The 72,089-nt window shown below is 41.8% G+C and overlaps 1 protein-coding gene and 1 pseudogene across 2 annotated transcripts; one reads left to right on the forward strand and one right to left on the reverse strand.

Moving 5' to 3' along the window:
- Window positions 1-25,412: 25,412 nt before the first annotated feature.
- On the reverse strand, window positions 25,413-54,309 carry SLC30A4 (solute carrier family 30 member 4). Of its 2 annotated transcripts, XM_055316853.1 has the most exons (7): window positions 53,882-54,309; window positions 47,443-47,589; window positions 33,726-33,879; window positions 32,080-32,278; window positions 31,283-31,388; window positions 30,358-30,492; window positions 25,413-29,778 (listed from the first exon to the last, which is right to left on the reverse strand). In XM_055316853.1, exons 1-7 carry the CDS (start codon window positions 54,270-54,272, stop codon window positions 29,624-29,626), a joined length of 1,287 nt encoding a protein of 428 aa, XP_055172828.1. In that variant the 5' UTR covers window positions 54,273-54,309; the 3' UTR covers window positions 25,413-29,623. The 2 variants fall into 2 exon arrangements, with proteins under 2 accessions (XP_055172828.1, XP_055172829.1); XM_055316854.1 differs by lacking the exons at window positions 25,413-29,778; window positions 30,358-30,492; window positions 31,283-31,388; window positions 32,080-32,278; window positions 33,726-33,879 and adding an exon at window positions 45,152-45,456.
- Window positions 54,310-67,160: 12,851 nt separating this feature from the next.
- Window positions 67,161-71,501, forward strand: LOC129504126 (cAMP-regulated phosphoprotein 19-like; annotated as a pseudogene).
- Window positions 71,502-72,089: the final 588 nt, after the last annotated feature.

Consider the following 72,089-nt stretch of genomic DNA (forward strand, 5'->3'; position numbering starts at 1 on the left):
TTTCCTCATTGTTCTCCTTCCCTGCAATTTGTAAGCCAGGAGTATTCCTTGCCTCGGGGTGAGGGCTGCAGATGCGAGCCCCCTCCTACTTCCAGGGTAGATGGGTTCCACGGGCAACATCAACATCACCTGGGATCGTGCCCCAGGCCGATTGAATCTGAATCTCTGGGCTGGGGGAGGCCCAGGAGTCTGTGTTTTAACACACAACCTCTTCAGGTTATTATACGTGGCTAAAGTTTGAGAAGCTCTGGTCTAGGCCAAAGAAGTTTCAATGAAGAGGGTTTAAAGTCCATAGTTGAGGGGTGCCTGGGTGGCGTGACTGGCTAGGCCTCCGACTCTTGGTTTTGGCTCAGGTCATGATCCTAGGGTCATGAGATTGAGCCCTGCGTTGGGCTCTGCACTCAGAGGTTCTCTCTTCCTCTCCTTCTGCCCCTCCCTGCCTCCCAGATAAATAAATATATTTTTTAAAAAAATCCAGAGCTGAGACCATAGCCTAAAAGCCAGGGTGCATATGTACACAGCATGCTAAGAGAGAAAGGGTGTTTCTTTGGAGGGACAAAGCGTGAGAAGCAGCACAGAATTTACGTTCTGATCCTGGAGACAGGAAGAGTTTTTGAGGATGTAGTAGCTACCTGTACATCCAAAAGGAAAACCAGTTTGATCAGCAGGAGGGAGAGAGAATGAGAGGAGGTGAGATTGGATCTTAAGAGTCCCCTTCTCAAAGACCCCAGGAGGCCCGGCTTGCAAAGGTTTAATTACAAAGTTGGTCAGAGCCTCTCTGGAGCTTCAGGGAAGAGACAGGCAGGAGTTATGATCAGAGGCACACAACCTGGGGAGAAAAGTCGAGACTGAGAAGCCATCGCAGAGCCACTTGCACCCCAAGTTACCGAGGGAGTAGACACGGAGAGAAGCCAGTCAGGAGAGAGAAAGCGAGCTGAGCAGAAAGCCAGAAAGAAGCCGCGCTGATGGAGGCAGCGCCTGCCCTGGGCCAGTAGGATTATGAGCACGAGCTAAGGGCCCTGAAAAGGCATGAGGGCAGCTCAGAGGCAAAGCAAGGGGTGGGAGGTGGGGGGTAGGGGGGTGAGGAACTGTCACCAGCCACCTCCTGATTGTTGACAGTTTGGTCTCTGAGTATCAACTGGCTGGTATGAGAGTCACTTCTCCAGGCCTGCCCCTGACCTTACCCTGCACTGTCCCTGGGGAAGTTTCCAGCTGGGGTCATCCCCTGTGGGTCTTTGGCTCTAGAGGAGCTGACACTGAGGAGGGCGTCCCCTCAGGGTCCCAAGGCTGGGGAAGGGGCCTGGGAGGCGTCTGAGCTGCACTGCCCTGCACTGTTGGGCAATCAGGGTGTGTCCTCGGGGTTCCTGGAAAGTTGGCTCATTTCCTCCAGGGTCACCGAAAACTACCTCAGACGCCCATGGTGAGGTCAGTTCCAGTTTAAGCTGCTTTGCATAAAAAAACAAAAATCCTCTTTCCTCTTGACCAGAAAACTTACACCTAAAAGCTTGAGGTGGCATTGAGCAAGGATGGGGCAGTCAGGAGACTCGGGCTTCCCTGGGGCCTTCGGGACGGTGCGGGGAGATCACGCACAGCCAGCGTGCGCCTGGCCTGTGGATTAATGTGCCAACCTCTTCCTCAAGGGAGCCTTCTCTGACCCTATGCAGGCCCTCTTCCCTACACTTACAGTCCTGTGGCCCTTTTCTTTAGAAACCTTATCGCAGTGTCATTTTAAATGGATTTGGGCAATATTAACTTCTTCCCCCACAGGAGTGGAGCTCCATGAGGAGCTTTTTGGTTTTTTTTTTTTTTTGTTTTTTTGTTTTTTTGTTTTTTTGCTTACCATTGGATCACTAGCAGCTGGCGTGTGCCTGGTGGATAGCAGGGACTCATCACATATATTTGTTGAATAAATGAATACTTAAAATGCCTGAGATTAAGTATGCCAAAGGTCAATCATGGCATGAGTCTTCACAAAAGGATTCCTTACTGGGTTTTGTCATTCAGAAAACATTTGAGGAGCATCAGCCACTGTGCTGAGTACTGCGCTAGGTAATGTGGGGAGGGAGCTTATACAAAGGTAAAGGAAACAGGATCTCTCCCCACCTTTCTTTTTTTAAAATATTTTATTCATTCATGAGAGACACACAGAGAGAGGCAGAGACACAGGAAGAGGGAGAAGCAGGCTCCTTGTGGGGAGCTTGATGTGGGACTCCATCCCAGGACCCCAGGATCAAGCCCTGAGCTGAAGGCAGACGTTCAACCACTGAGCCACCCAGGTGTCCCTGGGATCTCTCCCCTTATGAATAAGTACAGGATGGGGGTGAAACCCACCTTGCACTGTGGCTGCTCTGGTGCCTCATTCAGTTGTTTTCCTGTAAAGAAAGCTATTTCCTGTAGGGTCATGGTGGGGTGAAACCACAGGTATATCCTAGGCCCAAGATGAGAAGAACAGGCACTAAGTGATGGCTTCTCTAGGTCAGGCAGTCGGGAATCATGACTTAGAACCAGAGAGGCAGGAAGTTTGGCATTGGGAGAGATCTGGAAGTAGCCCAAGTCCGTTCTCCCCATCTCCCGGGGTAGGAGCCTGGCACTGCCCAGGGGACTGTGTGATCTGGGAAGCCCCGAGCTTGTTGCACTGAAAAGTTGCACCTCAAGTGCTGTGTGCGGATCCAATGAAATTATGCTCATGACACCTCTGTGAGGAGCAAGGGACTCAAGGCACCCAGCAAATGAGGACAGTGTCCTTTGTGCTCCATATGCCTACACCTCACTACCCATCTCCATCCCACTGGGCCCTGGGCTCCTAAGAGGGTTCTGGGCAAGGTCACGCTTGCCATTGGGCAAGGATGCCGAGGTCACCCTCTGCTTTTGATACTTGTTCCCTGAGTCACTGTCTGGGCTTAAGAAGGGGAAACCCAGCCTTGCTGCTTGCAGCCACATAGCCTGGCTCTGCTGGCTCTGGGGATTCTCCTAGTCCCTGGGAACCTACGAGTGCAGGGGGGCCAGTGGCTGCTGAGTCTGGCAGTAGCCAGACAGTGGGCCCAGTAGCCCTCTCCCCACTCTGCTCCCACAGGGCCTGCCTACCGGGACGTGTGGGGGGTTGTTTTGATCCCTTCAGGCCTGCAGCCCACAAGCCATCCACCCAGGGTCCTCACATCAGCTGTCTTCGCTATGACCCACAGATCTTGGTTCCTTCATACTGAAAGCTGGGTGGCTGGCGGCCTGGAAAACCCATGTACTCCCACCCCCTCCCCTTACCTCCCCACATGGAAACCGTGGAATTTCCCCAGTAAGTTGTCTCTGGCAACTCCAATGTTACAAGAAGGTCAGAACTGGTGAAACATTGAGAGAATGCCAGGGAGGAAGTGCCAGCCCGGCCTACACTGTCTGGGGCCCCTCCCAAGGGGACAAGAAAGCTCTGTGGACAAACAGGATGCTGATACAATCAGGAGCATCTCGGCTACAGGTGGGTCTCCCTTTACACTTTTGACACCAGGCTCCCTCATTTCACAGGGATTCTCAGCCCTGGCTGCACATTAGAACCCCTGGTGCCCAGGCTGCACCCCCCATCAATTACATCAGGATCTCTTGGTGGCACCAGGGTGGGCACCAGTGCTCTTTAAAGCTCTCCAAGTGTTTGAGGTATGCAGACGATCTTGAGGATCACTAATTAAGAAAATAAAACACTTGGGGCGCCTGGGTGGCTCAGTTGGTTAAGTGTCTGCTTTTGGCCCAGGTCATGATCTTGAGGTCCTAGGACTGAGCCCCACATCGGGCTCCCTGCTCAGTGGGGACTCTGCTTCTCCCTCTCCCTACTGTTTCCCCTGCCTGTGGTCTCTTGCTCTTTCTCTACCAAATAAATAAAATCTGTGTAAAAAAAGAAAGAAAGAAGAAAGAAAGAAAGAAAGAAAGAAAGAAAGAAAGAAAGAAAGAAAGAAAGAAGAAAGAAAGAGAAAGAAAAGAAAATGCTTATACCAGATCTTTCTGTTTGGGCATGTAGTGTCTGAGGGCAGCCTGGGTTCAAATCCTGCCCCCATGACTTACTAGTTACGCCATTGCAAGTCTCTCCACTTGTGAAGCCTCAATCTCCTCATCTGTAAAGTGAGCATAATAATAAAGGTGCCCACCTTGTAGGGCTAGCATAAGAATAAATGCAATCGGGATGCCTGGGTGGCTCAGTGGTGGAGTGTCTGCCTCAGCCTCAGGTCGTGATCCCGGGGTCCTGGGATCGAGTCCCACATTGGCTCCCCCACAGGAAGCCTGCTTCTCCCTCTGTCTATGTCTCTGCCTGTCTTTGTGTCTCTCATGAATAAATAAACTCTTAAAACAAAAAAAAGATTAAATGCAATCACCTGCTTGCACCAGCAGGTCAGTCAGGTCAGACATTTCCTTCCAACTAGTCCTCTTCTCTGCCTCTCTGTACCCCCAAACTCTAAATTCCTGTGTCTACTCCAGCTTTTGAGTTTCTAGTACTTTGTCCAGGGCTTTGCACATAACGGTACTCAAAAAGTATGTGTTGAATAAATGAGCTGGAAGGGGACTCTTGTGTAACATTGAGACTTGCTTCCTAATTTAGCTCTGGAATAAATCCAAGGTCCATATACTGATTTTGATGAGCCATTTGTTCCTTTTTTTTTTTTTTTTGAGTGTCTACTATGTGCCAGGCTCTAAGAATTTGAAGATAAAGATACAATTACAATCACTGAGGAGTTGAGAGTCTAGTGAGGACACAGACTCATGAGCTTGTATTTTCTTTATTATGCTGTAAGGGGGGGCACAGAAGCACTCCCAGCACACTGTGCCTGGGTGGGGGGTGAGGGGAGAGGAAGGGGAGGATGAGAAGAAGCTCTGCACAGAGGTTGGGAGATGACCTTTGACCTGGGTCTAATGAGAAAGAGCTAGCTCTATGGAGATGCCAGGAAGGGCACTAAAGACAGAGGGAACAGCACCTACAAAGCCAGAGAGGCCTGGAGGGTGTGGTGCAGTCTGAGGATGGTTTGCTATGAGAGGAGAGAGTTTGGGGTCGAGACTGGTGGGGGAGATAGGCTGGATGGGCAGGTTATGGCCTGAATTGCAGAGGCTTGAGGGCTGGGCTCATTGGAAGGGACTTTACCCTGTCAGGCAGGGAGGGCCCAGTTATGTTTGGGAGCCAGGGAGGTAAACAGAGCACACCTGTGCTTGGCTTCCCTCCTCACAGCCATCCTAGCAGCCACTCCTTCCGAGGGTCAGTCCTTCTTCCGGGTTCCTGCCTGGGTGAGGCCTGCCAGGTGGGGTCAAGCTTTGCCCCCACTTCTGGGTCAGAAGGTCAGCGTGGGATTTGGAGGTTAAGCAGCTGCAGGTGGGGCCTTCCAGACAGAACGAAGCCTCCTCCAGAGAGGGAGGGGGCTTGCAGAGTGGGTGGAGGACTATGCTCACCTCCCTACTAGACCTCTACTGCTCAGAGACCTGGCCTCAGCTCCAAGGCCCTGACTGGAGGTGGGGAAGTGCAGGAACCCAGACGCAACCGTGAGGCTGGCCAGGGTAAAGTGCTAGAAGCAGCTGGGGGCTAGCTGCCCCAGCCCCCATGGAGGGTCCCTTCCTTTTCCGGCTGCCCTTCTGTCCCCCAGCAAAGTGTAGCTCACAGGAGTTAAGCCCAGGGCCAGATACCAGGCTCCAGGGTGGTGGGTGACAGTGGAAGGTCAGTCAGGGGCCCTGAGCCAAGAGCCTGAGGAAAGTGAGGCTGGGCAGCAGGTCGCCTCCCCTCAGCTGCCCCACCACACCGGGCCTCCCGGGGCCTCCTGGGGCCCAGCCCTGCCTCCTGCTTAGTCATAGTCAAAGTAAAGTCCTCAGGTTCACACGCACCCTTGTCTTGAGAATTATTTCCTTGTACCTTTATTTGCATGAAACTCCAGCATTTTTCTGAGTATATGATGGATATTAAGATAAATTTTATAATTAATTGTTTAGATGCAAACACTTTTTTAGGCGTGGATGGATTAAGAGGACCTGGCTGACCTTCCACTGTCACCCACTACCCTGGAGCCTGGTGTCTGGCTCTGGGCTTAACTCCTGTGAGCTACACTTTGCTGGGGGACAGAAGGGCATCTGGGAAAGGAAGGGACCCTCCATGGGGTCCCTTATTAGGAGTGAGGGAGACCCAAGTGGCTAGAAAGGTGCCCAGGCTTATAGCTTGGCATGTGTACCACCAAAGTCCTGCAGGACTGTGCACACTCCACCACTGTCCTTACCTCGGGGCATCGTTACAACTTATGATCTCTTTATGTGGCTCTCCCCTAAGTAGGCCATGAGCCCTGGAGGGCCAGGCCCGGGCCCTATTCACCTTCCCATCCCTGGTGCCTGGCACAGTGCCCGGCATGCAGTACCTCTCAGAGGGTGTTTAATGGATGAAATTCTGATTGGAACTTGTACGGCCTCAGGAGCTCAGGAGTGCCTGAGGGTAATGAGGGCGCCGAGCAGGAATGACACAGGTGACAGAGCTGAGGAGAGTTCGGTACGCAGGAGCTGAACCGTGCGGAGCTGAGCTCCTGAGGTGGTTCTGTCTGCCCATGGGGGAGCCAGGCCCTTCCCTGCGGTGCCCCGGGAGAGTCAAGGGTGTTTGTCGCCAGGTGTGCGGGGCGCTGGCCAATGTGTAACAGGCACTTGGGGCAGAAAGCCCTGACCGGTAGCCTTTACTGGTTTCTGTGGTGTAAATATCCCTGCTGTGACCAGTTGCAAGGTGTCAATGTGACAGCACTGAAGGCAGAATTGGGACAGTCTTAGCCTCTCCTGTAATACCCCCTCCGCACAGACACAGTAGGTAGAGATGGCCTCAAGAGCCTGTGTAATTACAACCCACAATTATTTAGGAAATGCTGAGTTTTAAGTATTCATTGCTTTTCAGAAGTTAGAACTTCTTTTCTTTTCTTTTTTTTTAAAGATTTTATTTATTTATTCATGATAGAGAAACAGAAGCAGGCTCCATGCGGGGAGCCTGACACGGGACTCCATCCCGGGACTCCAGGATCACGCCCTGGGCCAAAGGCAGGCACTAAACCGCTGAGCCACCCAGGGATCCCCTAGAACTTATTTTCTTGTCAGTTTTTATAATTTCATTTTTAAAAAATTTTTATTTATTTATGATAGTCATAGAGAGAGGCAGAGACACAGGCAGAGGGAGAAGCAGGCTCCATGGACCAGGAGCCCGACGTGGGATTCGATCCCGGGTCTCCAGGATTGTGCCCTGGGCCAAAGGCAGGCGCCAAACCGCTGCGCCACCCAGGGATCCCTATAATTTCATTTTTTAAATGATGGCTGCTGAACAACTGGTTTGCCAAATCCCTGAAAATTTAACAGTTCACTCTTGCAAGCAGTACAGATTGGCCCCAGGAAACAACTAAGTGCTATCTGGGTCAAGAGAAAAGGGAGAGACTCCAAACCTCAAATTTTAGGGGATAACATTTCCACCAATGTGGATCTCCTTTGGCATTGCCTCCCTGCCCCGGCCCTGGACAGTGTTGGTCTGGGTGGCAGGGGATGGGCAGCGAGCCTCAGCATCCCTGTTTATAGTAAGGCCTAGAGGCAGCAGAGCCTGGCCCTGGGCACCCCTCTACCCGCAGACATGGGCTTTCCTGGTACTGGACCCCTGGGCCCTGGGCCTTACCCAGAGCCCAGTCCCTAGACACCTACCCTGGCAGCCCAGAACCAGGGAGTTTGAGTGGCGCAATGCCCTCTGTCCTTGAAGGTGTGAAATCTTGTGGCGGTTGGAACTTCCACATTGTAGATGATGGGGCAAAGCCTGCTTTCTGAGCAATGAAGAAAACAAAAGAGACTAGAGCCTCTTTTTGTTTATTTCTCAGAGGCTGCAATGCCAGGCGGGTAGTGCTGGGTCTGAACGGACGTGGGACAGAAGAGAGCCTCAGGGCTGCTAACTCAGCCTGGACCCCCTTCTGCACAGGGAGAAAGAAAAGCACTGAAGAGTTCATTGGGCACGTTCTAAATGTGTCCGTCTTTGCACTAGGTCTTGGTGACAGCAGAGGTGGTGACACATAGCAGTGAAAACTTTGTCTTGGTGACCCCAGGAAATGAGTCAGAGTTGTATGACCCCAGAGTTGTATCTCTGGCTTGATGCTCCTGTGTTCCCTCCCGTCCATGACCATTGTGGAGGCTGGAGGAAAGAGGTCCCCTTCCACCACATCCCAAATATGCCTCAGTCCCTGGTTGATGTCTCTCCCTCAGCTAAAGGTGGCTTTCCCTTGTCCTTGGTCACAGCCCATCACAAGGCAGCCTGTCTCCTCGGGCTCCCTCCTAGCTCCCTCTCCATGGAGCTGTCTCTACTTACTTGTAGGGCTTCTGCATCCTCCTTGGGATCTTCCTTTGAGTGTGGGATTTAGATGCTCAGCTTTCTAAGCTCAGGAAGGCTAGGACCTTGTCATTCACTCACTCATTCATCCATTCACTCACTTATTCATTCATTGGGGAAGGGGATTGGGGAAGAGAAGCAAGATGGAAGGTCTCTCCAAGACCATGTGTGGGGCAGCTCAAGGGGAGCATCCACCGGAGATGCAGAGAAGACAGGCCACTCATCACATTTCAAGCATGTTCACTCTACAAACACCGTTTCCATCACAGTGGGTGGGCTGGTTTCACACCATGTCAGTTTTCAGCAATCACAAAATGTAACTAATGAAGAAAAAAAAAAAGGAATAAGGAAGGGGAAGTAGAGAAATATCTCACCCCTTCTCCAATCCTAGTTCTGCTGTCCTCTCAGACCCTGTGCTAGGTGCCCCCTAGCAATTCTGTGAAGAGTGAAACGGGCATCTGGGTGGCTCAGTGGGTTAAGCGTGTGACTTTGGCTCAGGTCATGATCTCAGGATCCTGGGATTCAGCCCCACATTGGGCTCCCTGCTCAGCGGGGAGTCTGCTTCTCCCTCTCCCTCTGTGTTCTCTCTCTCAAACAAACAAACACAAACAAACAAATAAAATCATCATCATCATCTTACAAAAAAGAGTGAAACAGTTTCTGAGGATATTTCCCAGATTCTGTTTGGTGCCTACTTGCCTGAGGACAGCCTCACCCCTGCTTTTCTGCCTTGTGGTAAAGAACTTTTTATTCTTTTATTCTGAGCAAAAAAGGATTAATGTGTTGTTCCCTTCAAGAAGCCCAGTCTTGGGATCCCTGGATGGCCCAGCGGTGTAGCGCCTGCCGCCCGCCTTCGGCCCAGGGCACGATCCTGGAGCCCCAGAATCGAGTCCCGAGTCCCACGTCGGGCTCCCTGCATGGAGCCTGCTTCTCCCTCTGCCTGTGTCTCTACCTTTCGGTGTGTCTCTTATGAATAATTTTAAAAAAAAAAGTCTTTTAGGGATCCCTGGGTGGCGCAGCGGTTTGGCGCCTGCCTTTGGCCCAGGGCGGATCCTGGGGACCCAGGATCGAATCCCACGTCGGGCTCCCGGTGCATGGAGCCTGCTTCTCCCTCTGCCTGTGTCTCTGCCTCTCTCTCTCTGTGACTATCATAAAAAAAAAAAAAAAAAGTCTTTTAAAAAAAGAAGAAGTCCTATCTGTATTCCATGGAGCTGCATAATGGTTTAAAGTTTGGTTTCTCTTTAACGTTGCTCATTTATAAAATATCTTGGGAGGTTTAGCTGAAATTCAGGCAGTCAGTGGAAGGCTCAGATGTGAGGCTAGGGCGCCATCTACTGGTCACTTCTGAGTATATCAAAATTGAACTTGCATTGAGCCTCCTGTACAGGTGAAAATAAGGTGATTTGAGAGTTAAAGGTGGAAAAGATGCGTGCAACAACAGGTGTAACCAACAAAGGATCTGGGTCAGACTCTGTGAAGAACTCCTAAAAATTAATCTAAAGAATACAATAGAAAAATGAGCAAGAGACTTTTAAGGGCGCCTGGGTGGCTCAGCAGTCGAGCATCTGCCTTCGGCCCAGGGCGTGATCCTGGAGTCTCGGGATCGAGTCCCACATCGGGCTCCCCGGAGCCTGCTTCTCCCTCTGCCTGTGTCTCTGCCTCTCTCTCTGTGTCTCTCATGAATGAACAAATAAAATATTTTTTTAAAAAGAGAGACTTTTAAGGGGACAGTCCATAAAAGAGTATTTCCAGTGGACAATGAATTTAAGAAAGATGGTCAACTTCTTATTCTTAGACTCTTGGGGGAGGAAAGAGGTGGAGAAAATACCGAATACCGAGGAAAAAAAAAATGTCCCAAGTAATTCAGATTTTACCCACTAGGGGGAGAAATTTCACCTCCGTTTGCATCAGGGAAATGCAAATAGAACACCGGAACTACCACCACATACCCTCCAGAATGGTTAAAACTGAACGACTAACAATACCAAATTGGCAAAAATATGGGGCAACAGGTACTTTCACACACTGCTGGAGAAAGTGCAAAGTGACACAACTGTGAAAAGTTGTTCGACATTATTTTTTAAAAGTTGAACATAGGGGGTGCCTGAGTGGTGCAGTCAGTGAGGGAAGCATCTGCCTTTGTCTCAGGTCTTGATCCCCAGGTTCCTGGGGTTGAGCCCCCACATCCAGCTCCCTGCTCATCGGGGAGCCTGCTTCTCCCTCTGCCTGACATTACCCCCTGCATGTGCTCTCTCTCTCTCTGTCAAATAAATTAAATAAATAAAAAAAAAAAGCTGAACACAGACATACTCTAGAACATAGACTTCTTGGTATACACCCAACACGGATGTGTGCACATGTACACTAAGAGGCATATGGGATTGTTTATAACAGCATTATTGGTAGTAGCCAAGAACTGGAAACACCAAGTGTCCATGAAAAATCAGCTGGATAAATAAATTGTAATATATCAATGCAATGTAATTCCTAACAACAGACGAAGCAAACAAAAAACTGGGCATAAACTTGACTTCTGAAGGAAGTTAGGCATAAAATAATGCATGCTCTATGATAATAATTGTATAAGGCGCAAAACTGCTTACGTTAGCTGTCAGGACACCGGAGATCTCAGGCATGGGGAGGATGGAAGCAGGGATGGGGACCCAGTATGAGAAGGCCTTCCGGGGCTGGTGATGTTAGGTTTCTTCACCCGCGTGGTTATAGGAGTATGTTCACTCTGTGATAATTTATCTTTCATTTGAGCACTTAAAAATATATTTAACACTTCAGTTATAAAGTTAAAAAATTTTAAATGGAAGTATAGGGTGGAATGCCTAATCAGGAGAGCCTAGGCAAGAATGTGAGACACCAGAAACTCAGGAAAAGGACAGAAGTAGGTGTTGACTGTAAAAACAATCTCGAGGCAATTCAGATTCTACCCTCTAGGGTAGGGTCTGCCCCCCAGCCCCACTCCAGTCCTTTCCCCCTGAGAATTCTGGCCTTAGGCAAACATTTTGTTTTGGCTTTTTCTCTTTTGAATTCTTTGTGTAGGGAAAATGTCCACAAGTGGAATAATTTGGTCAAAGGGCACAGCTACTTGAATGTCTTGTTTTCATAAACTTTGCCAGACTGTCCTCCAGAACAACTTAGAGCAACCCAGAAACCCCCCAAAGTACACCTTTCCTCAGGCTTCCCAACAGTAGGTTTTAACAACAGTCCTTCAAAAGGTGAATGGGTAAATAAACTGTGGTGCCTCAAGACAACGGAATGTTTTCAGTGCTAAAAAGAAAAGAGCTATCAAGCCATGAAAAGACCTGAAGGAAGCTTAAATACACATTACTCAACGAAAGAAGGCAATCTGAAAAGTTTAAACACTGCAGGACTCCAACTGTGTGACATTCTGGAAAAGGCTAAACTACGGAGACAATAAACTAGTGGTTGAGGAGGACTAGGGAGGAGGGCTTGATGAATAGGTGAGCAGAGGGATTTCTGTGGCAGTGACACTACTCTATATGGTGCAATAATGGTGGATACATATCACTATAAATTAGTCCACACCCAGAGAAGGTACAATGTAAAGAATGAAGCCTGGTGTAAACTCTGGACTTTGGGTGATAATAAAGTGTCAGTGCAGGCTCACCAATTGTAAGAAATTGAAACCACCGTGACAGGGAGTGTTGATACCTGTTGTGTGTGTGTGTTGAGGGGAGGTCTATGGGAAATCTGTATCTTCCACTCAGTTTTGCTGGGAACCTAAAGCTCCTCTAGAAAAAATAAAGCCTTAAGAAACATCCTTGCAGATCCAGTGAGAAGTCAGCTAAACAAAAGCCTGAGGGAGCACTCTTGGGGGCCGGAAAGATCAGAGAGGACAGTTCCTGGATGCACAGAGAGCTGGGTGTGGGGTGGGAAGGGGGAGGGGGGGTGGGAGGGAGGGTGGTAAGTTCTGGAAGAAGACACCCAAACAGCTAATGTAGGTGATTACTTATTAGGGGATGGACAGAGAGAATGGTGAGAGCCAGAAGAGTGAGATGTTTGCCATGTAGCTGTCTATATGGCTTTAATTTTTGAACCATGTGACGGGTTTATGAATTGAAAATAGAGGAAGTTTGGAACCTAGTAATGGAAAAGGCCAAAATAGATCCAGTGGTGCCATTACTTGGAAGAGCACTGGTGACCTCAGGGGAGAGATTTGGTCAAGAGGAGGCAGTAAGCATAATACCCTCCAGTTCCATCCACGTCGAAGCAAATGGTGGGTATTTGTCGTTTCTAATGGCTGAGGAATATTCCATTGTATACATAAACCACATCTTCTTTATCCATTCATCTTTCGATGGGCACCGAGGCTCCTTCCACAGTTTGGCTATTGTGGACATGGCTGCTAGAAACATCGGGGTGCAGGTGCCCTGGCGTTTCATTGCATCTGAATCTTCGGGGTAAATCCCTAACAGTGCAACTGCTGGGTCGTAGGGCAGGTCTATTTTTAATTCTTTGAGGAACCTCCACACAGTTTTCCAGAGTGGCTGCACCAGTTCACATTCCCACCAACAGTGCAAGAGGGTTCCCTTTTCTGCGCATCCTCTCCAACATTTGTGGTTTCCTGCCTTGTTAATTTTCCCCATTCTCACTGGTGTGAGGTGGTATCTCATTGTGGTTTTGATTTGTGTTTCCCTGATGGCAAGTGATGCAGAGCATTTTCTCATGTGCGTGTTGGCCATGTCTATGTCTTCCTCTGTGAGATTTCTCTTCATGTCTTTCACCCATTTCACGATTGGATTGTTTGTTTCCTTGGTGTTGAGTTTAATAAGTTCTTTATAGATCTTGGAAACTAGCTCTTTATCGGAAACGTCATTTGCAACTATCTTCTCCCATTCTGTAGGTTGTCTTTGAGTTTTGTTGACTGTATCCTTTGCTGTGCAAAAGCTTCTTATCTTGATGAAGTCCCAATAGCTCATTTTTGCTTTTGTTTCTTTTGTTTTCGTGGATGTATCTTGCAAGAAATTACTGTGGCCAAGTTCAAAAAGGGTGTTGCCTGTGTTCTCCTCTAGGATTTTGATGGAGTCTTGTCTCTCACTCATTTGGGGAATATGAATAATACTGAAGGGGAATATAAGGGAAGGGCGAAGAAATGTGTGGGAGATATCAGAAAGGGAGACAGAACATAGAGACTCCTAACTCTGGGAAACGAACTAGGGGTGGTGGAAGGGGAGGAGGGCGGGGGGTGGGGGTGAATGGGTGACGGGCACGGAGGGGGACACTTGACGGGATGAGCACTGGGTGTTATTCTGTATGTTGGTAAATTGAACACCAATAAAATTAATTTATTAAAAAAAAAAAAAAAAGAGGAGGCAGTAAAATCCAGCCTAGTAAACGAGGGTGAGAAGGAGGAGAAGCAGAGACAGGCCACCTGCTGGCCTGACCTTGCTCGGGAGGGAGGGAAGTGGGGCAGTAGCCAGGGGCAGGGCCAGGATCAAGGGAGGTTTAATTTGCAGTTCTGCAAGGGAGAGATTTGAGATACTTACTGAGGGTGAGGGCATGACGGGGAGGGGATGGGGAAGGGTTGAGGGCCCAGGGGCTAGTGGAGCACAGAGGGCGAAAGGGAGAGCTTGGTGAGCCTGCCCAGGGGCCCAGCGCAGTGGGCTGTGGGGTGAGCCCTGGGAACAGGGAGGCCACAGGGGCCTCCAGGAATTTTGCAGATTTATGCTCTGGGGGTGGGTTGCACAGGTGGCTTCTGGGGCCCTTGCCAATCTGCTACTTTCTGCGATGACAGAAATGTTCTCTGTCTTTGCCATCCAGTGTGGTAGCCACGAGCCACATAGGCTATTGAGTGCTTGAAATGTGGTGAAAGTGACTTAGGAACTGATTTTTTAGAGGTTTTTTTTTTGTTGTTGTTGTTTATTTGGGAGAGAGAGAGAGAGCACATGGGTGGGGGTAGGGGCAGAGGGAGAGGGAGGGCTAGGCTCCCCGCTGAGCAGGGAGCCTGATGTGGGGCTCGATCCTAGGACTCTGGGATCACCACCTGAGCCAAAGGCAGACTCTTAACCCACTGAGCCACCCAGGTGCCCCTGGATTTTTAATTTTATTGAAATTTTTTAACACTCAATTTTAATTGAGATATAGTTAACAAACAATATCCAGCACATATTTAAAAAGTACAGCTTAATAATATTTGGTATGGGGACGCCTGGGTGGCTCAGCAGTTGAGCGTCCGCCTTTGACTCAGGTCCTGATCCCGACGTCTGGGATGGAGTCCCACATCGGGCTCCCCACAGGGAGCCTGCTTCTCCCTCTGCCAGTGTCTCTGTCTCTCTCTCTCTGTGTCTCACGAATAAATAAAAAAATCTTTTAAAAAAATAATATTTGGTATGTGTATGACCCCCATACCTGTGAAATGATCACCACAGTCCCGACGGTGAGCCCGACGGTGAGCATCTCTCTCAGCCCAGGGTCTCCTCATGCACCTTTGTAAGCCTTCCCCCTCACCCTCCACTGCTCCTCCCCGTCCCCAAGCAACCGTGGACCTGCTGCTTCCAGTCTGTACAAATAGTTTGAATTTTATATAAGTGGAATTATATAATATTTATTTTTTGTCTACTTGCTCAGCATAGTTATTCAGTGATTCATGTCTGTTGTGTGTATCAATAGTTCATTCCTTTTTATCACTCAGTAGCAGTCTGTTGTATGGATATACTACAATTTTTTTTTTATCCATTCATCTGTGGATGAACATTTGCTTCTTTTCTCTAGTTTTTAGCCAATGCAAATAAAGTTGCTACGAACATCATTAGGCAAGTCTTTGTGTGGACATATGCTTTCATTTTTCTTAGGTATATATCTAGGAATGGAATGGCTGGAGCATATGGTAGGTGTAACTTTATGGCGTTATTTAGTTTTAATTAATAACAATTAAAATTTAAATGGCCACATATAGCTAGTGACTACCACATTGGGCAGCACAGTTCTAGAAGGTATTTATTACTCTAGTGATTCTGTACCAGGGAGAGACTTTCATGCCTTCTCTAATGTCAGAATTTATTAACTTATCATTCATTCAGTGAAGATCTGTTGAGACCCACTCTGTGCCACTCGTTGTGTTAGACGCTAAGGATGGGATGGGGCAAGATGCATGTGGACTTAAGTATCTTAAGTGCGTACAGTATCTTAAGGACAGGGTCCACATGCATCTTGGGTGGTTGGGTTATGGGTGTATTGAGTCCACTGAGGAATGAGAGGAAGAACTCAGTGTGATTATAGAGTAGTTCAAGTCTATATAGGCTGCAGGGATGGCCACAGGAGGGTGCAGGATGAAGCCTCTCCCTCTCCTACTGATGTAGCCTGTGAAAATAAGAACCAAGTACAGGGATGATGGTGTGTTTGGAGGATAAGGGGGTAGTCTGTGAATTTGATGTTTCAGGTACTGGGAGACATTGGCTGTGCTAGGGTTAATTGAGCCTGTCCTAGGGACACGGTAGGGGGCATTACAGGCAGTGATTCAGCTCCCGGGAACTCCCTTTAATCTAAGCCTTCATTCTGTCACTGTGACATGATAGAGACACATCTCGACTTATGTTTCCCTCTAGAGAAAAACTATTTTAGGTCCTGGTTTAGTGAGGGTGGGTGTATTGAACTGAGAATCTTCCTAAGAATTTTTAGGTCCTTCTGCTCATGACTCACGGTTTCTGCCTTGGATGCCTTGCCCAGAAGCAGCCCTAAGCCCAGGATCTTGGTGGGAGGAAGTGCCAGCCCAATAAGATGTCCTCCTTGAACTGATGGCATGATCTGTGCTGGGGTGGTTATGAGTGACTCAGATCCTGCATCTCAATTGTATATTGAAGTTATGACTTTGAGGTTATTTGTAGGATGTCAGGAAGGCTTCTAGTGAGGCCAGGGAGGCTCAGGAAAACAAAATGGGAACACTGGCAGCTGCAGTCACCGTTCAGTGAGCACCCAGCACGTGCCAGGTGCTCTGTGAGCATCACCTCACGTAGTCCTCAAAACAGTCCCAAGACCAAGTGACATTATGACCTCTGACTTTAATAATGAAAAAACAGAGCCCAAGGAGGTCAAGTAATTTACCTAAGTTCATACTGATGGAACCTGGATATAAACTCGGGGTCACTTCCACCCCGGTGAGAAGAGGCTGATGGTCAGGATGATCTGACCTGAAATCTCAGATAACAGTTTCTTTCCATCCTTAGAAGAATCCCTGGTGTCAGTGTCTACCCGCATTATACTAAGTAGATGTGTCTAGTCAAGATACTCAGGATTTCTCAGTCACAGAGAAATTTATGGACATCACCATAGTTCACTCCCAAGCTGACCTGGGAAATCCAGGATGTTACCTCCTATAGTTGGGAGGTCTAGATGCTTGCTAAGGTCACCCAGAGATTAAGTTCACGGAGCTGAATTTGAGCCCCTCAGGCTGGACCCAAACTCGCCCTTGCCATCACACTATGCCACCTCTCCTCGACGGCTCACCGACAAAGTACACAAGAGAGGAGGCAGGAATTGCACAGCCCCTCAGGGTCTTCATTTATTTAAAAAAAATGCTAGTAAGCCTCAGGCAGTTCTGGGAGAGATGAGGTCAGAGTTAAGGTAACCTGTCCATCCCGTTGCACAATTGTTGAAGCAGGCACATTCCTTCCGCGCTCCTCTTCACACTCCCCCACCCGCAGCTGCACACGCAGCCAGGTTCTTGCTGTGGCCCAGAGCAGCCGAGAGCATCATGAAATTCAGCATTAGAGGATCCCGAAGGGCTAAGAGCATGGATGCTGGGGCCAACCCGTCTGGATTTGAATCCCAGCTCTGCCGCTTGCTAACTGACCTTCGGCCAGTTTCTTAAACTCTCCTCGTCTCAGTTTCCTCATCTGTAAAACCAGGGCAATAATAACTCATAGGGTTGTTTGGTAAGATTCCCGAATACCTAAAAAGCTTTTTTTTTTTTTTTAATTTTTATTTATTTATGATAGTCACAGAGAGAGAGAGAGAGAGGCAGAGACACAGGCAGAGGGAGAAGCAGGCTCCATGCACCGGGAGCCCGATGTGGGATTCGATCCCGGGTCTCCAGGATCGCGCCCTGGGCAAAAGGCAGGCACCAAACCGCTGCGCCACCCAGGGATCCCCCTAAAAAGCTTTTAGAACAGTGCCTGGCATGTACAGTGTGAAGCATTCAATCAGTGTATTATTATTATTATTATTATTATTATTATCACTAATACTATTATTCAGACAGCCAGACTGAGGGCCAGCAAAACAGAATAACTTGTCCAATGAGACACCCCAGCAAAGCTGAGACCAGAATCTGTTATTTTGCCTCTTACTGTACTTGTGTATACTCAGTTAAATGTTTTAACAGTGACAATAAAGATTGACTTAAACCCCATCACTACTTTCAAAGTAGTGTGAGCTGTCCCCCAATTTCAAGCTGAAAATAGTAGCTGTTCATCTTCTAAACGTTAAGTGTCTTTGCAAAACAAATGAGCTGTCATGGCAAGCCTGGAATTGACAGGAACTAGCTCCTGGCTACCACAGAATACACAGATTCTGTAAGTGATAAAAGTACTGGCTGTTAACACCAATTTAGTTGCAGTTAATTGTGTAATTGGGGTGTTTCAGAAAAGCAGATAATTTCCGTTGTAATCTTAGAGATAGAAAATAACCAGAAATTCTTGAATAGCTGTACTATAATTATATATATTGTTTAAGTATAAAAAACCCTCTTCTTTGGGGGCACCCGGGTGGCTCAGTCAGTTAAGCATCTGCCTTCAGCTCAGGTCATGACCCTGGGGTCCTGGGATTGAGCTCCACATCAGGCCCCTAAAGAAAAAAACCAAATTGGCTCCCCAAACCCAATTCTTTATTATTGGGAGATGGCCAATCTGGAATATTTTTTTCAGAGGTACAGTTTTATGCTAGGGTTTCAGTTACATTATGGGAAAGAGATTACAGCATCGACAATGGGGGTATCTTAGGGCTCCTTAAAAAATTCCCATGCAGGGGCAGCCTGGGTGGCTCAGTGGTTTAGTGCCGCCTTCAGCCCGGGGTATGATCCTGGAGACCCTGGGATCGAGTCCCACGTTGGGCTCCCTGCATGGAGCCTGCTTCTCCCTCTGCCTGTGTCTCTGCCTCTCTCTCTCTCTCTCTCTCTCTCTCTCTCTCTCTCTCTCTGTGTGTGTGTGTTTCTCATGAATAAATAAATAAAATCTTTAAAAAAAATTTCCGTGCAAAAATGGATATTATAGTTTCCAACGTTCTCACAGGCCTCCTGTGTCTCCAACACTGGAAATTCAAAGGGAAGACCTAGGTCCCTCCCTAGGGGCTAGCCCAGTGGTGGCTCTCACAGTGACCAACAGGGAAGACGGGCACAGAGGAGGGGCTCCTAATCCACATAGGGAGGGCAAGGAAGGCTTTCTGAAGGAGATGATGTCTGAGGAGAGACTTTAAGGATGAGTTGGGTTTTGTAAGATAAAGAAGTTGGGGAAATGATCTTCCAGATAAAGAAGGGAAAAAGGAGCAGAGGCTAAGAAAGTTGGCCTTATTCTGAGACCTGCAAGACTGGCACTGCCCAGTGAAGTAAAAAAAATGATAGGCAGTGCATTTGTAAAGAGATTAACATGTAATAATGATGTGTTCTCAGCACTTTTACTCTGTAGCTCATTTAATCCTTATAAAAGTCACATGAGGTAGGGACAGTTAATATTACTGCTTTGCAGATGGAGACACTGAAGCACAGAAAAGTTCAATAAATGATCCCAAATCTCACTGTTAGGAAGGGGGCGGCCAGGATGGAAATCTGAACAGCCTGCTCTGAGTCCATACCTCTGTGTGAGCTCACAGGGAAAGCATCTATTTGGGTTGGAGCTACCTACTAACTAACCCGGATATCTACTAGATCTTACCCACTCTCAACCAAGATGAGATCAGCTTCAACCCATAATTCCATGGCTTGTGGGAAGTTCACTAACTTCCTGGAAATTTCTGTGAATTACTGGAGGCTTGTGTCATGGGTTCACATTCTCGATGTAGAACTTCTGAACTGTTTCTTCATTTCAATCCTGTCTTGGTGATGGTCCAGTGGTGGGTACAACCCCTTCTCCTTGATTTAGCGACCCTTCCCTCTCCCCAAGCAATATAAGCATTGACTGAAGATTTGGGGGATTGCTGTGACCAGTGGGTCCTAATGTATGTTGACTGTAACGTGAAACAGCCCCTCCCCCAGGTGCAGAAGTGCACTGTCTTGGGGGCAAAGCAGTGGCAGTATATAGAGGAAAGCCACAGGAAAGCCCCCTGTGGCTTGGGTCCCAACCCTTCCCAGTCATGGGAATGAGGGCTGAGGAATGAAGAGAGGAAAGGCTAGTGACCTCATTTAGTACCATTCTAGTACCTTAGAAAACTAGAACTCAATTATGAAATAAACTTCTGGCTACTTTTTTACCAATCACGCATATAAATGCTAGAAAGTTGAGTGTTCCTGAACTATTATACTTCCATTACTTTTATACATCTATTATCTAAAACTTGGTTGTGATTTTGACTACATTATTCTACACTGGATCCCTTTTGTATTACTTGTTTACTAATTATAACTATTTAAGAGTTATGACCTTCCAATCCTGCATCATGCCTCTACCTATGTGACATTGGCAAGGCACTTAATTTCTGGTCTCCGTTTCTTCATTTGTAAAATGAAGATTATAATATTCATCAAAATACCATCATGAGAATTAACTATTAGAGTGCACAGTACGGTGTCTGAAATGCAGTAAAATCTCAAAAAAATGTTAGCAAATATTTCCCCCGTTAAACCAAAAGTTGGCTGTGGTTTGGTATGGCTGACACATGAGAGGTAGGGAGTGGTTGTGGACAGGATGGAACTGTCGGTGGAGAAGTGAGCAGTCACCAAATTAGGAGGATTTTGTATGTCATTACCAAGAGGATGGATTTTATCCTACAGGCAGGCCACAGTTTCTCAACCCATCCCTAATGGGAGTTTGACCTGTTTGTAGGAGTAAGAATATGACCCAAGATGCTCTCCAAAAATATAATATTGTTACATTTCCTATTTAATTTTTAAAATACATAGGAATTTTGTGTTATAATCTATAATATGTTCAGTGGGAGGGAGGTGATCTTCAAAGAACAATTATAAGATTATAAAATGAATAGCATCTGGAGGTAGTCTCAATATACCTTGTAAAAAAATTCCAAAAATTAAATCAACTTTTTGAAATATCCCAATTTCAGTTACTGGTATCATGAGAATGTTTCTCAAACCAAATATATTTATATATATAATATATATACATATATATTATATATATGTATATATATAAATGGCTAAAACACTGTAAATTATGTAATATTTTGTCTTAGAGCTTTAAAAAATATGCTGGACTTTACACAAAAAAGCAAAGACAGGATGGAATGGGATTGTATTCAGATAATGCTGAACTCCAGCCAGACTATAAAGTGATTAAGAGCCTGTTGGCGGATGCCTGTGTGGCTCAGTGGTTGAGTCTGTCTTTGGCTCAGGGTGTGATCCTGTAGTTCCAGGATCGTGTCCCACATCAGGCTCCATGCACAAACCTGCTTCTCCCTCTGCCTATGTCTCTGTCCCTCTGTGTCTCTCATGAATAAATAAAAAAAAAAAAAAAAAAAAAAAGGAGCCTGTTGGAACTAGGATTTGCCTGTAGCCTTCACAGGTTTTATGTTTTAATGAATAGAAGTCCAGGAAACTCTCATCTTCACCCCATTTCTTCATGCCAGGCCATAAATCCACTGTCTGAGGCATATATCCTGCTGCCAGCTGGATTCCTCTGGAAGGAAGGAAAGATAATGGAGGAGGGTGGGGGTGGGGTCAGATCTGCAATCCTAAGAAAGTCAAGGGAACAGAGGTGATCTGTCTTGCTCCAGGGCTGGCCTTACATTCATGGGGTCTCTGAAAATTTTCATTAAAAAAAAAAAAAAAATCCTACTTTCTTACCAAGAAATAGCTCAATATATTTTGTAGAAAAACTAACCCCCACACACTTTTTCCATGGCATTTTGTTAAAGGGAACAGAAGTGCTAAAACAAAGAAAACCCCAAACCCAACAAAACCCCACAAACTAATATGCAGAAACTGGCAAGTAAAACATAGACAATAGGAATTTGAAAGTTGGGACGCCTGGATGGCTCAGTGGTTGAGTGTCTGCCTTTGGCCCGGGACATGATCCTGCAGTCCCAGGATCAAGTCCCGCATCGGGCTCCCTGCATGGAGCCTGCTTGTCTCCCTGCCTGTGTCTCTGCCTCTGTATGTGTCTCTCATGAATAAATAAAATTAAAAAAAAAAAAAAAGGAATTTGAAAGTCAAACCAGAATGAATTTTTGAAAAGTTCAGGAAAGGAGACATGGAAGCTATTTGGTAAGTTACACAGTATCCTCTTCATGTTTATTGGGTAATTCCCATAGGCCAAACTTCATAGTTCACTGTTCTATAAGTCACACGAGAGCCTTAAACCAGAACGTTGCTTGAAAATGATGAGATCTTTGGTGATATTTCACTGAGGCTGGATTTTTAAACCTCCTAATCTTAAACACATGATTTATGTAGAGATAATATTTAGTCAGAAGGCTTCATACTTCCTTTTTTTTTTAATTTTTATTTATTTATTTATGATAGTCACAGAGAGAGAGAGAGAGGCAGAGACACAGGCAGAGGGAGAAGCAGGCTCCCTGCACCGGGAGCCCGACGTGGGACCTGATCCCAGGTCTCCAGGATCGTGCCCTGGGCCAAAGGCAGGCGCCAAACGCTGCGCCACCCAGGGATCCCCGGCTTCATACTTCCTACTTAAGCTATTTCATAGTTTACAGGAATTATAATATATCATAGTTGGAATTGAATTATAACCAAGAAATATTTTACTAATATATTAAATAAAACTGAAAATTTGGCATAAATAACAGTTTGTAACGCTGTTACCCCAACTTAGAATTCATTTTAGCATCTGACATGGACCAAAAAAAAATAAAAACTCACACATTTTAGATAGATCTAGCTAAGTAAATAATATGTAACACCTATCTAGTATAACTTATCTAAAACTAGATTCCATTACTATTTTCTTTTTTATAAATTAATTTTTATTGGTGTTCAATTTACCAACATACAGTATAACACCCAGTGCTCATCCCGTCAAGTGTCCCCCTCCGTGCCCGTCACCCATTCACCCCCACCTCCCGCCCTCCTCCCCTTCCACCACCCCTAGTTCATTTCCCAGAGTTAGAAGTCTTTATGTTCTGTGTCCCTTTCTGATATCTCCCACACATTTCTTCTCCCTTCCCTTATATTCCCCTTCACTATTATTCATATTCCCCAAATGAGTGAGAACATACACTGTTTGTCCTTCTCCGATTGACTTACTTCACTCAGCATAATACCCTCCAGTTCCATCCACGTTGAAGCAAATGGTGGGTATTTGTTGTTTCTAATGGCTGAGTAATATTCCATTGTATACATAAACCACATCTTCTTTATCCATTCATCTTTCGATGGGCACCGAGGCTCCTTCCACAGGGTCAACCAGGAAATTAAGGAAGAATTAAAAAGATTCATGGAAACTAATGAGAATGAAGATACAACTGTTCAAAATCTTTGGGATGCAGCAAAAGCAGTCCTGAGGGGGAAATACATCGCAATACAAGCATCCATTCAAAAACTGGAAAGAACTCAAATACAAAAGCTAACCTTACACATAAAGGAGCTAGAGAAGAAGCAGCAAATCGACCCGACGCCCAGCAAAAGAGAGTTAATTAAAATTCGAGCAGAACTCAACGAAATTGAGACCAGAAGAACTGTGGAACAGATCAATAGAACCAGGAGTTGGTTCTTTGAAAGAATAAGATAGATAAACCATTAGTCAACCTTATTAAAAAGAAGAGAGAGAAGACTCAAATTAATAAAATCATGAATGAGAAATGAGAGATCACTACCAACACCAAGGAAATACAAACGATTTTAAAAACATATTATGAACAGCTGTACGCCAATAAATTAGGCAATCTAGAAGAAATGGACGCATTCCTGGAAAGCCACAAACTACCAAAACTGGAGCAGGAAGAAATAGAAAACCTGAACAGGCCAATAACCAGGGAGGAAATTGAAGAAGTCATCAAAAACCTCCCAAGACACAAGAGTCCAGGGCCAGATGGCTTCCCAGGGGAATTCTATCAAACGTTTAAAGAAGAAATCATACCTATTCTACTAAGGCTGTTTGGAAAGATAGAAAGAGATGGAGTACTTCCAAATTCATTCTATGAGGCCAGCATCACCTTAATTCCAAAACCAGACAAAGACCCCACCAAAAAGGAGAATTACAGACCAATATCCCTGATGAACATGGATGCAAAAATTCTCAACAAGATACTAGCCAATAGGATCCAACAACACATTAAGAAAATTATTCACCATGACCAAGTAGGATTTATCCCTGGGATGCAAGGCTGGTTCAACACTCGTAAAACAATCAATGTGATTCATCATATCAGCAAGAGAAAAACCAAGAACCATATGATCCTCTCATTAGATGCAGAGAAAGCATTTGACAAAATACAGCATCCATTCCTGATCAAAACTCTTCAGAGTATAGGGATAGAGGGAACTTTCCATTACTATTTTCAAAAATAGATGTATCTCTCCCTGGGTGACTCAAAAACTTTAAAGAACATATTTTAAAAGCCCTTGGGACACCTGGGTGGCTCGATGGTTGAGCATCTGCCTTTGGCTCAGGGTGTGATCTCAGAGTCCTGGGTTAGAGTCCCACATCAGGCTCCTTGCATGGAGCTTGCCTCTCCTCCCTCTGCCTCTCATGAATAAATAAATCTTTCAAATAAACAAACAAGCCAGCCTGCCAGCCAGCCCAATAACCGATTTTCATCTTATTTAGCAGATAAAATGTTATTTTTCACTTGTGAGCTACCAGGTGGCACAAACTACACAAAGTACTTGATATACATTTTAATTTCCCTTTTTTGTCATAACTTAAGTGAAAATTTAAAAATCAAGTAAATAAACCTTTATATTGAAAAGTATTTTTTTTAGGATCGAATTACCCTGAAATCACAACCTGAAATCAAGAGTTGGACACTTAACTGAGCCACCCAGGCACCCCTTCTGAAAGTATTCTTAAATGATCCTGGAGTAGAAAACTGCTTTGCTAGTAAACATTAGGACATATGGCACACGTTTGAAATCTTGCTATTCTTTTCCTCTTTCTGCCCCAAACTCCAAGGAGGATATAGAAAAGAAAAAAGATAAGGAGAGGTAAAGAACCTTTGATGGCTCAGATGGCCTTCAGATTGGCCAGTCTCAGAAGCTTCCAAGCAGGATCTAGAAGTCTGCTGCACCCATAATATGCTATTATAGCCTTAAAATAATACAACAGTGTATGCCAGGGGTGCGCAAACTTTTCTTATAAATGGTCAGACAGTAAATATTTCATATTCGTCCCAAGTCCTCAACTCTTCCACTGCAGCATTGGAGCAGTCACGGACAATACATGATCACGTGAGCATGGTTGTGTGTGAGGAACATTTTTACTCTGAAATGTAAAGTTCAACATAATTTTCACATCATTTTCTTCTGATTTTTTTTTTTAGCCATAAGAAATATAAAAACCATTTTCAGCTCCTTGGGCCATATAAAACAGGCTGCAGGACAGAACTGGCTCGTGAGGCACAGTGTGAGACCCCTTGTCTACACTACTGGAGGGTCACCCTGTCGTGACACTCAGATCTCACGAAGGCCCTCACCAATCTTTAGCAGAAGCCTTGCTCTTGCCTTTCTGCCACTGTTCCTGGCCTGGGGCTGCAGGGATATTGAAAGTGACAGAGAAAGTTAGATTCTTTTAATATTTTTTTTCCTTATCTGGATTTTTTTTTTCACATTTCTTAAACATCTCAGAGGGTGTTACCATCTGAGTTGATATAACTAGTTAGGTTACAATCTACTTTGAATGCTTTTTGAGATTATTATGATGTTTTAAGGCCTACTGCTATTATTTAATAAAAAAAACTCAGAGATTTAAGGGGGATTGTAGATTTTCATTTTTTAATAAACCACACAGCAAAACAATACTTTATTTAATAAATGTATAGGAAATTACAATTTGAAAATTGCAAATACAGTACATATACATATGTTATACTTTGATCTTAAATTACAAGGGCAAACCCCAGCTTCAAAATCTTCCTAAAATCAATCATATGCAAAATACCTGGTTTCTGAAAGGGCAAATGGAAAATTATATACAATTTCTTAAACTGTGATATGGCTTACTTAATAACATTATTTTTTTTAGATAAGCAAAAGCTTTCCAAATATACAGTATCTTCCAGGTGCAAAGCTGACATACTACTGGCCATTTCAATTTTGTGTTGCAATTACTTCAAAATATACTTAATTACATTATTATAAATTGATACTGGCACAGATTTAATTGGGGAAGTCTCCGTAAAGGTTTTCCAGTCTTACCAAAAATCAGAAAATGTTCATTGGTCCTCACAATATGATAAGAACAGGGTAAACCCTTTGTAAGTGAGAAATCAGTGACGGGATGGCCTGAATGCACATACACAATACTGACGAACTCCCATGACAATTTCTTCTAATTTGCAGGTACCTACCAACATCACAAAAAATATCCCTGATTGGTGAGCTGTAAAATAAATTGGATACCCTGTCTGGCAAGACTCACATGACATATCTATACTTAGAAATAAAACTTAATCATTTGGAAATCAGACTCACCTCCCCTCAACGCAGCATAGCAAGGAGTTATTATTCATTTGTGACTAATACCCAACTGGCTCATAAGCTAAGTGTGGTTTAAAGACAAACTGAGCCAAATGAACTAATTTTATATCTATTAACACATACTGTAACTTTAAATTTACTAGATGTAAGGTGGAGTCAACAGCAAAATTACCTAAAACCTTATTCCAAAGGGGTTCAAATTCGGTAAGGGCACACTATTCATTATGGTGAACCAATTTATATAAATTCATAGAGAGAAAATAAATTTAGGGGTGCCTGGGTGTCTCAGGTCTTGACCTCAGGGTCTTAAGTTTAAGCTCCACACTTGAAAGAAAAAGGAAGAAAGGAAAATTTAGGTAATTGTGCTTGTTTCAGAAGAGTGGTTGCTGGAGAAACACAACCCAGAGTCTTCTTAGAAATGATCTTCAGTCATGGTTGTATAGTGTAGACCATTCCTATCACACTTACTCTGTAAAGCTCAATGTGCAAAGAAATTTGGATCAGAAACAAGCAGCTGTTAAAAAAACAAACCAAAACAAAACAAAAAACAAAAACAAAACAAAACAAAAGGTTCTTCCTTACCCCTAGAAATACATTTTACAAGTGGTGCTTTGTTTTTCTGAAAGATCGTTTTCCTCACATTAAAATGAAAGGGAAGCTCATGTATCTAATCTCGCCTGTGTCTATTCTGGGAAAGTTCTACTAAAGACAAACAGTGTCAGTGAGGACACCTGGGTTCAAGAGACAGAACCAGAACACTGAGACATTTAAGAGCAGGATAGTTTTAGAAAATGGAAATAAAGTACCAAAATTTGAAAAGAGAAAGGTAAAATAAGAGATCCTGTGATTTGACAAACAATACTGATGAGAGCTGCAAGCTGCAAAAATCTGGGCTTGCATCACATAAGGCACAACTAATGGAAAGTGTGTAGGAATTCTGCTTGCTTGTGGTTTTGCATTTCATAGCCCTCTGATGCCATAAAGATGCCTTATTCCACTGTATTTCTCATATTAGATTTCTAAGGCAGCGTAGTTATTAATGAAAAATAGGGTTTTCCCTAAAATAAATCAAAATGCTGCCTCTAGCCAGAGCTGTGAAACACGTTTTATGTACATAAGTAACTCTGATTATTTGCAAATGTTAATTACAATACACCACACTGAAGAACTGCCCAGTTTTTATGCTGTGATCTGTCCTCCCAGTGCAAAAGTAACCATGCTAGGTGTTCATCCATAGTTACCACCGCTTGTCATAGGTCAGTGGACAACTCTCCCTTGTGAGGGCTGGCTGAGGGCTGTAACTCAGGGTTGCAGCTCAGCAGGTGAGGGACACACCCAAGGCTCCTTATCAGAGGCAGACCAGTCCCTGGTCTTATCTGCTAAATTCACATCCTTCTTCCTGGGTCTTGTCAAGTTACAAAAAGTGACATCTATCAATTCTGTCTCACAGACCCAGTAAGTACAAAATCTGTAATCCTTGCTACAAAAGACAAAGGCAGGAGACTTCATATGTACTTCACTTTAAATAGAACGTGGTCATTAGGATTTATAGAAGTTTTCAGTGATTCTGCATTTTACAAAAGGCTCCTTTTTTTTTTCCTCAAATGGATTTTAGACTGTTTTATCAAGTAACTTTTCAAGGAACAGGTCAGTATGAAAATTAAGATATACTTAATCTAAGATATAGGAAAGTTTACAAGAAATAAGCTCAGGGGACATGGGAAACAGCTGCAAATATGGAAAACCATTCGCATATAATGCATACTCTCTTCCTTTTTCTTGCTAGGTACCCAAAGTCCATAAATGCCCAGATGTCCACTGAGATGCTTCTCATTTATTCCTATTTGTCTTTCATATAAATTCAGGTAAATTCAGGTTTTCTCTTCAGTTTACTTATAGTGAGGTACTTGGTAGAAAGAAAATCTGTTTTTCACCCTTTTTTGATATTATAAATCATGTGCATGTTTATGTAGGCTTTCAATTCACAACTTGTCTGTCTGGTACACTGTACTTTGCTCTGATTTTCTGAGGATCCCAAGAACCATATCCATTCTTGGTTAAGAAACTGTCCCTGTGAAAATGGACTCCTAAAGTGCATAAAGATAATCTCAAAACCAACAGTGGCAAAATGGAACATGAGTATTCACAGCTGCCTCTTTAACACAACTGTTACCAATTAGGTTACATTCAGTTTGGAGTTTCATGTTTAGCCTCCCTACACCACAGACTGAATGTCTATCCCTATTCCCCTGCTTTAAAAAACACAAACACTAGGTCAAAAACCCTTGACATTCCCCGCCCCCGCCCCGAGTAATGTCTTCTCCCCATCTCTTTGGGCATTTCTGCTGTGGTATTATTGGAAAACCTCAAGATTGTATCTTAGGGTTTCTGGAGTCCATGGAGAATCCCTAACCCTTATCATCAAAGAGAAAATCTCTCTGGAGGAATGTGGTTAATCTACACGGGGAAAGATGGGCATTACAAACTGAACCTCAGTCCTCCAGAGTTTTACCCTGAAAGGGCACAAACAGACTAACTGGGCAGGAGGCCTGAAGCAAGGTACCAAGCAAACTTTTAGTTCTTAAAAGGGCAGAGGATCACTGTTTACATTTTGCAATCTCCTCCTATTCTTAAGTAAAGATAATTCCATGAACAATAAAAGTGATTTCAGGAAGACTTAAAATCTGACATTCCACACTCCATCCTTACTCCTATATTTTGTTTTATATTATCATATCATAACTTGAATTTAAGATGAACTTCTGCCTTTCAGGATAGTACTGAAAATATTTCCTAAGTATTCCTAATGACAGGGACCACAATACATAAAGATTTGGTTCTGATTAAGGTTACAAATAACCAAAAAATGTTAACGTTGAGATGCAAAACCCTGTAACATCTGAAAAAAACTGTTTATAAAGTATAACTCTAACAAAAACATTATTTGTGAAATAAGACATTTCTGAAACAGGGGGAATACATGCTTATTCCACTCTCTGGATAATTTCTAGTACTCTCTGAAATCTGTTGAGAAATAATTTCTGTAAAAAGAGAGCTGGGTGTCAAATTCCAGAAGCTGGATGTCAAGATTACATAATAAAAAAAATTCAGTTTTCCAGCACTGGCTTGATAAAAAATGGTCTTTAAAAAGAATTTTTAAATGCAAATACTGAATTCTTGATGCTTCCTTTAAGACACGTACTCTGTCATAATGAATGAAGTATGGTCTCGGATTGTCTTCTTTGAGGTATCTGTAGAGTCACATCTTATTCTGTAGTGTTCTGGAAACATCTTCATCTGAAAATCATGGTGAAGTCTCATTTTTACCATTAAGCAGAAACTAGTACTGTCAGGCTGAAGTGATTGTTTTGAAAGACTGGTGCTTGATATGGACACAGCTGTCAGGGATTCCATTTTCTCATTCAGGTGTGCGCGGTTATTGCTCTCAGGTCTGTGACTGCAGGATCAATAGGCAGTAGTCCCCAAGATGTATAAAATTAAGGACTGGAACTCTGACAATGTGCACAAGTTCTGTCCACTTCTTGCCTGTAACTTTGAAGCTGAATAGTACATTTATACATGCCAAATGTGTTCAATAATAAATGCTTTGCTTTGGACTGTACTTCCTCCCATTTAGATGAACTTCCAGGAACTGCAATGTCAAGAAAATATCATTACTATTCATTGTACATAGTTACAATGATACAGGGAAATAACAAACTTAGTATACAGTGAACCTATTTTAATTAGTTTGATTTCTCCTGTCCTGAAGCCACTGTTAGAGAAGTATGCCAGTTTCCAAAGCCAGGATGGCTTTCTCATTATTCAAAATCCTCCAGTCCACTCTCAGGTAGAGAAAGAATACTAGACATCAATTACAAGTCTTTTGGCTTTTGTACTTTTTAATATTTTGATAAATAAGAAACATCAATCTGTGAAATGACTTTAGGAAGTAAAAACAGATCTAGCTTTTCTTATCTAGAAAAAGCATGGTAAATATACTTCATGCCTTAATCTGAAGGCAAAAATCAATTTGTAATGTCTCATCTCAGAGATCGAAAATTATTGCTCTGCTGTTACTATTGATCTGCAACTCACCTTTTGAAAAGCCTGACCCCTCCCTTAAGGTAAATCTTTCCAGCAGACAAGTCTTCCTACTTAATTATAAGCACATATGTTTAATTCCACAGATAAAGTCCACCAACCCCAGCATTTATTGTCAGCAACATACTTAGCTGTATGTGTACTATGGCAGTAGGTTTTCCTGAAGTGAGAGACCAGATATTTAAATCTTCCACGGAATATACATCTTCTATTTTCATCAAAGCTTCTTTGATATAGTCTACATTCAAATGGCTTGGTACACCTATTAGTTCAGAATATATATTTATGAGTAAAGTTTATTTTGGGGAAGAAAGTTATACATTTCTGATGGAACTTTTTTTCCCCAAAGAAACCAAATGGCTTTACCAAATTCAGTTTAAATGGACACTCAAAAATACCTATAACTTTAAGATAAACCATGCACACATAAAGATATGTATAAGAGGTTAATAACTAATTTTTAAAATGTTCGTTTTTGCTAAAAAGAAATATCAAACTTGAATACTTCACTTAATAAGCTACGACAGACATAACAGAAAGAAAGAAAAAGGAACATCCAATGATGATGAACGTATTGTTGACAACTTACATACTTATACATAATATCAGTAAGTAGGGATGTTGAAAATACAACAAAGTAGCAGGTTAAATGGGAATTAAGGAATTAATAAACCACTAAACATAAATGTATTAAAAATCAAAAGAGTTTTATTTTTGATCTAACACCACAGTTTATTAGCAGCATTACCTGCTCAATCAACTTGAGTAAGCAAGTTATGTTACCCCTCTGTAACTCAATTTCAATTTGTTGGTAAATGGGGATAATGTCCACCTTACCTACTTTTCTTGGCTATTATAAGGATCAAATGGGTAACAGAGGGGAGAGTACATCAATTATGTTATATACACATAAAGTAGTGTTACTATATAGCCTAATAAGCATCAGTAAAGAGAAAGGAAAAGACATGGACTCTTATCCTAGGGTGTCCCCCCACCCCCTATCTGATTTAGGAGGTAATAAAATCACAAAGGGGATATTAGTGAGATCTTACCTTCTAGTATTATAACTATCGTGTCCCATATGATGCGAAATGTTGTAAAAGCCACAAGTAATGAAAATACATATGTACAAATGGGATCAGCAATCTTATATTCTGGCTGAAAGATGAGAGGTCAAAATTGTGTGATTAAATACAGACCGACATAAAACACCGTAAAGCAAAGCTAGCCATACTCTGTCTCCTGTTCCTTAGCCTTCTATACTAGCACTGAAGAATACCTTTAATTTTAAATACTGTAATTGAGAAACATCTTCACTCTTTCCTAGAATTGTTTAAATGCCTTTCTTCCTAAGACCTATTTCCAGAAGTTTAACCATTTATTCTGTTTTCCTTTGTCACTTCTCTAAATCTTCCACCCAGAACCATAAAATATGAGAGCTGGAAGGAGTTTTAGCAGCCACATATCTCGTCTAAGCCTCTCACATAAAAAAGGAGGGACTTGCTCAAAGTCAAAGCATTAATGGCAGAGCCAAAACTAGAACCCAAATCTCTGGATTTCTAGTCCAGCACACATTCCAGTACCTAGCAGTTCAGTGATGTGGCTTAAAATTGAGTTCTCCAGTGAAGGCAGTATGGAAGCCAGCTACAGATAAGTTACTCTGTGAAATGATACTATTGTGTTTAGTGCTAGCAAAAGGACTATACTGATGGCTCAATTAAGCCTACCTAAATGCAAAATGAGTAAGAACTGGCTTTGGTGTCCAGTATACTGACAAAAGACAATTACCTTTAGTTTTAATATTGAAATGAAATATATTTTAAGATAGAAAAATGAGCAATCTTGTTACCTTGAATCTTATGATGTATGCAGCTATTAGTACACCAACACTCTGTACCAAATCTCCCAAGGCATGTACAAATGCAGCTCTCACTGCCAGGCTGTCCTGCCCATGGTTGTGTCTACACCCAGAACCTATGGTAGGAGAATTTGAAGGCAGGGAGTGGGAATGGGCATGGTGACCAGACTGGTTCAACAGAAACCCCATTCTGTCAAAAATAAAAAAACATTATTATTTTTCCTAGTATTATTGATTAAAAATATTTGTTACAAATCAGATAAATCAGATACTAATGAGGCAACAAGGAACTCATTCATTTTATATATATATATATATATATATATATATATATATATATATATATATACATAAGCAGCTAGTATGTATCAGGTACTATCCTAGGTACTGGAGTCAAAACAGTGAATAAAACAGACATATCCCTATCCCCATAGAGCTTATATTCTAGAAGAGAAGGCAGAGAAGTAAACAAATAAATACATAATATACTGCCAGACAATGCAAATGTTTTGAAGAAAAGTAAAGTATCGAGAGGGGATGGAGAGTGCTGGGGAGTGCAGTCAGTCAGAGAAAGCCTGAGATTCTATCTGAGCAGAGACTTGAATCAAATCAGGAAGCATGTGGTGGTGAAAGGGTGTTCTAGGCAGAAGGAATACCAGGGCAAAGGCCCTTAGATGAAAATGTGCTCTGTGTGTTTCAAAAAAGCAAGACAGCCATTGACTGACTAAAGTGAGCAAGAATGCTAGGGTGAGTTAGAGAGGTACACAGTATCTTATTAACAAATTAAGGACTTTGATTTGTATTTATTTTATTTTAAGTAGGAATGGAAGCCAATAGGAAAGGGATTGGCAAACAGGCCCAAGTTTTATTGGGACACAGATGTGCTCATTTATTTACATACTAAATGTGGCTGCTTTTGTTCTATAACAACAGAACTGACTAGCTGGAAAAGAGACTGCATGACTCTCAAAGTCTACAGTGGTTACTATCTGGCCCTTTACATTAAAAGTTTGCTGACTGCTGGTCCAAATAATCATATAACCTAAAAATTTCATAGCTTTTAGGGAAAAAGTTTATAGTTAAAAAAAATCTTATTTATATAAAAGTAAAAGTTAAAAACTTTGTCCCACTTAAGTTCCAAGTTGTTAGTCAAACTTCAGTATAACTGAGCAAACTAATGAGAAATTTATAATTCCATCAGTGTTTTGTTAAGAAAAGTTAATGTACTATATAATTTTAAAATACATAAAAATACCACTGAACATTACCTAATGCATGTATAATAGTCTCTAAGTTTACAGTACTTAAAAATATTAATGTGAAAACAATATAGAGTATATGATACCATAATGGTATATACATGTCATTACAAAATTGTCCAAACCCATAGACTATACAACAATAAGAGAATGAACCCGAATGTAAACTAAGGATGCTGTGTGGTAATGTGTTAATGCTGGTTTATCAACTGTAACAAAGGTATCACTGTGATGGAGGATGTTTATAATGGGGGAAGCTATCTATGCATGTGTCAAGGCAGGGGTATACGGGAAATCTGCACTTTCTGCTCAATTTTGGTGTGAACCTAAACTGTTCTAAAAAATAAAGCTATTAATTTTTTTTAAAATAGAGCTTACATTACATTAACAGCAACTCCAACTGCTGCAGTGATGAGCATTATATCTCCATTTATTTCATATTTCATATGGATAGTTCTTTGGACAGCTTCATATAGGAGGAATCCCATAAGTATATACACCAATAGCACACTAATCATAGCTGATAAAACCTCTGGAGGGAAAAATATAAAGAACATATATATCTGTAGTATGGTTATTACACTTCATACAAACTAAATATTGTACACTCTTTTATTTATATCTTTCCTCTAAAGAGATAAAAACCCTGTATAATTTGTCATGTTATTTAAAAAGTGTTTGGTAGTTTGCTCTGGATTCTCCACTAATTAATTCTTACCAATCCCCACCTTTCCCTCATCTCCTTAGGGTCAAACTGTGTATATTTAACAGACCATACATATGATAAAAAATGAAAACCTGAAAAAATAATTATTTGTAACATACATGGACACAGACTAATTTCCCAGTAGAAGAGTACACTTATAAATCAATAACAAAGTAAAGAACCGATACCAAAAATGGGTAAAGGACACAAATACCAATACACAGAAAATTAACAGAAATAACCAATTTATCTAAATCAATCCTAAATACAAGAAATTCAAAAAAGAATATGATTGGTTTTTGTCCCTTACTAAACTGGTAAATATTAAAAAGCTTGATGACAGCCAGAGTTAGCAAGGATATACTGGTGGAAGTATCAAGTGGAACTATCTTTTTGGACAGCAGTTAGTAAAACAAATCAAAATTTAAGATGCATGTATTCCTTGATTCTAGGAATCTATTCAATAAAACACGTGATATATATGTAAAGATATACCTACAAGGTTTTTCATTGTAACTTCACTAGTATCAAAAAATATCTGGTGATATCGTAAATGTTCACCAATAAGGAAATTAATGGATAAAGTGTGACATATCCAGATAGTGGAGTATCATTAAGCCATTTATATTTTTTAAAGAAAAGGGAAAAGGAAAAAACAAAAATCAGGCAAATTGATAATCACAAGAAAGTGTTATATCTAGGAAGTGGGACTAGGAGCTTAGCAAACTTAGTTTTCAATTTATTCTTTTCTGTAATGTTTGAAATGTTTTAAGTTTTACCACAGATACATACTATCTTTAGACTAAAGACAAACAATAAGGCATGCAAATACTCATGAATGTACTTTGACCCAGAAATTCTTCTTCTTAGAGTGATATACACATTCATCACATGTGCAAAATGAGGTATGTTATGAAGCTATTCGTCAAGCACCGTATATAATAGCAAACAACTGAAAACAATAAAAGTGATTATAAGGCCCTATAACATGGAATATTATGCAGCTGTTAAAAAAGAATATAGCTTTTTATGTTCTAATAAGGAGTAATCTCCAAGATATAGTGTTACATGAAAAAAGCAAAGTGCGTATGGTATATTACTACTTGTGAAAAAAGAGAATATATAAATAATATCTGTACATGCAATCTCTGAAAGGACATACAAAATACTGATTAAAAAAACTGGTTATGAGGAAAATAGGTAGCTAGGAGACAAGGACAACTGCACCATATATGCTTTTGTATCATATAAACTTCTACCATGTAAGTATACAGTAGAGATAATTTTTTATCTTTTCAAGATAACACAATAGGCCAATGGGAAGTACATTTTTAAATAATTAACTAGGATTATAATATAAAGCAATTGTTGACAGTCAAAACAATAAAAGCAAAAAAATACTTTTAAAGAAATTTTTTCCTTTAGACAAACCAGACATTAATCTTGTTAAAGGTAAAACAACCTGGGAAACTGTTATCTGAATCAAGTCATTGCTCAAAGGTTCCAGGCAGCTCAAATATATTGAACTTTGATACAATTTTATTCTGATGCATAAATTACAACACAGAAAAGTTATCTAGCAGTTATAAGCTGTTTCCTGAACATATCTCATCAATGTTGTGAAAACTCTGCATTTAAGGATACCTGGGTGGCTCAGTGGTTGAGCATCTTCCTTTGGTTCAGGTTGTGATCCCAGAGTCCTGGGATCAAGTCCCAAATCAGGCTCCCTGCAGGGAGCCTGCGTGTCCCTCTGTTTGTGTCTCTGCCTCTCTCTCTTTCTCTCTGTCTCTCATTAATGAATAAACAAAAATCTTTAAAAAAAAATAACACCATCCTGTGCATTAGCAGAACAAATGATGGAGTAAGACAACAAATAGTTCCTATTCAAAACCATGGTATGCCTATTTCTGACATACTCATAATCATACTTCAAAAAACACATGGGGCTGAAGAAGACTGAGAAAGACTCTGAAATATACAAAGCTGTGGAGACACTTCCACATTGAGGGCAGACTCTCAGCAGCCTGAGGATAGGACCAGTTCCATTCCATGTCACATTTACTATAGCACTCAACAGAGTGGTTGTCATGTAGCAAATATTTATGGATGCATTTGCTGAATGAGGTTAGTTAGGCTGAGCAAGGGGAGATGATAAAAGGCTATACAATTAAGTAAGAAGGACAGGCTTTCCTAAATCCCCCAAAACAAGAAGTAAATTGGTTAGAAGAATTAAGTCAAATACCAGACAGAAGATGCACGGAATTTCTCATCTTAAGTTATACCTGCTAATGGTAAAGTACATACACATTAAAAAAAAAAAAAAAAAAAAAGGAACTAAAATATCTGTGCCTAGGTGGCTCAGTCAGTTAAGTGTCTGCCTTCAGTTCAGGTCATGATCCCAAGGTCCTAGGATCAAGCCCTAGGTCACTGGGCTCCCCACTCAACAGGGACTCTGCTTCCCCTGCTTGTGCTCTCTCTTTCTCTCTCTGTAAAATGAATGAATAAATGAATGAATGAATGAATGAATGAATAAATTTTAAAAGGAAGGGGAGGAGGGCAGGGGTGGGGGATGGGGGTGACTGGGTGGTGGGCACTTAGGGGGACACTTGACGGGATGAGCACTGGGTGTTATTCTGTATGTTGGCAAATTGAACACCAATAAAAAATAAATTTATTATTAAAAAAAGATTTTTTAACTGTAAATTTAATATACTAGGGGTAGCTTCATTTTTTACTCACAAAATAAGAAAACTTTCTCTAAAATTGGTATTTAATAAATACTGGGGGACCTGGCTGGCTCAGACAGTCGACAATGAGACTCTTGATCTTGGGGTTATGAGTTCGAGCCCTACACTGGGACTACTCCCAGTAAATTTTTTTAGGTAAAAAACAAAACAAAAACCAATTCTTCTTAAAACTCTTTCCCCACCCCCCCAAAAAGAGAACTTTAATGTGTCAAGGTTGAAGCTATGAATTAGGCCACATAGTTTTTACGATGACTTAATCAAATTGTTAATATAAAATTATAAGGCAATACTCTTTATTTACAAAAATTCATAGCTATTTAAGTTAATGACATACAGCTGTGATTACTTATGAAAATCTTAAACCAATAATTAAAAATTCTCTCAAAATTCCCTATAATTAGGTTGACAATACTTTACAGCTTTCCTGGGATAGCCCCAATTTATGTCTGTTGTCCTGGCATAATCATTAAAAAGTGCCCCACTGCACTCTTCACTCTCAAAAGTCTCCTGGTTTGGGGATCCCTGGGTGGCGCAGCGGTTTGGCGCCTGCCTTTGGCCCAGGGCACGATCCTGGAGACCTGGGATCGAATCCCACGTCGGGCTCCCGGTGCATGGAGCCTGCTTTCTCCCTCTGCCTGTGTCTCTGCCTCTCTCTCTCTCTCTCTCTGTGACTATCATAAATAAATAAAATTTTAAAAAAAAGTCTCCTGGTTTGGATGGCAAATGATAAGTTACCTTAGTAGGTATGCCAGATTAAATGGATGTCTAGTTAAATTTGTATTTCAGATAAACAATAAATATTTTTTTAGTATAAATATGTCCCATGCAATATTTCACACATATTGAGCATCCTGCAAGTATGTGCACATGGCCAAACACTAAATCTGGCAACTCCATATCCCAGTGATAATTTTCCTAAACACTTAAAATCATCTTTTTGTGAACTTTCATATAAGGCAGAACCAATGAAATAAATTTTTTTTTTCAAAATAAAGTAAAATGAAAGTCAAACTAAAGCATGAACAGAGATCCTTGGCAGGGAGGATTTCCACACTTAGGCCCATGAGGCTCCTGCAGCCTGTGTCTCAACACTTGGTATTCCATTCCAGTTTTCACCCAGGTGAGCAGCATAAAAGGGCTCCCAATGCCTGCCCACAGCTAAGAGTAATGGAATTCAGCTGATTCCTAGAAATTGCCAAAATGACATTTTAGGATGCTGGTATCAATGATATCTTTTTTTCCAGCAATTAATAAGGAATTTGACTTGCATCTCATTCCCTTGGTGAAAAGCAAAGACATTCATCTGTTTTTTTATTCTAATCACCTGTCAAAATGTCTTCTATTTTTTTTAAGATTTTATTTATTCATTCATGAGAGAGAGAGAGAGAGAAAGAGAGAGAGGCAGAGACATAGGCGGAGGGAGAAGCAGGCTCCATACAGGGAGCCTGATGCGGGACTCGATCCTGGGTCCCCCAGATCACACCCTGGGCTGAAGGCGGCGCTAAACCACTAAGCCACGCGGGCTGCTCCAAAATGTCTTCTAGACAGAATACTGATAAATGCAAAAGGAGAAAAAATTTTAAGTAGATTTTTAGGGCTGATATTTATAACTGAGAAGTATAAGGCACAGATAATACTATATAGCTAAAAATCCTAATAGCAGTAATATAATCATTTATTTTGATGAAAGCTCTTTCACTATGAATAAATTAAACTGGTGAAATATCACAAAGAGGACAAATTAGCCTTTACAAATTCTTTTCATAGTTTTTTTTTTTTTTTTTTTTTTTTAGAGAGGGAGGAAGAGGGAATGGGGGTGTGGGGAGGGACAGAGCAAGAGATAGAATCTTAAGCAGGCTCCACACTCAGTGCAGAGCCCAATGTGGGACTTGATCTCACAACCCTGAGATCATGACCTGAGCCAAAAATCAAGAGTTGGATGCTTAATCGACTGAGGCACCCATGTGCCCCTTTTACAGTATTTTTTAACATGATGCAATAACAGATAAACACAGGCAAGTTTATTTCCTCCCAACATTTAAGAGAGAGGAAAGCTCTCTATCAACAACCAAATTATGACTTACTCTACTCTTCTCATTCTTGCTCTGGGTTAGTCTCCAGTCACAGAACATACAATAAAGTTTTTTTTAACACAAAAGAAGTAACATATAGAAAACATTTGGAAAACATTCTTATGGAAATTCTAAAAACCTATTACAGTAGTTCTAATATTTTGCTACTTTATATACAAATAATTAAATCACTCCATCTGACTCAACTGTAGCACTAGAAGAGGGAGTAAGATGAGTGAATATGTGTTTTTTATTATAATATCACTTAGGTCTTTTCATTCAGCTGAAATATAAACACATGGTGAATGATTTTTTTAAGACCAAAATATACCTGAATTTCACATACAGAGAATAAGCAGTTTTGGTTTGAATGGCTAATAAATGGTAAGAAAAAAAATCAAATGGGAGAAAACACAGATGATTATCAAGTTTTGACAGTACTATAAAATGTGAAAAACATTCTTTTTTTTTTAATTTTTTTTTTTATTCATTTATGATAGTCACACAGAGAGAGAGAGAGGCAGAGACACAGGCAGAGGGAGAAGCAGGCTCCATGCACTGGGAGACCGACGTGGGATTCGATCCCGGGTCTCCAGGATCGCACCCTGGGCCAAAGGCAGGCGCCAAACGGCTGCGCCACCCAGGGATCCCATATTCTTGTGTATTTTAACACATTTTTATTTTTTTTAAAGATTTTATTTATTTATTCACGAGACACACACACACACACACACAGAGAGAGAGAGAGAGAGAGAGAGAGAGAGAGAGAGAGAGGCAGAGACACAGGCAGAGGGAGAAGCAGGCTCCATGCAGGGAGCCCGATGTGGGACTCGATCTTGGGTCTCCAGGATCATGCCCTGGGCTGAAGGCAGCACTAACCGCTGAGCCACCTGGGCTGCCCTATTTTAACACATTTATAAACTTTCAAAACTAGAGGTTTTTAAGGTTCATGTGAAAAACACGGAGTCCTTCTCTGTACTCCTGTTACTCTCCAATACAGACTTTATTCTTTTGTTTTATAGCATTTAATGTAACTTGTAATTATGTTGTTTTTGTGTACATATTTACTGTCCGACTCCCCAACCTATACTATCATTCATTCTGTCAACAGGTAACTTATTCAGTGAATGAGTAACAATTTGCTTCAATTATGTAAACCACACTCAACCCAAGCATATTTTATTTTTCATAAGTGCTGCCTAAATGTACTGGCCTATCAAAACTGTTAACTTTGCTAACGCTATGATGGCAGTAGTGAATATATTTCCTTAAAATTCTATAACACTTGTCTTTCTATTGCCTCAAAAAACTATAGCTAACATCTAAAAACAGGTTTCAGAGATTCAAAAAAAATGAACAGGGAAGGAGAGTGGAGACATATTCTCTCTTGTACTTCCTTTTATGTTATTTCTCTTCTCTACCTTCTTCCAGTAAAAGATAGGAAGGAAACAGAAGGAAAATCAGATTTGCCTAGGATTTGTACTAGATTTGCCTAGGATTTCCAAACTCATATTTCAACTCAGCCACAGACAACCCTGCTGCACTCAGGCTAAAGATATCACATAGCATTTTTCAGTGGCTTACTGCTGCCACCAGAATACCAAGCTAAACTATATAAAGCTCATCTTTGGATCCTTTCAGTTTCCATTCTAAATAATCTTCGATTTTCTGCTTTTTCACCACTCCCTCTACCCTGTACCCAAGATGCCCAGCACTCTCAAATTGACTTTTGGCTCTCCAACATGGACTACTGCACTCACGTCTTCCTTCTGCCTCAGCAAAAACTATTTCTAGGAGGTACCTATGCTTTTCTAAATGTTGAGGTGATAGGAATTAATACTAAGATGTGAATAATTAACCGACATAACCCTTGCCAGAGGTGGGAGGACATTATTAAGATAAATCACTAACCAGGGAGAAGCAATTTTGTTTTTTTGGCTGCATGTATGGGGGAAGAGATTTTTTTAGCTGAACATTTTCTGTTCCTTTAGCATCAGGGAATGAAATAGCAAAACTACACAGAATTAGCATTATAACCACATATCTATCTACCTTAGTATAACCATAATCTAGCCAGATCTGCCAAGGTCTCTGCTGAGTGGAACTATATACATTGCTACAAAAGACTCCTGTACTGTCATTTTGCCATTAACCTAGGCTGATGATGTGCGTTACCAAAATGTAAATCCTGCTTTATTTCAAACAAAGGCAACTCTTATTACAGTACTTTTACATGATTTCTATCTTTATCTAATCCTTGCAGCTTCTTCAGCCCAAGAACTGGAAGAAAAACCATATAAATAAGAGTCAATTATGCTCATAATCCACAGAGAAGGATAAAAGTAGACAGCAAGGGGATAGCATTGTTCTCTTTGGAACAGCAATTCCCCTTTGTCTAGGAGATAGTGTTGTTCCTCCTAAGGATTCGTGGGGTTTCTGCTACAGTGTGTTTCATTAAGTTCTAAGTTTTATTAACTTCTAGGATAAGAGGGCAAACCCACAGTCAAATAAATTCAGGCATTTAAAAATAGCTCATTTTTGGTTCCTAGCCTACTCTCCCTTTTCCCACGACAGAACTGCCACTGTAGTTCACTGTAAAGTAATAAATAAAGAAAAGAAAAAAAGAAAAACCTGAATGATTTTATACTGTCCGTGAGTTCACATGAAGGAAAGGAACATACCACCAGAATGGAATGGATTCCTGGGACAGCCACTTAGTCCTACCCTCAAATCTAAAACCATTTTTCTCTCACCTTCACTAAATGATTTTTGCTACAATAAATTTGGTTATATTGCCAAAAATGTTACCAACGGGGCACCTGGATGGCTCAGTCACTTAAGCAACCCACTCCGGATTTTGGCTTCTGTTGTGAGATCGAGTCCCATATGGGGCTTTGCACTCACTGGGGAGTCTGCTTGAGATTCTCTCTCCCTCTGCCCCTCCTCCCCCTCTTTCTCTCACTGGAATAAATAAATAAATCTTAAAAAAAAAATGTTACCAAAGACCTGAGCTAAAAAGTATAGTTCTAAAAACTCCTGCTTAATCATCAGGGTGGTGAATCACATTACTTTTCTCCTACTACTTAGCTGAGACAGTTAAGCTCAGAGAAGAATTCCGATTAGCAGGGAGGGAAGACAGGTAATTTGGGGGTGTGGACCATTTTGACAGATATGAAAAGTGTGGGCAGGATGATATACTGGCAGGAAGAAGAGGGAAGGAAAAGAACATTGGAACTTTTTTTTTTTTTAATTTTTGGAACTAACTTTTATTGGGAATTTACTCTGCCCCTGGCATGTACCAGGTTAGGTACCTGTACCTTACCATCTTATGTATTTTTTACAATACTGCAGTGCAAGTACTATCATTCATATTTTACAAAAAAAATACTTAGATTAAATCACTCTCAAAAAGGTCTAATTTGCAGATCTCAGATCAAAACCAAAGACAGCTTATTCACAAAATTCTAAAAGTGGTAAGTACCAAAACAAAAAAGACTGCCCCTGACTGACATCAGGGAGAAACTTTCTTCTAATTTCTTACTTAGTCAAAGGTACCTAGAAGTCAGGCTGTACCATCCAGTTATGTTGTGAATCAAATAACTTTTTATAGTGTAGTTTTTGAATATGATCATAGTTCCAGAATTACAGATAAATGTTTTCAAGTCCCAAATATTTCAGTCCCCAAATTTCAAAAATATCCCTATTTTTAGTTTGGAAACTGGTTTAATTTACCCCAAACACAAGTTATTTGAGATTCATGAGCTATATTAAATGATCTGTTTCACAGTTTTCATGTTTTTACTCGGCCTGAATATGCAATAATTCAGTCAATCTCTTATACTGCACTTCTTAGAGCCAGACACACAGAATTTAATATTATGTTCCCATCCCTACTTCATTCATGCTATAGGGAAAGATATAATTTCATAAAAATAGCTATAAAATTTGATAAATGCTACTAGGCATGTATAAAGTGTTAGGAACAAACAAAAAGGAAACCAATTTAAGGAATGGTACTACTAATCTCTATCATCTGCAGACACATACTTCCAGGTCTAGAACTGGGTATACAGTATGCTGCCTTTTGCCTAAGACAGGGTGGTAGGGAACAGGATATGAACATGTATAGGAAACACGTAAGGTAAGGTGGTAAGGTATATACATGTATTCACTTATACTTTCTTCACCATCTTTACAATTTTAAAGTATACCAGTCGGTGACTTCTAGTGTACGCATAAGGTGGTGCCACAATCACCTCTAATTCTAGAACATGCTCATTACCCCAAAAAGAAGCCCCATTCCCATTACGCAGTCACCCCTTTTTATTTTTTAACCTTTTTCTGAGGTTCTTAATAGCACAACTTTGGACCTCTGAAATTGTTTTCGTTTTGTTTTGTTTTTAAGATTTTATTCATTAATTTGACACAGAGAGAGTGAGCACAAGCAGGGAGAACAGCAGAGGGAGAGGGAGAAGCAGGCTCCCCGCTGAACAGGGAGCCCAAAACAGGGTTCTATCACAGGATTCCCCGGATCATGACCTGAGCCAAAGGCAGATGCTTTATGGACTGAGCCACCCAGGCATCCCTGAAATTGTTTTTTTTATGAAAGTTTTTAACTTTTTCCTCCTGTTTTTATCTTTTTATTCTATATCCTGAGACTGATTATATTTTCTAATCTGTATATTGAAAATTTTAAAAATTTCACCAATAACATTTCAAAGACCTTTTTCTTCTTTTTCAAAATATTTTTGTCTTTTTTTTTTAAAGATTTTATTTATTTATTCATGAGAGACACACAGAAAGAGAGAGGCAGACATACAGGCAGAGGGAGAAGCAGGCTCCATGCAGGGAGCCCGATGTGGGACTCGATCCTGGATCCTGGGATCACGCCCTGGACCAAGGCAGATGCTCAACTGCTGAGCCACCCAGGTGTCCCTATCTTTTCTTATTAATCTGAGTACATTAATAAGATAATTTAAAACATTTTCTTCTGCTTCTAAAGTCACCTCTTTTTCCTCTAGGGACTTTTTCTGTTTTTCTCATGTGCTGAAAGGTCATCGGTTGTCCATTCACATTTAGAGCAGAAGGACAGGGAAATGGTCCTTTGCAAAAAGGAAGTGCTGGAAGGATAAGCCATAAACTATTAAAATGGTTACTAATAAGAGGTGCAAAGCAGGGTGAACTAGAACAAATGTATAATTTCAGGTGAGCAGAAGGGGAACCACATGTTAAGGCTATAGAACCCTGAATTCTATCATGAAAAAGACTTATTTTGGAGCATCAGCTTCCACATTAAAAGCCTCAGCTGTCCCCAGACATTTTGTTCAATGTCTTTCTAGAACTATCTGGTGTTTTGCACGGAGGAAAATGCAAGTTACCTGAGTGGGGGAAGAAAGGAAGATAGGGACAGAGTGGACAAGTGTGAGCAGTTTCCTATTTATAGTCATTCAATTAATTGTCCTTGTTTTCAGCCCCAGTTCTTACTACTGCTCATCTCTGTCCCTGAATCTTTGGAGAAGTGTTGGGCTGATGTAGCTCCTGGCTCAGTGCACTTTGGGCTGCAGCTTCCTGGCTTGTTTCTTCCTTCGACCCACTCCCATTTATCTTCCAACTTCCAGAAAGGTGTTTATTGGTGACCTAATCACTTGTTTCTTTTTGCTGTTTCTAATTCTTTTTTTTTTAAAGATTTTATTTATTCATAAGAGACACAGAGAGAGAGTCAGAGACACAGGCAGAGGGATAAGCAGGTTCCCTGCAGGGAACCCGACATGGGACTTGATCCCAGGACCCCAGGATCATGCGTTGAGCCAAAGGTAGACGCTCAACAACTGAGCCACACCCAGGCATCCCTTTGCTGTTTCTAACCGAATGAATTCTCAAGAGAGACAGAAGTCAAATGCTGGTATCTAGTCCATAATTCTGAACTTTGTACTTTTAAGGAAAAAGGAAGATTTGACTTTCTACAGAAACTTGCAGAGAAAAAAAAAAAAGAAACTTGCAGAGAAAAAAAAAAAAAGAAACTTGCAGAGAAAAAAAAAGAAACTTGCAGAGATCAATACAAACAATTGGTTCTATTTTTTTTCATCTTTTCACAGTGCTTGTCTATAAAGAAATGAAATAAAAAAAAGAAATGAAGTAACTAGCTAAACACTAAGTATTCTTTTGATATCTAATAGAATTTTCATGATTATGAGTTCTTATTCTATATTCTGTTATTGCATGTTCCTGGGGGAAAATTCCATTATTTCATTAGCATTCTAAGGGGTCTACAACCCAAAAAGTTAAGAGCTATAGGATAAAATGAAATGCACTCTTTCAAACAGTGGTGGAAGGTAAAAACCCCCATTCCACATTGCTGTGTTAGAGTGTTAGATCTTAGATTGAAGGTGTTTAAATCACAAGAAATTAAAGTTTGAAAATAATCTTGAAGGGGCGCCTGGGTGGCTCAGTGGTTGAGCATCTGCCTTTGGCTCAGGTCGTGATCCCGGGGTCCTGGTATCGAGTTCCACATCGGGCTCCTGCAGGAAGCCTGGTTCTCCCTCTGTCTGTCTCTCTGCCTGTCTCTCATGAATCAATCAATCAATCTTTAAAAAAGACAAAGGAAAAAAAAATCTTTGTTTCAAAAGCCTAAGGCAATCAAGTAACAAATGACTGTATAATATGTTGGTAAGCAGCATGCACAGGGTGCCCTGTCCAGTGGGTAACAAATCACAGACATTAGCTCTCTGGTACAGCAAGCAGCAGAGTGCTGCAGGACAGCGGTGCCGGATAATTTCCCAATCTGATGATCTGGCTAGCTACTTGGGATATAGCCTTTCAGGTACAATGGAGTTTTACACAGAAGGCTCAGAAACTAAATTTTAGAAGACCCAGATGCTGAGTGAAGATGAGGCTAAAAAGTAACCAAGAAGGGGAGGAAGTGACTGACATATTAGCCAAGAAAGTCAGTACTGCTATAAAATTAAACTGTAAATTGTTAATTCTGGTTCTTTAAAACAGGTTTTGCTGAAGCTACCTAAATGTCAACTTCTAGATTCTAAGCAAATGACATCTGGACATCTGCCATTTCACATACTAGTTCAAGTAATTGTTTTGTTTTGTTTTTTAAAGATTTATTTATTCATCAGAGACACAGACAGAGAGAGAGAGAGAGAGAGAGAGAGGCAGAGACACAGGCAAAGGGAGAAGCAGGCTTCCTGAAGGGAGCCCGATGCGGGACTCGATCCCGACTCGATCCCAGATCCCGGGATCATGACCTGAGCCAAAGGTAGGCACCCAACCACTGAGTCACCCAGGTGTCCCCAAGTAATTATTTTATACATATTTTTAAACAAGTAAAAAAAAAACCTAAAAACACAACAGAGAATTGTATGAATAACAATGTTATTGTTATTAGGGCTAAAATCCCCTAATTAAATATTAATATTTGTTCAAAACAGGAAAATAGAAATATGTGTACGTTGTTAAAGAAAAAAATTTGGTGATACTTGTCAATGCATGGTAAAGATGACTTCACTCAAAGGAGGGGAAGCTATCAAAGAAGGTACAAGACCACTGTAGTAGAACTCTGAAGTGGGCAGGGAGAGATTGGGTTCAGCTCTGAATACTGTTATGGGCAAGTGGGAATTTACAGCCAAGGAGCAGGGTGGGGGTCAGTTGGATGGAAAATTACTAAGAGGAAACATGAAGGGAGAGGGGGATTCTGGCTAAACTGACCCAAGAGAATTTTCACTAGACAGGCCAGTGCAATGAGACATCACCTGGGGGAAAACTCATCAGTTACTGAGAGTGGGCATTCTGTTAAATTGGCTTAGCAGGGTTCTTGCTAAACAGGATTTAAAAAAAAATTCATTTATTTATTTGAGACAGTGAGCGCACGTGCAGGGGGGCAGGGGGAAATGGAGAGGGAGAAGCAGGCTTCCCACTGAGCAGGGAGCCTGATGTGGGGCTCCATCCCAGAACCCTGGGATCATGACCTGGGCCAGAGGCAGACACTTAACCGACTGAGTGCCCCAGGTACCCACTAAAACAGGGTTTTATAAGGAAGTGCATAGATGGGCTTGGAGAAAGGTTCAGGTGACTGACTAAACTTTGGTCAGAGAATCTTTATCAGCATTTACGGGATTATGATAATATAGTGGCAACAATGAAGGTCAGTCACATAGTATATGTGAAAAATATAGTACTGCTGAAGATCTGGGCTATGGTAGCTTTGGTTGGAATACCTGAAGTGAAAGGAAGAAGCTAATACACATTAAGCAAATAAACTCATGTGGTTTTCCCTGGTTGAATAAACTGAAGGTAAACTTTTTCTGAAAACATCTTTAGGAAATAGGGAACAACATTTAAAGATTAATGATTACCATATAATTTTATATGAGTCAACTGTTTAGCTGTCTAGGCTGAATGTACCCTGGAATATATGTATCTAAGTAAATCTTGTTCATCTATTTTCATTTGCTTCAAATGGGTTATCACCACAAATATTTCAGTTAATCAGAGGATAGTTACAGTTCACTGTGGTTTTACTATAAAATTTTGTAAACCAAAAGAAACTCCCAATTACCCACCTAAGCGATGGAATCCAAAGGTGAATCTTTTGGTTGGTGATTTTGAAGATAGCCACAAAGCAAGCAGGGTCAGTATGATGGCACTTAGGTCAGTTAACATATGAAGCGCATCTGTCATGATTGCCAAGCTATTTGCAATGTATCCACCTTGGAGTAAGGATGAGAGGGAAGAAGAAATTAATTAATTAAAATAATAAACATAAGCAAACCAAAAATATGTAACATTCTACCAAACATCAACTTATAACTAAATCTTTATCCTATTACAATTAAATCAAGATACCCTGAAATTTTATGCAAAACATTAATTATGTGTGTATTTTTGTGGTGAAAACGTCCACATCTATGAACAGATTCTTGGAGGAGTCAATGATCCTAAAAAAAAAAACCTAACCACTAAAGTAGGGGCTAACGCATTGAAATTTTGTGTTTTAGTACTGCAGCTTTTACTCAACCTACTAATCGATTCTATTAGTGAAACTAATAACCACAACATCTAAATATTACAAGAAAGCTGAAGGTAGATACTTGTTTGTGAGGATTTGATCACAAAACTAAACCAAAGAAACTTTTTGAATGTACGTTAGTTCAAAACGAAGATTAAATGGATGTGATCACAAGATCACCAGCAATGTCTCCTGCTGCTCTTGGCTCTGCACACTCATCCCTGAAAGAGGGGAATCACATCCATTTACTCCAGCTCTACACAAATACCATTTTTAAAAATGTATTTCCTTGACATTAAAGAGCTGGAAGTCACTGAGAGAAGAATACAAGTTGGTGGCTAATAACATGGGGTTTTGGACTCTCTGAGACTCTCTCCACAAGTTACTTAATACTTTTGAGCTCAGTTTTCTTATCTAAAAAATAAAGATAATACCTTAAAGCTGTATTGTCCAGTAACTTTCTGAGATGATGGAAATGTTCTATTTGTGCTATTCAGTAGAGTAGCCACTAGTCACATGTAGCTTTTGAGCATTTGAAATATGGATAATTCAAGTGAGGAATTTTTATTTTAGTTAACCTAAATTTAAAGAGCCATGTGTTGATAATCACAACAGCAAAAATAGCAGCAAAAATAGCAAAATAAGGACTTCTGAAAATCATCTCCTCCATAAAAGCAATGAGAGCATGGGCAAAAAGGGTCCAAATCAGCTTTTTCAGAACTCTGTAAATTAACCAAAGACTGATACAGTAGTATTCATTCAAGGAAAACGACTAAATCTTTATAGGAATAGGAAACATTATGTGGCTTTGGACCCATCTCCCACTCTCCAGCTCTATGGTAGCCCTGAAAACCAACAGGCAACAACCAGTGAAAACTTCAGTCTGGGAGTCACTGCAAGGGATAAAGGGGGTTAGAGCTCTTTAGTAGCCCCATTCCCAAGGAACTATCATTATCTAATCTGTCTGGTAGTTTCTGGAAGACCATACTAGCAAGGCTGTTTTGACCTGACTTGATTTGGGGGTCTGCCCTAGGCAAATCCTAAGGAATGTTTGTCAAAAACAGTCAAAGGGATTTTAAGACTGCAGCTGCTTGAGGCAATAGATAACAGCGTGTTCCCTATATTCTGATATTTCAGGATGATATTCCTTGGTACGGGTTTATTTTTACCCAATTTTCTGGGTTTTTGTTGACTCTTCTTATCTGGAAATGTATACCCTTCAGTTCTGGGGAAATTTCTTAAATGAAATTTCTTAAATATTGTCGATTATTTCTTTTCTTCTATTTTCTCTATTCCTCAAACTCCTACTATTTGGAGTTTGGATTGATACACTAATTTTCTTTTCTTTTTTTAAGATTTTATTTATTTATTCATGAGAGGCAGAGACATAGGCAGAGGGAGAAGCAGGCTCCCCGATGTAGGACCTATCCTGGACCCCAGGATCATGTCCTGAGTCAAAGTCAAAGGCTCAACTGCTGAGCCACCCAGGTGTCCCGATAATTTTCTTATGTTTTTTTTCTCTTATTATCTATTTCTTTTTTTTTTAATTTTTATTTATTTACGATAGTCACACACACAGAGAGAGAGAGAAGAGGCAGAGACAGAAGCAGGCTCCATGCACCGGGAGCCTGACGTGGGATTCGATTCCGGGTCTCCAGGATCGCGCCCTGAGCCAAAGGCAGGCGCCCAACCGCTGCGCCACCCAGGGATCCCTTATTATCTATTTCTATCTTTTTGCTCTACTCTCTGAGAGATTACCTTAGTTCATCTTATAACTTTTCTTTGGAGTTTTAAATTTTTTTGTTTTCATTAATAAAAACAAATAAATGAATATCTTTATTCATTATAAAGAAAGCTCTTTTCTTTACCTTGAATTTCTTTTTTAAAGCAGCCTAGGGCCGCCCGGGTGGCTCAGCGGTTTAGCACCACCTTCAGCCCAGGGCCTAATCCTGGAGACCCCAGATTGAGTCCCACGTCGGGCTCCCTGCATGGAGCCTGCTTCTCCCTCTGCCTGTGTGTCTGCCTCGCCACCGCCCCCCCACCCCCGCCGGTCTCTCATGAATAAGTAAATAAAATCTTTTTTTTTTTTTTTTAAAGCAGCCCAAATAAATAAATAAAGCAAGCAAGCAGCCTTTTTGAGTTGCCTGGGTGTCTCAGCAGGTTGAGTGCCTGCCTTCGGCTCAGGTCATGATCCCAGGGGCCTGGGATGGAGCCCCACATCAGGCTCCTTGCTCAGCTGGGAGTCTGCTTCTCCCTCTGCGCCCCTGTACTCCTTCTCTCTCCCTCTCAAATAAATGAATAAAAATCTTAAAAAAAATAACAAAGCAGTCTATTTTTATAGATATATAATCTCTTATTTCTGTGGATACTAACTATATATTTATTATAATCTGTTTAGTTTCCTTATTTCAGTTTTTCTCTTTACTCACACTTCTGGGAATACCTGGTGCAACCAATTCTAGGCCTACTTAGGATTCTTTTTGTTCTACTCTTTGAGAGATTACCTTAGTTCATCTTATAACTCTTCTTTGGAGTTTAAAATTTTTTTGTTTTCATTGTTCTTTACCCTTGAATTTCTTTTTTAAAGCAGCCTATTTTGCCTGACTTCTAAAATTGGAGTTCTTCAAAACGGTCTTTTTTTTTTTTTTTTCCAAAATGGGTGGTTTTTTCCATTCTGATAGCATTACACACTATCTCTTAACTTGACCATTCTTCTGAACTATAGACTCAGATATATATCTAACAGCTCACTAGACATCTTTACTGGCTATTTTACATACATCTGATAATTAACAGGTCGAAAACAACCCTTGAGCCCATGCCTAAATCCTGCTCTGTATTTTCTCCCTGCCTCATAAATGACATACATTTCCATACACTCAGTTACTCAGGTGAGAAACTACAGAATCAACCCCCATATCTAAACCATTAGCTAATTTTGGTAATGTTACCTTGAGAATGTTTTTCAATCAGTACATTTTTCCCCATCCACACCAGTCCAAGCTGTAATCATTTCTTGTCTGGACTTCAGTAATAGTTTACTCGCTTCCATTTTTGCACCCTCCAATCCATCTCCATATAAGGTCCAGAGTAATCTTTTAAAAAGGTAAATCCCATCATATCACTCTCCACTTAAAAGCCTTCACTGTATTTTTCATTGTACTTAGAATTAAAAACTACACTCATAATGTGGTCTATTAGAACTAGCCTGGTCTGGCCCTCCAGACTCTTTCGTCTTGCTTATTATATTCCAGTCAAACTTGCCTTCTTTTTAGATCCTTTTAAAGAATGGAAGGTTTTTAGGACATTCGGACATGCAGTTCTTTTCACCTGGAAAACTCCACTCCCTTTCCTTGAGTAACTCCTACCCCCCCCCTTTTTTTTGGCTTAACTGTACCTGGCTCATACATACATAAAATATGTCCCACTGTTACTATATCTTATAGTACTTTGTTCTTTTTCTGTAAAACACTAAAGACCGTATGAACTTTAAATTCATTTGTGTATTTATTTAACATCTGTGCCCTCCATCAGACTGCTTCAGATAGTAGGTTTTACAATAGTTTTGTCTTCATTGTATATCCATAATATTTAATATAGTGCCTGTCATAAAGCAAGTACTCAAAAAATACTTGCTGAATGAAAGGAAGAAAAGAATGGACCTGTCTAAAGTCTCAGTGCAAGTTAGTGGCAAAGCCAAGATTCAAAATCAAGTCTTCTCTTTCAGATCTTTAAATTACTTCATTTTTAAAATTACTCCATACTTTCTACATAGGATGCTTTATTTCTAAGTGTTTTTGATACACTTTAATAAATGCTCTACTATACACAATTTAATTCAAATATTCTGAATATGTTAATTGCCTATCCCAAGGAATTAGCATTTCTGTATTTTTTAACCAAATATTTTTATCTTTTAAGACAAAGTATTTTAATTTTTTTATGATAGTCACAGAGAGAGAGAGAGGCAGAGACACAGGCAGAGGGAGAAGCAGGCTCCATGCACTGGGAGCCTGATGTGGGATTCGATCCTGGGTCTCCAGGATCGCGCCCTGGGCCAAAGGCAGGCGCCAAACCGCTGCGCCACCCAGGGATCCCCAAGACAAAGTATTTTAAAGAAAATACTTATTGTGGCTTTCACAAAACAACTTTACCAAAGGAGAGATTTCAAAAATGGTATGTCAGGACAATTTTATCTTAATAATTTTTACTTAGACAAAATAAACTCTAAATCAATTTTAAGGGGGAAAATTGTAATTAATATGATTTTAACTTCAAATATTAAATATTAACTTCAAGAATTACTACATCTGATTGACTCTATATTCTAGCTCTGTGAATTTGGGCAAGTCATTGGATGTTAGTCTGTAGAGGTCATACCTTATCTGGCCACAGCTTCACTCTTTCCTTTTAATTTCTTTACAGCTTAAGCATTTATAACTCTCTATCACAATAAACATTAATTCAACAAAAAATACTTATTGACCGTCTATTCTGTGCCAGTCATTGTTGAAGGTGCTGGGAATGAAGCTTATATTTCAGTGGAAGAAGACATGTTAAACAAGTAAATACACATAATAAGCAAGATCAGTCTCAAGATGCTGAGGGCTTTTAAAGTTGGGGAAGAGAACAGAGAAGATGAGATATTTACTTTAGTCAGAAAATGTCTCTCAGAGGTATCTTTGGGGATACTATTATGAATGTCAAGAAACCAGCCAAGAGAAGCTTTGGGAAAAGGCACTCCAAAGGCACTGCTTTGGGAAAAGGTTAAGCACTGTTTTTGCAAACCTCAAGTTTTGATCTATTCGTGGAACACGAAATCAATTTAAGTGGGCTGAGGCCACAACTGAAAAAATATTAGAAAGCACCACAAGAAATGAGACTTTTTGTTTCAGTTATACATATATTTATACATAGATGACTGTGCATGTGTGTACATAAACATGTATGCATGAAAGCCTACCCAGGTCACAATGTTAAGTGTAGTTTTTACTATAGTGAGGTCAAAAAAGTTTGAAAGCCACTGACGTAGAGGGACCAGCCAGTTTGAAGGCCTTATGGACAGTAAAGAGCTTTGTGAGTCACGGGGAGAAAAGAGGCCGGCATGGCTGAAGTATGCACTGGGGAGGAGAGGTGTAGAATGCGGTAGGAAAGGTATATAATTTTCCTACATGTAACCTCTGGCCATCATCTTAATCTGGACTGCCACCTCTGTTCTAGTAATGGTTCATCATTAGGAAACAACATGGCAGGATAACCTCCCTGCTTTAATGTCACTTTGTAAACTGTCACTATGAGAAGTTAGCAGTTACACTAACATGCCTACGTAATTAATCTCTAAGAATGTATTTTATAGTGAGAATGTATTACTTGAATAATTAAGATGTGAAAAAAACAAGTTCATAAATCCTGGGGGGAGCCCTGTGGTTCCTTTCAGATCCTCACTCTAACGAAAAAAATAAAGAGACCGGGATGGTACAAGTGGCTCTCCCACTAACCAGCTAAGCGTTCTCACCACTTATCGAAGTCTCTGGGCCCTCAGACTCCTATGTGTGAAAAAGACGGCAGAGGAGGTGTTCAGTAAGGTCATTTCGTGCTGTAAAATTTTATGATTCTATGTTATTCTAGATCATTTGCTATTTTAGATGATGCAAAAATTAACGTGGTGTTTTATAAAAAAAAGAAATTTTTTTTTTTAAAGAGGAAGTTACATGATATACGATGAAGCTAAATGTCCTTAACTTTACAGTAGTAGGTGTCACAGTGTTTGGAGAACCAGAAGAAAAGTCAAGAGTTATCTCTGAAAGTTTATGTTGTACTTGGGTTGATCTGTACTTTGGAACCGTGTGGACTTTTCATATCATGAGACCGGTATCTTGATAAATAACAAATTTCCTGAAAAGAAAGTTTAAACCTCAAATCGTGTGTAACTAAAGCTTGACGACACCCTTCGGGACAAGGTAAAGGGAGAGTGAGTTGGCACCACAACTCACCTACAAGTTCTCCAATCATGAAAAGCAAGTAAAGAACGGCAGCAATGGTCAATCTGGTTTTCACCTTTCTCTGCTTCAGGAACTCTCGCTGTCTGCTGCAGTTGTCACAGGGGTCCACCTTCAAACTCAGCTGGCTGTTGGTCAAAGGTAAGTCCTGGTCCAGCAAGGAATCATCGTCGGCCTGCAGGGCCGGGTGCGCCCCGTTCATAGGCCTTTCTGGGATTTCAGAACCATCATCGGCCACCACAACTCGAAGTTTGTTAAAGCGAGGAAGCCCCTCGTCCCCCACCTCGTCCGAGAAGTCAAAGGCGCTGGTGTCATTTAAAAACAGCGGCGCATCATCCTTCCTTAGCAGAGATTTGAGGCGCTTCCACGCGCTGGATCCGGCCATGGCAGAGGCTGCGCGGCCGCGGCACGGAACGGCTCGGGGCGGGCGGGCGGGCGGGCGGGCGTGAGCTCCGGGGCTCCTACTTCACCGGAGCGCCAGTTCCCGAGGGCCCTGCCGCGCGGCCCTCCCCATCCTGTGGAAAACGAAACACGTTATAAATCAAAGGCGCCCCGACACTGCCCACAAGTTCCGAAGCCCCGGGCGGCGGGAGCGCAGGCCGGCCGGAGGCGCCGGGGTTCCGCGAGGGGGCGGCGCGTCTACCTGGGGCTCCGCCGCGGGGCCGCCGCTCATCTCCCCGCCCCCCGCCGGGCACAGCTCGGGCGGTCCTGGCGCCTGCCGCGCCCGCAGCTCCAGGCCGGCTCCCCGGGTCTGACAGGTTCGGGGCCGGCCGCCGGGGGCAGCCGCCTCTCCCCGCCTCTCCCCGCCCTGCGCGAGGCCGCGCGCGTGCGCCGGAGCGGCCGCAGGCGAGGAGCGCGAAGGAGGGGTCGGCACGAGCACGCGCAGGCCCGCGGCGCAGGGTGGCGGCGCCCGCGAGGGGGCGGGGCGGGGCGGGGGCGCGCCGTGTCCCCCCGCGCGCCCGCCCGCGCGTCCCCCGCCCGCGCGTCCCCCCGCCCGCGCGTCCCCCCGCCCGCGCGCCCCGGTCCCGGCTGCGGACGACCGCGCGCCGGCTCTGCCCGAGGGGCCCTTGCACGCAAGCCCCGCGCCCCGGCGCAGCCCTGCCGCCTCCCCAGGCGGAGAGGCGGGAGCGGAGGGAGGCCTGCGGACCCAGTGGGTAGATTCGAACGGTCCCGCCCGTCCGCGGCTGGGCGTTGCTGCCGGAGCTCGCTCCACCCACGGAGGGCCTCGGGAATCTCGGGTCAAGACCTTGGGCCTCGGGAATCTCGGGTCAAGACCGCGGCCCAAAATGGTTTTAGCGCTTTCTTGCTGGGTGAGAAACCACGCAGCTTGCTTTTCCTCGAGTTGCTGCTTCTCTGGCAGGTTGGCAAAATTTGCTGCAGCGTCAGGTCAGCTTCGAGAGGGCAAGGCTTCTGGTCGTCGGCGGCGGTTCTAAGTCCTGCTTCGTATTTACTGTTGCTTTTCATCAAATAGGTGTTGTCCTGTGTGTGTTCGCTCCCCTGTTCCTTTTGCCTGCACTTATGACATGGACTAAATCCAAGCACAAAATCTAGTAGGGAGTTCCGTTTTGGCCCTCGGTTCTGTTAACAAATTTAAAAGAATTAAGTTGAGTAGTAGTTAGTTTCTGTTTTAATGGTGAAATGGAATGGCAATAACCCTCCCCACTCCCCTTCTCCCTTGAAGTCTTAAGAGATTTCTTAATCCAAATTCCTTTGGATGGGTTTTGGGGGTTTCTGGAGGCCTTAAACTCATGTGCAAAATATTGTGGCTTATATGTATTTTCTTGAAAGAAGTTCCTTAGCTTTTGTCATATTCTCGAAAGGGCTTAAGACTCAAATTTTAAAATTTAAAACAGCCACACTGTCAGGGGGAACTCCTAGATCAAGCCCCTAGCTAACAGTTGGAGTTGAGTTGCAGTGAAATTCCCAGTTATCCTGTGTTAATGCCTGGTGTATTTTGATAGTAGTCTATGTGGATTACCAAAATTCAAGTTACAAAATAATACAGTAATTCACGTGGAACATCATTTGCCTCTGAAGATTCAGATGGCACTTTAGAATCTCTCATGCCTCAGGTGCAAGAGCACCAACTGCTTTTGGAGTCTCCAGAAATCCTTCACTTTTGAATGACCACCAGATTCCTACAGAGCTGCAGCCATGAGAGTCAGGTTAGGAACCCTGGTTCCCAAGACCAAGGAGGGCAGATTTGCCTAGAATCTTTCTTAACCCCATCCAACTGGGGGGATGGATTCTTTTTTTTTTTTTTCATTTTTAAAAGATTTTGTTTGTTTATTCATGAGAGACACACACACACAGGCAGACTCCCCACAGGGAACCCGATGTGGGACTTGATCCCAGGATTCCGGGATCATGACCTGAGCCAAAGGCAGATGCTCAACCACTGAGCCACCCAGATGCCCCTATTCGTTGTTTTTCATTTCAGTTTGTTAAATTGCCTGAAATTCTAATAAGAAATACAAGTGAATAAAGCAAATATGTTAGGAATGTGATTGCTCTTTCTTTAGTATAAATTCTTCAATAAAATTCCATTCAAGGGAAAAGGGATAGATGTTTTCGAGAAAAGTTGAGGCAGCACATGGATTGTTTTGGGTACTTACAGCAAGCTTTGTTGGGAAGGGCTGCAGTTCTGAATCCCAATTTATTTTTACTATTTTGTGTCACTGGGTATCTGTATAGGGTGGTGGGAGGATAACAAAAACTATATAGTGATTTTAGTGTATGTCCACAAGTTCTGATACTCATCCCATCCAGAGGTAGAGCTTAATCTCTCTCCCTTCAAATGTGAATAGCATATGGCCTAGAATGAGTAGAATATGACATAAGTGACAGTGTATGACTTAAAAGACTAGGTCATAAAAGGTACTGCAGCTGCCTCCTTGTTTGTTCCTGGGTCACTTGTTCTGGGGGAAGCCAGAGTTACCATGTCATGAGGAATTCAACCAGCCCCAGTGAAAAGCCCATGTGACAAGAAATGGAGGCCTCCTGCCCACAGCCATTAGAATGAGCCATTTTGGAAGTAGATCCTCTAGCTGCACTTAAACCTAGAGGTGATGTAGCCCAGGATACGTTGACTGAAACCCATAAGAGATCCTGAGCCGAACCACCCAACAAAGCTGCTCCGGGATGGCCCACAGAGAGTATGAGGTAATAATGTTTATTGTTTTAATATGGTAAGTTTGGGGATAATTTGTTACAGAGCAATAGATGACTAATACACTCAATTTCAACTTTCCTTTGTACCAGGAAAGACACTTTTTAAATTATTTTATCGCACAGTGCTCACTTCAGCAGTACATATATTTTATCATACAGGCCCTTGTTCCTAGGCTTGTCCTTGGGTAGTGGCATGATTTCTATCATTGAACTTTAAAATGGGCTAAATAGACTTCTGTTAATAGTCTTAGCATGTAACCACCATTTGCAACCTTATTTCTATGTATTCAGAATTTATAACAATAGGCAAATGAACTTTTGAATGCATTTATAATCTGGATACTGCCTGCAATTCAGCTAGCTATTGCTCAGCATGCCATTCTTTTATAAGAGACTTCATACTTTTCAGTATGAAGAGCTTTTTTGCATGGGCAAATAGAAACAGTTGCTAACTATCCCATCTCCTAACCAGGTAACTCATAATACACAAATAGTTTAAGTAACAGTAAATGTCTGACATTTGCAAGACACATACCTCTGGCAGTCAATAGAATAGCCCCACAATATCCTATGTCAAAACCTGTTTTCTGGCCCAGATATTTTTTGGAAGAAATGACAATCCCAAAAATAATACCAGAGCTAACATTTACTTGAGGCTTTCTTTACGTGCCAAACACCTCTGCAGGGGACTTGATTTACATCAGCTCATTTAATCCTTATAACATCACTATGAGGAAGTTAATAATTCAAAGTATGGGTCTTGAAGTGTGACTGTGTGTGTGTCCTGGTTTTACTATTTAGTCCTATAATCTCTGGCAAACCATTTAACCTATTTGTACTTCAGTTTTCTTACCTATAAAAGGGGCTTGATGAGAGTACTCACTTCACAGGGTTGTGGTAAGGATTCAATGAGATCATGCATGTAAAGCATGTAAAACATAGCATATATAGTTCCTTGCATGTTGTAAGTGCTCAATCAATGCCAGCTATTAATATTTCTTAAGTAGATGAAGACAGAGAGTCTCAGGGAAGTGAAGTAACTTGGCTAGAGTCATGCTAGCAAACAGCAGGAATTCAATTTCAGATCAGTTTGGTTTCAGAGCTCAACCTCTCAACCATTAGAATACAGTGTCCTCTCAGTCTCTTTCCACACACAAATGGAATGATCTACAGAAAAGTACCTAGCCTGGGACACCTGGGTGGCTCAGCGGTTTAGCGTCTGCCTTCAGCCCAGGGCATGATCCCGAGGTCCCAGGATTGAGTCCCACATCGGGCTCCCTGCATGGAGCCTGCTTCTCCCTCTGCCTGTGTCTCTGCCTCTCTCTATGTGTGTCTCTCATGAATAAATAAATAAAATCTTTTTTTTTTTTTTAAAAAGTACCTAGACTCCTTGAAGTGTCCTAGGAGAAATTCTTCTTCCATATGTCAAAGATTTGCCAGCACCTCAAGACTTTAGCATCACCCCGTGAAATCCTTTTTGGAGAGCAAGGGGGGAAAGTGGAAAAATTTTTAAAAATGGGAATGTGGGGAAAGGTGCCACTTAATTGACAGGCTCAGTGGTCGCATTTTTCCCATCCTGAGAATTCCTTTCTCCATTGGAATAGATGATTGTAGGAGATTCCCAAAGGATGTTTTTGGAATGTGACTCCTTATCCTTTTCAGGAGGGGATGAAAGCTGTTAGCTACATATGGAGAAAAGTTTCTGATGTGGTGTACAACTTCAGTGAGTGTAATAATTTCTTCTTTTTGTGGATTGCTCTGGTAACAGAGTAGCTGGAGATTCAATTTAACCCCTCCTCCAGGGGAGCCAAGAAAGACACAAAGTAGTTAAGAGAATTGCCCAAGGCTAGGCAAATAATCTTCTTGGACTGAGAGAAGATAACGGAGAGGGTCTTTGGGGGCCAAGTCCATGTACAGGTATCCTGTCAGGCAAACCAACCTGTGAGCCAAAGCCTAAATCAAGGTTCAATCAATCAAGTTCATTGTTTTTATACTTTTGTTTTTGTCTTCCCTTAATTTTTAAAGTAAATGTACCTATGAATTTCTCTAACCATGTGTGGCTAAAATTAGAAGGAATAGGAGCTGGGATGGGTTTAAGGCATAAGCGCACCAGCCCTGGAGTCTGGAGGGGGCAGCTGGGCTGGAGGAGCTTGAAGGTGAGGGTGGAAAGCCGATTTGAAAGTGCTTTGGGAATCCTTCATCACAGACCAGCTCTTTCAGCTTCTAATTTTCACCATCCTTTCACTATGATCCCTAGCAGCATAGTGTTGCTGAACTCATTTTCTGTCTGTAAAGTGGAAACAGTATTTGTCCTACGTATTTCATTGGAACACTGCAAGAATCCAATGGGATTTTCCTTTGAAAATAGTCCCTTACCTACTTTTCTAGAGAGAGCTATTAAAGACCGGGCCATCTGAACCAAAATGCAAAACATGGGTGCAAGGAAATGGTGATTGTTAAGAATCCTTCACTTGCATCTGTCCCTTCCTAGGAGAGTTAAACTCCAGTCCCTGGTTTGTTAACGATGTATTCTGACTCCCTTAGATCTCTAGATCACAACCACACACATTACTGTGACTATTATTTCTATCTTAAGGTGTTTTTGTGTCCATGGTACCTAACATTGTACTCAGAGCAGAAGTGCTGTAAATTCACATGGATTTATATACAAAAATATTTTAATCAGGGAATTCATTCCTAACTTTAAATCCCCCTCAAACATTTATTTGTATTTCGTGAAGCTGGTGTGTAGTTTCCAAGAACTTCCTAGTGGTATGATTAGTTTGTCTGATACTGATTGGAGATGATTAATACACTAATACTCAGTTTATATCCACACTAGACTTATTTCAAAGAACACTGTAACGTTTATGAATTAAACCAAGACAGAGAAGCAACTGCAGGCAAAATGACCCTTCTGTGGCCTCTAACAACTGGTGGCTTTAAACAATGAAGACCATTGTGTAAGAACTCCCTCCTGGGGTTATTGTGAGATTTAATTAGATTAAAATCTGCAAAGTGTTTTGAGTTTTTCCCAGAATTCCTTTATAAATAGAGATGGCTTTAATTTTTTTTTTTTAAGTATCCTTATAGGGGTCCTCCCAGAATCAAATGTAACAAATTCACCTGCTGTTTAACTCCCCGTATTCCCTGAAGCAAAAAACCCAAGACTAAGCCAACGTAAATGATCCTTTAATGGTTTTAAACACGGGGAGCACATGAGTGAACAGGATTTAGTACCCTAATCACAAAGATCTTGGTGTATGATTTACATGACACAATAATGCCTCATAATCACTTTGCCACATAGTAATTAGATATAAATTACTGTAATTATTACAGGTGTTTTATACTGACCAACAAAGTTTTATCCTCCTTTTTGTTATTTATATTTTACCAACCTTCTGCTCACTTACAGATAGGGTTTAAGGCAGCCTTCACTTTAGTAGGTCTTCCTCACACTCAAACATTGGAAATGATGAGTTTTTCCTGATATGAGGTACTGTCTAATCATTCTTATATGCACAGAAACACGTAGACACAGATGAAAGACAGGAGTCTTAACAACTAACTCTGCAGCAGCTGATGATGTTGTTTTGGAATGTAGGTGAGGTCAGGAGTCAATGGCCAAGAAAGAATTCTTGAGACGTGTTTGGTGCAAAAAAGGTGATTTTATTAAAGCACAGAGACAGGACTCTGGCATAAAGAGTTGCTGTTGTCTGCTGCCTGGTGCCCCGGGATTATGAGGAGTGACTGATGATACACTTTGGGGTTATGAGACCTAAAGGTAAGGGAGGTGTCCAAAAGGACTTTCATGTGCTAAAGAAGACTACCCAGATATGGGAGGCCTTGCTATTGTCAAACTAAGGTTGTTTTTCCCTCTGGCAAGGCATTAACAATAAGACAGTTGGGAGCTTTCAGGAGGAACATTATACTCTACCTGTCTCAAGTATTTGTCTACAGGTTATAAGGACACTTAATTTTATCTACATTCCCTTCTGCCTTTCTTTCCCACATCACCGAGGTTCCTTGGGAACGAACCCCTTCTGCTCAGTCTCTGGGTCTCTGATCTTAATCCTGCTCCCAGTGACCCACCCAGCCCTTGTTGTCTCCCTTCCCTGACCCAGGAGGAACCACTCTGAACATTCCGAATGGTGGGTGTATGGTGACCCAATTGGGTGGAGGCCCAAGGTGTGGGCGGTGAAAGAATTCACCTGTGGGAGAACAAAGGTGATAGAAGTTTATTGCATACAAATGGGCAGGACAGCAGAGGAGAGACTGTCTGCCAGGGAGGCTGGAGTTAAATGGGGAAAGGTAGGGAGGTATTGGAAAATATGGATTTTTCCCTTTTTTTGGAACTTGTGCCCTATTTTAAGTAGCCCCTTGGTCAGCTAGGGCTTATGGGCTTATGGCTGTTTTGAGGTAGGTCTCCTGATGGGGCCTGTTTGCATTCGGCCCACTAGTCCCTGTGGGCCCTTTTACCTGACTCAGGTTTCCATTGTTTAAGCCTATTGCCTAAAAGCAGCCTTTATAGTGTGCTTCAGGTAGCAGAAACTCTGGAGTAGGCCCAGGTGGAGTCTGGGGGAACAGTAGGATAAGAAGCCTGTTGTAAATGAGGAACCTGTCTGGCGGGTGACGAACTGTCCTGGTTTACTCGGGTTGGAGGGGATTCCCAAAACCCGGGACTTTTCTGTTTACTGGGATGAGTTTGCCTTGTAGCAAGAATAGATTCTGTAACCATGATATTGCCGGGCAAGAAGAGTATCTTACCTTGTTCCTTTAGGGCTTTGCAGCACAATGAGCTGGGTGTTCTGGGGAAATTTTCTGGATGTGACCCCTGTTAGAGTGAAATGACAGGGATCAAAGGTCTCCAAGAGGGCAGCCAGCCACACCTAGCTAAGGCACCTAATAGACCATGACCCTGTTAGAGCCATTGAGGTCCCAGATCAGTTCTGTAGCTTTGCAGGTATGGAAACTATACCTGAGGATGAGGCTAGGAAAATCAGTTTGTACCAGACAGTCCTAGGAGACTGACTAAATGACTGTGTGGTTGATTACTTAATTTTCCTGGGGGTGCAACTCTCTTATTGCCCTGGATGTCCTCTTCACAGGACCAGTGAATATGAGAAACCAAGTTACCTTACAGCTAGAACAAAGATGACTGGTTTTGGAATTTTTTTTTTTAAGATTTTATTTATTTAATCATGAGAGACACACAGAGAAAGAGAGAGAGAGAGAGAGAGAGAGAGAGAGAGAGAGACATAGGCAGAGTGAGAGGCAGGCTCCCTGCGGAGAGCCTGATGGGGGGGGGCTCAGGACTCAAGTCTATATGATAACCCATCCCAGATTAGTCTTGTATGCACAGCACAAATTCAACTTCTTTTTTTTTTAATATTTTATTTACTTATTCATGAGAGACACAGAGAGAGGCAGAGACAGAAGCAGGCTCCATGCAATAAGCTCCATACGGTACTCTATCCCGGGACTCCGGAATCACTCCCTAAACCGAAGGCAGACGCTCAACCGCTGAGCCACCCAGGGGTCCCAAATTCTACTTCTTTATCAATAATTTCCCCCAGATTACATGTAGACTGTTGATATGTATATGTAATTTTTAAGTGGAAGTGAAAAATAACATAGCCTTTCTTTTTCAGTTGAATTTTAGTTTAGTATTTCTGGAATAATTCCCCACGCCCCCATCTGGTAGTCTTTAGATAACCAACTCTATCCATTGTGTGTTGATTTTTATCATCCAGGGCAGAAAATACTCTTAGTATTATTGTTGCTGCCTTAAGTCCTCCCGGTTGTGTTTTGTTCTGAGTTGTGACCTCATAGCTCAGAGCCCTGTCTTCATTTTATAAATGGTTTGGATATTTTTATCCCAAAGTGCATTACTTTGCACTTGTTCCCACTAAAGCTCATTTGTCAGTTGTCTGGCCACACGGTCAGATTCATAGGCACTCCTGACTCGCCCAGAGATTGGCAAACTTTTTCTATAAAGGGCCAGATAATAATTTCAGCTTTGCAGCAGTACCCCAGTGCCGGTTGCCTTTGCTCAACTCTGCTCTTGTGAAAGCAGCCATAGATGATCATAAACGAATGAGTATGGCTGTATTCCCATAAAACGTTATTTATAGACACTGAAATGTGAATTTCATATGCTTTTCACATGTCACAAAATATTAGTTGTCTTTTCATTCTTTTTCCAACCATTTAAAAAATGTAGAAACCATTCTTAGCTCAAGGGCTGCACAGAAATAGGTGCAGGCTAGATTTGGCTTGTAGGCTGTAGTTTACTAACCCTGGTCTAGACCCATCACTAGTGAGAAATGTCGTTAGAGATTTTACTGCTCTCTCCCTCCTCCTGATCACTTATACGTATTTTTGAGAGCCCCTTGCTAGGCAAAGATGCTTGAGGATTCAGTCTCTTTACTTGGGTTCATCAATCTCTGCTTCCCAATATACTATTTAAGGCAACAACCTTTAGATAGACCAGCTGTCCTCATACAGGTGGGATGTAACTGGCATCCCAGAACCCACTAGAGTGCTCTGCTTGTGGCTGCCCATGCATGCCAGTGGCTCTTGTTTAAATACCTTGGGCTTTTCAGGATAGAAATCTGATTGCATACCTACTTTTACACCCTTGGTTCAGCCACTCTGATTTGTAGCCACACTGAACCTGCATTGTTTGGGGCTCCGACCACAGCCATTGTGAGAGCTTTTATGAAATGATTTTCTTCACAACTCCTTTAGCTCGCTAACTCTAGATAAAGTCTAGGGCCACTTGCCCCCCCCCCCCATGGCACTCATCCTACCCCAAGTCTAGACAAGTCTATTTATTACATGTCCTCATGTCTCACTTTGTAATTTTATCTTCATTAGTGGCACTATTTGACTAATGGCTGCCTCTAACTCTCTTACTAGACTCTGTTCTGTACAACTGGGGGGTGGGGGACTGTCTGTCTTTGCTCGCATCTCCCACACCTCACCCTATGCCTGGCACATAGTGGGTGCTCAACAAGCATTTGTTGAACAGAAGAACCAGAGTCACAGCAGACCTCATCTTATTGGCTAGGTACTGTTGTTTCTAACAGCACCTTCCCCTTATTAGCAGAGAGAACTTGAATTACAAGATCTTTTTAAGCTTAAGTTTCCTTTTCTGTAAATTGGAGATAATAGTTACCATCAGTGGGTTGTGGTGACTTATATGAGATAATGTGACTGGCATGTGGCTTGCTCCAGTCACTGTTGGATTAATGTTAGGCCCCTTTCCTACTTCCTTTCATTGATGTCAACCCCATGGTTATCTTACGCCTAACTACCACAGATTCCCCAAGTATACAAGACTCCACCTTCCTGATGAGAACTGCACTGTTTCCTTTGAGAAATCCAGAATTAGAAATATGACTATTACGCCCTTCATACATCTGCTGCCTTTCCAGGATCTGTCACTTGGACCCTCTAGTTCCCTCTAGTTCCCTCCCCTGGCTGGAATCAACAGGCTCCACTCATCGTTTTTTTTGTTTCTGAGCCAGTTCCTCATTGCCTCACAAAACATTTCAACTTAGGGGACTTTTATTTCAGCCTCTCCTTTGAAAACCTGTCAAAAGGTTTTCTTAAGGTGTTAAGGGAGATAATAAGCAGTTCTTTTTTACCTACATTCTATTGACTTCCTCAGAAATTAAGGAAATTTATGTTTTTTCTCTCTTTTTTTATTTTAAAAGATTTATTTATTTTATGAGAGACACACAGAGAGAGGCAGAGATATAGGGAGAGGAGAAGCAGACTCATCGTGGGGGAGTCTGATGCGGGACTCCATCCCAGGACCCCAGGATCACAACCTGAGCCAAAGGCAGATGCTCAACTACTGAGCCACCCAGGCGCCCTAAGTTTTCACTTTAAATAAATCATTTTGCCATCTTTCTCTGAAGTTAATTTTAAGTGGTTAGCTTGCCTGTTTCACAAGTAAACCATAACTTTCTAGGTTCTCTCAAGAGATTTCTTAATGATAATAAATATTATCATATAATAAAAATTATAATATTTTGAGCCCAATATATATCAAGCACTGTGCTAGGAACCTTAATTAAATGTTATTTAATTCAATCTTTAACACAACCTTGCATAATAGATACTATTATCCCTGTTCTATTTATTTTTATTTATTCATGAGAGACACAGAGAGAGAGAGGCAGAGACACAGGCAGAGGGAGAAGCAGGCTCCATGCTGGAGCCCGACATGGGACTGGACCCCAGGTCTCTAGGATCACGCCCTGGGCCAAAGGCGGCACTAAACCGATGAGCCACCCAGGCTGCCCCTTATCCCTGTTTTATACATGTAATAAATGGAAAATTTTAAATACTTAATTCAAAGTCACACAATTAGAAGATGGTGGAGTCAAGATTTACTTTCAGGTTTTGTCATAGCCTAGTGCCTATCATCTTTCCATTCTGACCTTTTCTTCCCTTCTTGTATTTGGTGATTGGTGGTGGTGCTGGAAGGGTATGTGTATCTCATTTCCACTTTTCTAACTTCCTGAGTGAGCAGCCAGCTATTATGACTGGTACCTGTTTTGGCAAATGGTCCCTCAGTATCATAGTAGAGTTCTATCAGAACTCATGTAGGTTTTAAAGTAGTACCTTTTACTTAAAACCACTCATTGTCCATCTGTCCATCCATCCATCCATCCATCCATCCATCCATCTAACCAATATTTCTTAACAGGCTATTGTAGTCTATTTGGGCTGCTCTAGCAAAATACCACAGGCTAAGTGGCATTATAAACAGCAGAGATCTACTTCTCACAGTTCTGGAGGCTTAGATACCCAAGATCAAGGCACTAGCAGGATCATGTTCTGGTGAGGACCCTCGTCCTGATTCATAGCCAATGCCTTTTCACTGCATCCTCGCAGGGTAGAAAGGGGTAGGGAGCTCTGTGAGGTCTCGTTTGTAAGAATACAAATTCCTCATGACCAAATCACCTCTCAAAGTCTCCGTCTTCTAACATCATCACATTGGGCATTGGGATTCCAATATGTGAATTTTGGAGGGGACACAGTCATTCAGATCATAGCAGAAATTGTATACCAGACACTATGCTCATGGTGAACATGACAGGCCAAAGAAATGTGTCCCTAGTGTTTTTTTTTTTAAGATTTTATTTATTTATTTATTCATGAGAGACACACAGAGAGAGGCAGAGACATAGGCAGCGGGAGAAGCAGGCTCCATCCATGCAGGGAGCCCGATGCAGGACTCCATCCCGGGACTCCAGGATCATGCCCTGAGCCAAAGGCAGATGCTCAACCACTGAGCCACCCAGGCATCCCTCTTATAGCATTTCTTGAACTTCATCTTTAATGGAAGAGGCATTTGGGGAGGAGGGTGTAGAGGTAGGAAAGATGGAGAGAAAGGATGGGAAAGAGAAGGACTTTCTATGAAGTCACAGTCTTGGAAGCCCATGGGTCAGAAGGAGGCCATTGGGTATGATGAGGAAGGCAAGAGAAGATGAACAAGATTCCTATATACCAAGAGAGAAGTGGAACCAGTAGAATTTTGCTCTGGCATGACATACTGCCCTGTTAGTGTACCTTATGGTTTTCAGTTCCCTTTCCACCGGCCAGTACTTTCCTAGTTTTCTGATGTTTTTGTTTACTCTTTCCCAAGCCAGCATAGATGATACCCTTGCATTTGTGTTCTCTGTATAGGTAGCATTCTCATTTATCTTGATAGCCTACCAGAATTACTGCAGTGACTATTTTACTGTGTAGACGGGGTTTACTTCATTTTCCCCTTAGTTTGTGTGTGTATGTATGTGTGTCTATGCACATTGTGTGCATGTGTACACAAATGAGAGGTGAGGGGACTTGAATTGTTGTAGTTCAGTCCTTAGAGTCCAGTTTAGACAGAAGGATCCTGGTCAGCAGAGGAATCCTCACAGTGGCATTCACCTCAGTGAATTCACTGTGCATCAGAATCAGAAACTAGGTTTTGTTGGCATCCTGAGAATATAGTCATCTCCTGTTAACTTGGCACACAGTAACTAATAAATACAAAACAGACTATTGAGGGTGTGCAGGACATATGTTTTAGAGATCCACAATGAAGTGAGTGGGGATGCAATGACATGGGTCTGTCATTTGCTTTAAAACATTTTAGTTTGGGCACCTGGGTGGCTCAGTTACATGTCTGCCTTCAGCTCAGGTCATGATCCCGGCGTCCTGGGTTGGAGTCCTGCGTTGGGCTCCCTGCTCAGCGGGGAGTTTGCTTCTCCCTTTCCCTCTGCCCCTCCCCCTGGTCATGCTCTCCCTCTCTCTTTCAAATAAATAAATAAATAAATAAATAAATAAATAATAAATAAATAATCTTTTTTTTTTTTAAATAAAATATTTTAGGGATGCTAGAGTGGCTCAGTGATTGAGCATCTGCCTTTAGCTCAGGTCATGATCCCAGGGTCCTGGGATTGAGTCCCACACTGGACTCCCTGCATGGAGCCTACTTCTCCCTCTGCCTATGTGTCTGCCTCTCTCTGTGTGTCTCTCATGAATAAATAAATAAAATCTTTAAGAAAAATAAAATATTTTAATTTTTCAAAGTGCAGGAAAGTGAAGCAAGTGTGGGAGAATGAATCTAGTTAATGGGTATTTTATACTATTTGTACATTATATGTGTTATAAACTTATTATACTCTATCCCTACTGTGTATTTGAAATTTTTCTTTTTTTTTTAAGATTTTATTTATTTATTCATGAGAGACACAGAGAGAGACAGAGAGAGGCAGAGACACAGGCAGAGGGAGGCTCCATGCAGGCAGCCCAACGTGGGACTCGATCCCGGGTCTCCAGGATCATGCCCTGGGCTGAAGGCGGCGCTAAACTGCTGAGCCACCCAGACTGCCCTTAAATTTTTCTTAATATAAAAATGAAAAATATAAAGAAACTGACAATAATTTATAGAAAGAAATAAAAAAGTCAGGCTACCCTGTTCAAGTTACCCTAACCAGGAGTACAACAGGGAAAACTAATTCAGTTTAAGACTGCTGGGTCACCCAGGACAATGACATATTTCTGTCTGCAGCCAGGCACTCACTCTCCCCTTCGGCTCTTCTATCCCAGGATCTAGTTCCAAGGACTGTCTTAGAGATTTAGTTATCTGATTCTTACACCATAGGCTTCTCCCATCATACTCCCTGATCTGTGTCAAATATTTAAGTCCTGCTCCTACCTGAGTGGGTTGGTGTCTCTATTGCTACCACTACAGGCAACAGACATCTATTTTTCCTGCCTCCAGCTTCTAGATTTGCTTTAGGACTTCTCATTCTTGAGAAGACTCTGCTAACTCAAATTCTGGTTCAACTTCCACTCCTGCTGACACCCCCAGTTCTATCAGATCTCTTAGAGGCTTGAAACCTGAGAAGCAGCAAGGCCTGTCACTGCAGTGAGGATTCCTGACCTTGCAGCTTGACCTATCTGCCTACCCTCTGCCTTTTTGCTTCCAACCAGCTCTAGGAGTGGCACAGATAGTTAAAGGAAAGGGCACTAATGATACCTCTGAGGTTTAGAATCATTTTCAAAGGCATGATTTATTTAATTCAATCCTCATTCAGATCTTGTGAGACAGTTATCATTCCTGTTTATTTAATTTTATTTTTTTAAAGATTTTATTTATTTACTCATGAGACACACACACACACACACACACACACACACAGAGAGAGAGAGAGAGAGAGAGAGAGAGAGAGAGAGAGAGAAGTAGAGACACAGAGGGAGAAGCAGGCCCCGTGCAGGGAGCCTGACCTGGGACTCCATCCCGGGTCTCCAGGATCCCGCCCTGGGCTGAAGGCGGCACTAAATCGCTGAGCCACCGGGGCTGCCCATCATTCCTGTTTAAAGAGATAAGAAACTAAAACACTGAGGTTAAATTATGTGTTTGTAGCCATAGAGTAAATCAGCATCAGGACCCTGATGTGAACTTAGGTATTCCTGTCCCCTGGAGGAGTTTATCTGTATCTAAATCCAAGTTATTACTAAGCTACTATATTTCCCTAATTAAACTATTATTTGTAGTAACCAAGTTGTGTTACCATAAAAGATGACTTGTTATTAGAGAAGGCTGAAATTGTTCAATAGCCAAATGCTGTATTTCCTTTTCATCCATGTGTTGAATTTACTAATTTAAACAACATATGCCTAATTTATTATTATGAGGAGTCAATAAATAATATCTATAGTTGATAAATCAAGAAAAAGGGGTGTAAAGATATTACATACAGTTTTAGTGATAATGAACAGTAGAACTTAAAACAGAAACTATTGATTGATAAAACCTCTGAGTAATGGGTATGGCTATGATGTGGTTGGTGGGGATGGGAGGTGGAGATTTTTAAATTTTATTTATTTATTTATTTATGAGAGAGAAAGTGAGAGAGCAGACAGGCAGAGTCAGAGGTTGAGGGAGAAGCAGACTGGCAGGCAGGGAGCCCAATCGGGGGCTTGATCCCAGGACCTAGGAACATGATTTGAGCTGAAGGCAGACACTTAACCAACTGAGCCAGCCAGGCACCCTTGTTTCTCATTTTAGACACATCTATACAGTGTAAAAAAAAATTTTTTTTTCTTGAGAGAGAAAGTAAGGGGCAGAGAGAGAGAGAGAGAGAGAATCTTAAAACAGACTCCATGCTGAGCTCAGAGCCCATCATGGGGCTTGATTTCACAACCCTGAGATTGTGACCTGAGCCAAAATTACATGCTTAACTGACTGAACCACCCATGTGCATCTATACAGTCTGAATTTTTAAAAATATGGGCAAGTTTTACTTCTATAAATTAAAAAAAAGTTTAAAAATAGAAAAAAGAAACAAAATCTAATAAAAAGTATCCCCTCAATGAGTGATTCCTTAAGTAGTCATATGTAATACTATGTAGCCAATAGAAAAAATGAGTCCACCCATACAAATTTTAGAGGAAAGGCAAATCGCAGAATGATTTGGTTAAGATTCTACCTAACACTATATATAGTGTGTAGGTATATGCACATACCAAACTGGGAGGATACACATCAAAATGATACCAAAGTGTAGGGATGAGAGGTGGGGAAGAGAGAAAGATTTTGATGATTAACTTTCTTTACTTCTACATACAGTTTGATTTTTTTTCGAGGGGCATGTATTGAACATGAACGTGGGTGGACTATTTTGCAGGTTCAAAGCTACAGTGGTTTTGAGTATTCCCTCTTTTTCTTTTTGCCACAGTGTGATTGCACTGTGTTATACATATAAGGGTCAGGATTTTTTAAAAAAGATTTTATTTATTCATGAGAGACACAGAGAAAGAGAGACAGAGACACAGGTAAACGGAGAAGCAGTCTCCTTGCGGGGAGCCCAATGTGGGACTTGATCTCGGGACCCCAGGATCATGCCCTGAGCCAAAGGCAGACACTTAACCACTGAGTCACCCAGGCGTCCTGAGTCAGGATCTTAAAACGGACTTGTCATGAAGAAATTCACTCTTCCTTAATATTGTTCCTTTAAACTGTTACAAAAGGGAAGTTTGTGAATTGAATCATTCCACTCTCAAGAATTAATGTCACCTTAGAGCTGACCAAGTCTGATTCATGTTTCTTTTTTTATTGTTAAATTTCCTTCACTTTTTTTGCTTTTGTTTTTTGACCAAGGGTATATGGAATTTAAATCCCCAAATCCAGTATCTCATGATTGTAACAAGGTATCCACCCTACATTTTGGAGTCCTGGGCTCAGAGTCTTTTTTTTTTTATTTTTATTTATTTATGATAGAGAGAGAGAGAGAGAGAGAGAGAGAGAGAGGCAGAGACATAGGCAGAGGGAGAAGCAGGCTCCATGCACCGGGAGCCTGACGTGGGATTCGATTCCGCGTCTCCAGGATCGCGCCCTGGGCCAAAGGCAGGCGCTAAACTGCTGCGCCACCCAGGGACCCCAGAGTCTTGACTAACCTTGATACTTGATAGAATCCTTTGGGTGAGGAGAAGCCGGGTAAGAGGGAGTGGTGTGTCTGCCAAAGTCTCCAAGGCAGTGTCCACAGAGAAACAGAAGGAAATAGAAGATAAAGTAACTAGTCTAGAGAAAACTGAAGAAGCAAAATTAAAAACAAGGTATTCTCATCTGGGACAAAAACTTGAAAGTTCATATTTCTGAAGGAAACAACTGCAGAAAGGGCAAAAATATTTTGATTCTGGGGATTATAACATGGCCAAAGCAAAAATGAATCAAGATTTTGAGTTCAAGCCCCACATTGGGCATGGAGCCTACTTCAAGAATAAGAAGAAGAAGGAGAAGAGGAAGGAGAAGCATCACCTTCCTACTGCAGTTCTAGATAAGACAGAAGTCACTGGTGACCACATTCCCACTCCACAGGACTGTCCTCAACAGAAACCATGTTTGTCGCTAGCAAGCTGGCTGGCTCATTAAAAGAGCTGAACTGCAGGAATCTTATAAATCTCATGATTTCTCCTTAAATGTTACTTCTCTGCTTTTTATTTCCCTTCATTCACTAAGTCTTTTGAGAATGACAGCTTTGTAGGTAGCAGTACTGTGTGCTATTGCAAGGCAATGTACCTGTGTAGAGGTTGTTTTTTTTTTTTTTAAGATTTTATTTATTTATTCATGAGAGAGAGAGAGAGAGAGAGAGAGGCAGAGACACAGGCAGAAGGAGAAGCAGGCTCCATGCAGGGAGACTGATGCGGGACTCAATCCCGAGACTCCAGGGTCATGCCCTGGGCCAAAGGCGGCCCTAAACTGCTGAGCCACCCAGCCACCCAGGGATCCCGAGGTTTTTTTTGGTTTTGTTTTGTTTTGTTTTTAGTTTTAACAGCACACTGATAAAAGAACACGTTAGAGCAATGTAATCTACTTGAAAATAATTGTATATATTTCCTAACTCCTAGTGTAGGCCTGGTTCAATAAGTAATAAGCAAGGTTTACAATTGTAATGTTTGAGCTTTAAGTCCTCTTAATTATAGCTTTGTATGTTACTCTTGTTTATTTTGTTTTATTTTA

Source organism: Nyctereutes procyonoides, unplaced genomic scaffold, assembly GCF_905146905.1.
Source record: "Nyctereutes procyonoides isolate TBG_1078 unplaced genomic scaffold, NYPRO_anot_genome, whole genome shotgun sequence".
NCBI classification, from domain to species: Eukaryota; Metazoa; Chordata; class Mammalia; order Carnivora; family Canidae; genus Nyctereutes; species Nyctereutes procyonoides.

What these genes read in the sequence shown, in the direction of transcription:
- SLC30A4 (XM_055316853.1), bottom strand. Translation starts at nt 54,272, where the DNA reads ATGGCCGGATCCAGCGCGTGGAAGCGCCTCAAATCTCTGCTAAGGAAG. An exon ending in CATACATCATAAGATTCAAG is followed by an intron (nt 31,389 to 32,079) that starts GTAACAAGATTG and finishes CTCATCTTTCAG; the next exon opens with CCAGAATATAAGATTGCTGA. An exon ending in CATAGTACACATACAGCTAA is followed by an intron (nt 29,779 to 30,357) that starts GTATGTTGCTGA and finishes TTGACATTGCAG; the next exon opens with TTCCTGGAAGTTCATCTAAA.